The sequence below is a fragment of the Polypterus senegalus genome, chromosome 15 (genome assembly GCF_016835505.1).
Source record: "Polypterus senegalus isolate Bchr_013 chromosome 15, ASM1683550v1, whole genome shotgun sequence".
NCBI lineage: Eukaryota > Metazoa > Chordata > Cladistia > Polypteriformes > Polypteridae > Polypterus > Polypterus senegalus.
This window is the reverse complement of record NC_053168.1, coordinates 43,985,373-44,057,461: the sequence shown is the minus strand read 5'-3', so window position 1 is coordinate 44,057,461 and position 72,089 is coordinate 43,985,373.

Below are 72,089 nucleotides of genomic sequence, written 5' to 3'. Positions count from 1 at the left end.
CTGTCCTGATGTCATAGGATATGTGATGACCTACTGAAACTTTAAGAAATGTAACTAAGATAATTAAGGCTTAAATAGAAACATTATAGGCAAGAAATATTTATCTTTATTGCGTGCATTTTCAATTGAATCAAGGTATCAAGGTAATGGAATCATTTAAAAATGTGTGTCTGAACCTTTCTTCACTTCTTGCTCTCTCGAGCATGTTTCAAGGCTCCTTTCTCACCTCCTCTCAACTTTTATACTTTCCATCTTTGAAAGCGACTCTCAGTGTGCCTCCTATGCCATTTCTTCTCATTGAGAGTCAAACACTTGCACTTCCTCTTTCGATTGTGTCACTAAAACCAAACTGACCAATCACACCAAAGCCATACTGACCTGTCATAATGCTCTAAGGGACAGGACACACACACAGAGACCTTAGTGTTTTATTATATAGTAGATAAAGCAATCAATCCTATACATTGCAATTGGAGTCAGCATGATGCTAACTTCAACATATTAGTAATTAGGGGATTTACTAAAATTACTATGTTTTGCTTCCATTCTTTTGCTCTGTCTCAGCATTATCTCGGTTTCTCCATAATGAACAGTAAGAGATTCCCTCATGATGTTTTCGCTAGTTTCTGACCAAACTCTTTCATCTTGTGAACAGGTCAGTGAAAAGCACTGGTGAAATGAAACAACTTTTAGACTTGTGCTAATCTAAAGCTTTGATAGAAGCCGCAGATTAAAATAGGGACTGTTGTCAAACAATGAAAACTAAATTATGAATTTAAAAGGACATTCCAAGTATTAATGTAGGAAATATTGTAATGGATGAACTACACATGAAATGTATGAGAAAATTAAAGCCCAATCTTTAGGCAGTGTCAACAGTAAATTTATCTATATAGCATTTTTCAAAAGTTTCAGTAACCAAAGTTAAGCTAAACTGCTGTACAGCAGAATAAAACATAACATTTCAAAAAAAGCAACATAAAAATAAATAATAAATATCTGCAACCAAATTCACATAAATACGGTAAGTAAAAAAAGGAAGGGGTCAAGAACCAAAAGTTTAGCCTTAGAAAACAAATAGGCCTTAAGAGCTGGGCCTAAAAGGCACTAACAGAAGAATTAGTCCTTATAAGCAGAGGTAGCCTGCTCCAAAGCTAGGGGGAAGCTACTGATAAGGCTCAGTCTCCTTTTAATTTCAAATGTGAGTGGGGAATATTCAGTCAAAAGTGAAGACCTTAAAGATCTTGAAGCTCATACTGGACAAAGTAGCTCAGTGAGGTAACACGGAGCCAGAACATGTAGAGCCTAGTAAATCAACAGCAAGATCTTAAATTCTTTACCTCATAGGAAGCCAAAGGATAGCAGCCCAAACTGCAATATACAGTGCCTGGATTCTACACTAATAGTAGCCAACATTACACAGACTGAATAACACCATGTAAAGTGCATTTCAGTAATCTAATGTGTAACTATCACTAGGTTTTACAAAGACAGAAAGGACTTGAGGGGATAAAAGCTTCTCCTATCAACTGAATTTATCTGATCTCAGGATTGAGAATTAAACCAAACCTCTTAACAGTCGAGTTGGGTATAATACTTCTAAAGCCTAGATTCAAACCTTTAACTTTACAAAAGGGCAAAATAAAATAAATAAAAACACTGCACTGATGAAACTGTTGACACTAAAAGGATATTAATAAAATATGTTGTGAGAGAAGGAAGATGTCAGAAAGGAAACTATCAAGGTAACGTGCTAGGTCTGAACTAGCAACAGAAATGAAACAGTCCAGGGATACCTTACTAATGAACGGTAAACTTTTTCAAGTGATAGCAAAAGAAAAAGAAGCAGTGTTTAAAAATCGGGAGTGGTCTCCCCTGCCTTTCTTGTATACTCAGATATGGGGGTGGATATTTGAGGAGTAAACCGTTAGACAATGGTTATATTTTTGTATTATGTACATTCAAGAACCATCAACAACAAATCAAATCAAATTATATTGAACAATTATTTTTAAAGTAAAGCTGAATAAATCGGACTCTGCAGCTGCATGAATAAAAGGTAAAGTACCACTTCCAGTTAGCGGAAATAGCTCGAAATCTACGTTTTATACCTAATACTTGTATGCAAAATTTGGTTGACCAAATTGAAAACCCACACATGCACACGCATGCGCACACACACACAGACATAATTCCAAAAATGGTATTTTCAGACAAAGGAAGGTCTTAAACGTCAAGATTCATCAAAATCTTGGAAATTGAATTTTTAGAGGATTCCAATACTTTCCTTTTACATCGTATACGAAAAAGTCAGGGAGGACTAAAACATCGAGATTAACAAAATCTCAACATCAGATTTTTCGATGATTACAATACTTTTAAAAAAGTAAAAAGGACTGTGGCTGGTAGTAGCAAACTGATCTGCGTATTCAGAGAAGCATATCCTTTTTTTACAACTATATTTTCAAGACATGTTGAAGGAGTATTTAATACAAAGGTTTCTGCCGTCAATAACAATTATATTTGTGAACAACAAGTTGCATGAATGACTTTTTTGACTGTCTGCAGGCCATGTTACACATACTTTTGTGAGATGTTGCGTTTGTTTGGCGTGTTTAGAGGTCCAGGAAACGAAGGTGACAAGATAGTCTTTTCAACATTTAATAATTACAGCAGCAAGTTCATGTTATACTGTAGCCCATAAAAAACTCTTTCATTTTCTTTCTTCTCTTTGTCCCCCCACATCCCTCACCCAGCTGATTACAGTACAAAAAGCACTAAATATTTTAAAATGAACCAGTAGCTAAGCATCTTTGAGGACTTGATTACTATGGTCAAGGTACACTCCATCTTGTTTGCCTTTCAGTGGAGAGTTGAAGTGTAAATGTCCTTTTTTCTTTTTTTACTCCTTACTTACTATGCAAATATTTCTTCATCTTTTATTTGCCTCTGTGGTGTGTGTCTTTGCTGAAGAATATTTCAGTGTCTTAAGGATGCGGCCTGCAGTAAATGTCCATCTTCCATTGCAGACATGACTGGAACCTTATAGATTTAACTGTTCTAAAGCATCTCAGAAATAATAAAATGTATGTATTTAATTATTTATTGAGGTCTTTGTATAATTAAATATTTTATATGTTATATATTGATGATGTTTTTACAAGGTGAGTAATGTATTCAGCATCTTATATTAATTTCACTGCGGTGGGCTGGTGCCCTGCCCAGGGTTTGTTTCCTGCCTTGCGCCATGTGTTGGCTGGGATTGGCTCCAGCAGCCCCCCGTGACCCTGTAGTTATGATATAGCGGGTTGGATAATGGATGGATGGATGGATATTAATTTTTAGGTAAAGTAATGTGTAATATTGATTAGTTCAAAGTTTTCTGGACACTGTAGTTTTATTAAACTTTCATGCTAGCTGACAGTTATTAATGCAAACTATGCAGATAATTTATGTCTAAAAATGCCAGTTGCTCTGCACGTCATTAATTAGAGGCAGTACACTTAAGTGTGTACAGTCATATTCGACTTTTCTCTTTCCTTTTTTCTTCTCACTTTAGCTTTTATCTTAGTAATTCTAGATGACAGAAGCAATTTTAATCAGATACAGCCCAAAAAACGCAGGATGATTCAGCTTCCTCACAGAGTATGCATGCTGACCTTTTTTTATTGAAAGGAACTGCGACCATCCATTACCTCACTGCTGATGCAATCATACCGCATTGTACATTCCCAGGTCTCGCTAGTATTTTTATGATAGGTCACTTTTACAAATGGACATGGGGTTTAAATTACTTTTTCAAAACTATAACCGATCAAGAGAAACAGTCAGTCAGTCATTTTCTAACCCGTTTATTCTTAAACAAGGTCACAGGGGGTCTGCTGGAGCCAATCCCAACTAGCATAGAGTACAAGGCAGAAGCAATTCCCAGGACAAACACACACACACCAACCACACACACACACACACACAAGAGCCAATTTAGCATCAACAAAGCACCTAACCTGCAACATTTATTTATTACTAGTTAGCTAGGTTTAAATATGGAACAAATATACAAATGCTACACAAATGCACGCCTCCTGCAATTGTGTCCCCAATTGTTAATATTACCGATAATCTATCTCAGTGTTTTTTTTGGGACTGCGGAACTTTACAGAAAACTATTTTCTTTTGAGGAATTCCCCAAAAAATGCAAAAAAAAAATTACAAAATAAACAATCATGTGATTAAAAAATAGTCAAGAAAATATTTATAAATAATGTTAAAAGATGTTTCACATTTCAGGAAAGATAAATGTAAATGTAAAGTCTTAATGAGAAGGATGCACTGGCATTGAATGACACAAATTATCAATATTTCGTGTAAGGTATGTTAAACACTTCATTAATGTAGGCATCATGTTAAAGCAAAACAAAGTATGATCCAAATTCTCTTACACTTAAAGGTCCACTTTCACAATGAATTTTTAACCAAAATTTATCAAGATGTAAATTAGACTTTTTAGAATTTGTTCAATGTAATGGTCTGAGGAAAGATCAGCCATTAAATTTTCCTCATCTGTGGACAGAGCAGTCTTTACTTTTACACTGAGACTAAATGGATCCAGAACACACAAAAGAACTTCTGTTCAGTCTTGACTTGAACCAAAATAGTCTTCAAATTTAAATGACAACATTTTCAAATGATTAATCGCTAAAAGCTTGAGTTAAGTTAAATTACAATCGTCATTTCTGTTCTCTGCCTCATTCAATTTGCTCAGTCAGGGTGCTGAAGTTATCAAAGCAACTGCTTTCAGCTGTTTGTATCCAAAGTTTAATTTTGTTTGACCTTCTGTTCTAATATATCTGTCAAATAGTGTATTATGTGTTTCCTGAAGAGATAAGTTAAACTCGTTCCAAAGTTGAAATATGTCTACAAGACAACATAACTTCAATGACATAGACTGGAACATGAAGAAGTGCACAAGGTCACAGTTTTTGTTTGAGAGAAATATAACTATTTCTGCCCTCAGGTCACAAAGTCTTTTTAATATCAAAACTTCCTTGTTTAATGATAATGTTTGGATGAGAGGAGCACATTTCATCACAAAACATTGCAAAAAGTTTGAATTTAAAGCACCATAAAATGTATACAATTTACTGTCTTAACTGCTAATATTATTACTTCATGCAACTCTGGACTTACAGTTTTATTTGTTAACATTTCCTGATGTATCACACAATGCAAGATTTCTAGTTTTGCCGCTGCTTTTTCATTTTTGCGACTAATCCTGTATGTTTACCAATCACATTAGTCACACCATCAGTACAAACTGAAATACAGTTTGTGAATTGTACTGTAATCAGCACTTAAGTACTGAGATAATACTAAACAATATCTTTTCCAGTTTTAATTTGAAGCAGTACAGAAACTCTTGTTTAATGTAATTTTCCTCCAAGTTTACGTACCCAAAATAAATAAGTAACTACACTTTATCAGCAATTTCTGTTGACTTATCCAACTGAAGAACATAAATGTTTGACATTTTAATTTTATTTATGAGTTGCTGATGAATATCTTCATTCATCATAAATTGTTGTACTGTTTGTAAATTTTTAGAAAAGTTTTCTCCAAGCATTGTTTGTCAGGCATCCAGCATACAAGGCGTCTTCTCCTAAGGTGAAATTTGTTTAATACAAAATTATATCAAAATGATGCTTTAAAAGTTTACTGATTTCCTGCACCCTTAGGTCATGTCACTTGCAGAATTTTTCTGATGATTCTGCACTTATGGGGTGAATTGATAAAGGGGATGAGACAGAGCATAGGAGTCAGGTGGAGAACTTTGTTTCTTGGTGCAGAAAGAATTGTCTGCAACTTAACATCAGCAAATCAAAGGATCTGGTTATTGACTTTCAGCACACCAAAGATCCTCCATGTCTGTCACTATTCAAGGAGTGGAAGAGGAGGTGCTTTGGTCCTACAAGTACATGGGTGACCACATCAATGACAGATAGATAGATAGATAGATAGATAGATAGATAGATAGATAGATAGATAGATAGATAGATAGATAGATAGATAGATAGATAGATAGATAGATAGATAGATAGATAGATAGATAAGATTGCTTGCTTGCTTACAAACAGAAAGGTATAGAGGCATGTAGTTTTCTGACTGCATATCATAGTGTACTGATAATAAGATATATAAACGTAAAGAAATATAACTAATATATATAAGCCTTAAACAGAAACATCATGGACAAGAATCTTTCTTTTGTGTGTGTGTGTGGTCATTTTTTTCTTTATGTGTGAACTGTTTTTTCTTTTGTGTGAAAAGTTTTAGCTTTGAATTTTATGTATCATGTTCGATTCTTTTCAGTAGCTACATTTTGTAACTATTTTGGAACACCCTCGACAAATAGATAAAACAAGTTTTATAAATTAGAAACTTTGCTAAAAGAAATCTGTATACTAACCCAGAAGCTTCAGTTTGCATCAACAACATTTGCTCAGACTACTTTAAACTAGAACGTGGCACTAGACAAGGATGCCCTTGTCACGCTGCTGTTTGCGATTGCCATTGAACCACTGGCAATACATTGTCAAAATACTGATCAGATAAAGGGGATTAGCAGAGAAGGACTGGAACAGAAAATCTCATTATATGCAGATGATATGGTACTGTATATTTGGACCCAGAAAATTCTGTGCCTGCAGTCTTAGCAGCACTCACAGAATTTCAAAATATCTCTGGTCTCAGAATTAATCTGAATAAAAGTGTACTCTTTCCAGTGAATTCTCAAGCATATAATATTAGATTAGATACCCTACCTTTTATCATTGCAGAACAGTTTAAATATCTAGGGGTAAACATCACAAGTAAACATAAAGCTCTTTATCAACAAAATTTCGCCATCTGCATGGAAAAATTAAACAAGACTTGCATAGATGGTCAACCCTTCATCTCACACTAGCTGGAAGAATTAACACTGTTAAGATGAATATTCTTCCTAAGCTCCTTTTTTATTTCAAAACATTCCAATATACATTAATAAATCATTCTTTAGGCAATTAGATTCAACAATAACCTCATTTATTTGGAATTCAAAACATCCACGCATCAAAAAAGCGACCCTACAAAGACAAAAGGCAGAAGGCGGAATGGCTCTACCTAACTTCCAGTTTTATTACTGGGCAGCAAATATACAGGCGATAAGAACCTGGACACAAATAGAAGAACATACACAGGCTTGGACCGCAATAGAAGTAAAATCCTGCAGTACTTCTTTGTATTCCTTGCTCTGTGCTCCAATAAACACGTTATCGACAATATACAAATAACCCAATTGTGCTCCACTCACTTAGAATCTGGAACAAATGTAGAAAGCATTTTAAGACAGAGAAGCTTCCATCTGTGGCACCTCTGCAAGAGAACCACCTCTTTCAACCTTCACAAACATATGCAGTTTTAATATCTGGAAAAAATTGGAATTAACTTGCTTAGAGATCTTTATATAGACAACATCTTTGCATCCTATGAACAATTACATTCCAAATTTAACATTCCAGCTACACATTTCTTTCACTATCTTCAAATCAGGAACTTTGTTAAACAGAACCTTCCAGATTTTCCTCATCTTGCACCCTCATCCATGCTGGAAAAAATATTGCTCAATCTCAAGGACTTAGACTCCATCTCTACAATATATAAAATCATTTTACAATCCCTCCCTTTCAAAGATCCAAGAGGACACTGGGAAAAGATCTCTCAATTAATATATCAGAAAAGGAGTGAAAGTAGCAATGCAGAGAATTCACTCGAGCTCCATATGCGCAAAGCATACAATTATACAACTTAAAATTATATATCGAGCACATCTGTCTCGATTAAAACTCTCCAAAATGTTTCCAGAGCATGATCCAACCTGCGAACGATGCAACCAAGTCCCAGCCTCACTGGGTCACATGTTCTGGGCCTGCACCAAATTAACATTATTCTGGACAAAAGTTTTTAATTACCTTTCAGATAGCCTTGGACTCACAATCCCTCCTAACCCATTAACAGCTGTGTTTGGGGTTCTTCCAGAGGGCTTAAAGTGGAGAAAGACAAACAAATTGTGATGGCATTCACTACACTTTTGGCACGCAGACTTATTCTGATAAACTGGAAGAACCCAAACTCTCCTCTTTTAAGTCAGTGGGAAAGCGATGTGTTATATTATTTGAAATTGGAAAAAATCAAATACTCAGAGTTTTCTTTTTTCAAAACATGGCAGGATCTAATCAGTAATATTTTAAAATAAGCTCATAAAGCAGAGAGAATTTATTAATTTAGGTATGTTTACAAGCCTTATATTTCACACCGTTTGGCTTGCTCTCTCTCTCAGGGGTGGGGATCGATCTGTTCTTAACTCAATTTTTCTTTTTGTAAAAACTTGATTGCTTTGTATGGATTGCAATAAAATTAATTAAAAAAAAAAAGATCCCAGAGTGGGCGGCACGGTGGCGCAGTGGTAGCGCTGCTGCCTCGCAGTTAGGAGACCCGTTCGCTTCCGGGTCCTCCCTGCGTGGAGTTTGCATGTTCTCCCCGTGTCTGCGTGGGTTTCCTCCGGGCGCTCTGGTTTCCTCCCACAATCCAAAGACATGCAGGTTAGGTGGATTGGCGATTTTAAATTGGCCCTAGTGTGTACTTGGTGTGATTGTGTGTGTCCTGCGGTGGGTTGGCACCCTGCCCAGGATTGGTTCCTGCCTTGTGCCCTGTGTTGGCTGGGATTGGCTCCAGCAGACCCCCATGACCCTGTATTCGGATTCAGCGGGTTAGAAAATGGATGGATGGATGGAAGATCCCACAGTACAGTGGGAAAAGGATCTCTTATTCAATATTTCAGAAAAGAAGTGGAAGGCAGCCATGCATAGAATTCACTCTAGTTCTATATGTGCAAAGCATTCAATTATTCAACTTAAAATTATCTATCGAGCACATCTGTCTCATTTGAAATTTCCAAAATGTTTCCGGGGCAAAATCCAACCTATGAACGTTGTAATCGAGCCTCAGCTTCACTGGGCCACAATGTTTTGGGTCTGCACCAAATTAACATCACTCTGGAGAAAAAATTTTTAATGCCTATCAGGCAGCCATGGTGTCACAATCATTCCTAATCCATTAATAGCTGTTTTTGGTGGACTCCCAGATGACATTAAAGTGTGGATAAGGACAAACAAACTGTAATTGCCTTTACTGCACTATTGGCACGTAGACTTATCTTGATCAACTGGAAGAATCCTAACCCACCTCTGTTAAGTCAGTGGGTAAGTGATGTTATATACTACAGTAATCCCTCCTCGATCGCGGGGGTTGCGTTCCAGACCCCCCCGCGATTGGTGAAAATCCGCGAAGTAGAAACCATATGTTTGTATGGTTATTTTTATATATTTTAAGCTCTTATAAACTCTCCCACACTGTTTATAAATATTCCCCGCAGAGTTATACAGCATAATCCCGTTGTATTCTCCTAGATATTATGTAAAATTCATTGAAATGATGTATATAAACACACTGTTTATATACAGTAAAACCTAAATATTATTATTATTAAGATATTGAGTGTCTCCGATATCACATATGTTACAGCCATTACGATATACAGGCCACCAGCAATAAATACGTACAATGCAAGAAAAATAGTATACAGTAAATGTATATACAGTGACACTAAACGTACGTACATGTACTGTAAGTAGAAAATTAATTATGGTTACTTACCAACAATGACACGATGACTTGTCTGATAACAATGAGTTTAATTTTACTGCACAACAAAGGAGAGCGTTACAGTTCTTCCAAAGGAGCCACTTCAGGCGATTGTGTAGCACTGCCGTTGTTCTTCTTCTGCCAGTCTTCAATGCAAATCCCTAAAGCAGATTCCATCCAGACTACTGCCTTATTACATCCACTTACAACTCGTTTTGCACCCTGGTTAAAAGGACACTGCGGCCGTAGATCTTATATTCCTTTCCTACTTTTTAAATAAAAAGAATCGTAGCCTTCAACAAATCCAAAACGTTTACCTTCCGTTTGCGCTTGGGCACGGCCCCTGAAGCAGTAGCAGATCATTTTGGAGCCATAATGAAGGGCTTGACTATGCACAAAGATAAACACAAAAGAGCACAACTCTTTACACAGAGAAACACGTTGATGCTGAATGAGCAAGACGAGACTTCCTGGTTAACACTGCATTCAGCAGGCAGGAACTTAACTGAGTGCTCTGATTGGTTAGCTTCTCAGTCATCTGCCAATAGCGTCCCTTGTATGAAATCAACTGGGCAAACCAACTGAGGAAGCATATACAGGAAGTAAAAAAGACACATTGTCCGCAGAACCCGCGAAGCAGCGAAAAATCCACGTTATGTATTTAGTTATGCTTACATATAAAATCCGCGATAGAGTGAAGCCGCGAAAGTCAAAGCGCGATATAGCGAGGGATTACTGTATTTGAAATTGGAAAAAATCTAATTCTCACTCAGAGGATCTGTTAAATTTTTTTTTAAACCTGGCAGGATCTAATGAATAACATTTTAGAATAAACATTTATATTGGGGGGAAAAGACTCCTTTCTCTGTTTACTACTCTCAAAGGTTTTGCTCTGGTTGTTTGCCTTCCTCTCTTTCTCGTGGGTGGAGGTTGATTTGATTTGAATATAGTTTTGTTAGTTTGACTTGACTGTATGGAATGTTATATGCTTTTAATAAATTCAATAAAAGATTAAAAAAAAGTTTTATAGTGTAACCACATTTGCTGAGAGTCTCCAACACTATAAAAATTGTTATGTCAGTTTTGTGACATAGAATGACAGAATGACGGTCCCCTTTAGGCCACGTTTACTCATCCCGGCCCAGTTTAGAAGCATCACTACACCTGACTTGTACATCTTTGACAAGTGAGAGGAAATCACAATACCCAAAGACATTCCATGCAGACAGTGATTTGAACACAAACCTCTGGAGCTGCAAGGCAGCAGCACTCATGTAAACACCCTCGTATCTCCCCAATACAACCTAATTGTGCAAACCTATATGTTACACAGTTAGAGCCATTGACTGGGTAAATGAGTTGCTCAGTGCCACAAAGCAAATCAATACTGAATCCCTGCCCTTGTGGTTTTCTACCAACTACTTCACCACCACAGTACGCTAGTAAATAAAGCAAATCGCTCTCTGGAGATTCTGATGACTGAACACAAAGTAGGATCAGTTTACTAAACTGCAACAGAACACAAATCAATTTTAAAATCAGAAAATTAAGAAAACTAGCAATTGAATAGATTAATTCCTAACTCAGTGCAAGCTGTCTTGGAATGACAAATATTCACCTTCTTTAAAGGGGAAGTGACACCTTGTAAGGCCAGAAACAGGATAATACAGTGAACTGGGGAAAGAAAATATTAGATTAATTATTATTAGATTATTAGATTAATTAAGAACAATGTACTGAGGATAAGAAATTAAGACCAGATTTCAAAGTCAACATAACATTTCTTTGCTTATTCTCAGTTATCAAACTGCATGTGAATTATCCATCCATCCATTATCCTACCCGCTATATCCTAACTACAGGGTCACGGGGGTCTGCTGGAGCCAATCCCAGCCATGTGAATTATTTGATAAACAATTATGTCCATTAAAATAATTGATTAAAAAAAAGATATTATGAAGAAAACAATAAGGCTCCCTTTTGGAACAGTTCAACTCATATACAGACTATGAAATGACGTACACAAAATCCATTTTTATTTCAAAGTAAACATTGTTACAGTTTATTTTTATAAGGATGAAACCTAATAATGCTGCTTGAAAATGGATATCTTAATAAATGAGTGTCCTACCACAACACACTCTTCTCTGATGCTCCAATAAGCCAATGTGTTATGACGCCCAGCCCTTTTTCTGAAACTGGCTTCCATCCTTAGTTACATTATTAAAAATGGCTTCTCATTTAACTTGCCAATTCATCCCCGCTTTTCCTTTATCGTGCTACTAGACAGCATAGCCCATTCCGGTGGTATCAGGTACAAAGTAGAAGCCGGCTCTTGATGAAACATTTTTCTATCCTGGGAGACGTCCCTGCACACATCCATAATCACACACACAGGGTTAAGTTAGTGTCACATACTCACCTTTGGAACTTTAGAGAAAAGTGGAATAGCTGGAGAAACATCCATGTAGAAATGGAGGGAATATGCAAAATCCACATATGCAGGGTCAAGAGCTGCGTTTGGGGGTGGCAAGTGGGGCGACCACCCTAGGCCCTGCGCCTAAGGGGCCCCACTTTTGTGGTGCGCGTGTCCCGTTCCAGCAGATTTGTCAAGTTATATTCTCCAGTTATATTTTGATAAAGTCCACGTGTTATCTTGCAAACATTTAGCTAAATACTGAAATGAGAAAATTCAGTGTATGTTAACATTATTTTTATTAAATTCACAGGCAACTTTATACAGTCCACACATACCGGTTTGACATAACCTGCTGCGTGTGGGGTTGGTCAGCCCTAGGCCTCGCACACCCCTAAGGCCGCCTCTGTGCAGGGTGAAGCCACGGAACTACCCATTGACACAATTATCAGGAATTATAGATCTGTTGTTGTGGGTTGGCTTTAGGGGGCCATATCCACTAAATCAGACTTTTAAGCCAATCCAATAAAGATCTTTAATGGCAGAAAAAAAAAAGTATTCAAAAATTTTGGAATTACCCATATTCCTTAAACATCCATCCATCCATCCATTTTCCAACCCGCTGAATCCAAACACAGGGTCACGGGGATCTGCTGGAGCAAATCCCAGCCAACACAGGACACAAGGCAGGAACCAATCCCAGGCAGGGTGCCAACCCACCGCAGATTCCTTAAACAGTACATGTCAAATACCAGTGTCATCTGCAAAAGCGACAGAAAAAGATAAAATGGGCAAAGGAATAATGACCTTGAACATTGGATTTCTATATAATTTGAAATTTCTGCCTAATTGAATCTTTTTTTTTAATTTTCCAGTTTCATATATGGCTTTTTCATTTGAAACTCTTCCCATAAAGCCAACATCCCGGAGTCACCTTTTCTCTGTTGTCAATGACAATCCTATTTGCTGTGTATTTAAGGAGAAGCCAACTGAGGAGCTCTACGGAAATTGCTTCTCAAACTACACACTCTGATGTACGTATCCCCGTATGCAGTTGTGTATCTGGGCCTTCCACTTCTTTTTCTATCCTGGTTTTTCTATCATCTTCTGTCGTGACAGTAATACATCCATCCATCAATTATCCAACCCGCTATATCCTAACTACAGGGACATGGGGGTCTGCTGGAGCCAATCCCAGCCAATACAGGGTGCAAGGCAGGAAACAAACCCCGGGCAGGATGCCAACTCACCGCAGGACAGTAACACAATGATAGCATTTGTTTCTATTGCACCTTTTCTTACAAAGGATGTAACTCAAAGTGCTTTACAACATGTCAAAGAAATAGTCATCTGTAAAGAAAAATAAATTGAAATTATAGAATAAAAATGAATAAGTAGTATACAAAAGATAAATAAATAATGCACACTTTCATAATAATAATATATAGTTAAGAGAGGTCGAATCCTTAAATATAGAATTGTTTTTTATGTGTTTCTAAATGACATTCCAATGGTAAGGTCAGATGGCCAGGGTGGACAGAAAAAATACAAAAAACTCTGTTTAAGCTGGAGGAAAATAAATAAATAAACCTGTAGGGGTTCAAGGATAAAAGACCACCCAGCCCCACTTCGGCATTGTACATAAAATAAATGTTCTTAAGTTGTCCTTTATTTTATTTTATCTTTTTTTAAGGCTTCATCATATAGGATAGAGACTTTTATACAAAATCTTCCCTTTTGTGGCAATTTGTCAAATAGAACGACCTTCATTTCACAAAATGGCAATAAAACAATGTGTTTCTTGAGAAAGCTGTTTTGGCTTGGCTATTTGTGAAGCCAGAACTGAACTTTAGGAATGCCGTTATCTTGCAACCCAATAAAGACAATTTACTTGAGTTATTGAACAGAATAAAAGGTTTCAGCTGAGCTAAAATAATTAGAAATGCTTCTTTATTAACCAAGTATCATTTAAACAGGATTAATTAAAGAGGAGCTAAGGGAGTTTACCATTAGGACACTGAAGTAATGGCTGTTGAAAATGGATTTGTAGTCATACGTGAATAATAAATTATAAATCAGATATTTCAAGCACTTATAGGCATTTGCACTATGAATCATATCTTGGCTATAGTTTTAAATCAATTGTCAAGTATACAGTTTTTATCAAAATATGAACATTTCTGGGTTATTCCAAATTTTTTATCAATGCTAGTGCATACCTGTTATTTCATAAAGAATTAAATAGGTGATTTTTTGCAGAACCAGTGCCCTTGTAGCCAGCATAATTACATTTCATACCCAGCTTAGTTAGTCAGCGCTGGCAATAACTCAACATTACCTCAGGCAGGAGTTTGGTGTATGAGCAAAGTTGTAAATGTAGAACATTAATAATTCTAAGGGAGACAATTCTTTTTGAAAAATTACAGTATTGCTAATAGAGCATGATTTAAAATGAATCCTATCCAACCATCTTCCAAAACTTTTTTTTATATTCAGCAGGGATACAGGGAAGCTGGAGTGTATGCCAGCAGGCATTTGGCACAAAACAGGAGAGATCCCTGGACAGGGTAGCAGTTCATTGCAGGGTGAGCACACACGCACACATCATTTAGTATTGACAATCCACCTAACCTGCACATCTTTGGACTGTGGGAGGAGATCAGAGCACCCAAAGAAACCCCACACTGATATGGGGAAAACATGCCAACTACATGCGCGGAGGATCCAGGACACATAAAGCTAATCCCTACTACTTCAGTTACAGCCAGTGATGAAATGGACTCTATTAATCTGAGATTGCATATGATAGCTAACAAATTTAAAAAAGATACTTTATTGAGCTCCATACAGAATAAGATATTATTTTCATGTCTTTGTCTTCTCTCCGTCTTTCTGCTTTGCTATGTCTGCCAGCCATGGTATTTATATTACCTGTACCGTACACAAATATGAGGTCTTCCTTGGCGTTGCTGTTTTCTGCTGTTGAAAGTATGATTAATACAGACTGCATATGATTAATCTCATATTTAAAAAAAATGGCTGTATTTATCCAACATGGTGTTCAAACACTTTAATGCGTATTTGGCTGATTGCATTTTTATTTTGGTAGCCTGGACTATCTGTATGTTGGCTTCTGAGCACAAGGTCCATTCTGTCAAAATTAGTTTGATGTTTGCTTATAGTTTGCTCATAGGGCACCATCTCTCCATTCTAGTGTTTGACCAATCAGTCGTCAACCTCGCTGTCATTTATTTAAATTAAATTCCTTCAACATCAATGTGTTACTAAAATAGTTATCTGGACCAAAGCCAGGATGAGTTTGATTTCATGTTAGAAATTCATTTTGACTAGTGCCTGCCGTTATAAATTCAAATCCTTGTCTGTAGGTTTGGTTTTGATGAAGAATCTGTGGAATGAGATCATAAATCATTTTTACTTAATTAAAGCATTTGAATCTGACGTATGGTCAACAAATGGGCCATAACAGTTATCTGCTCAAGCCATTTTGATGTGATAGACTGACCTGACTGAAAGATTTCATATTGAATTGATTATGAAAATGTTATTGCATAACCAAACTACAAGTGTTCTGGTAATAAGGAAATATTGATGAATTTTTACTAAGATGAAACCTGATAGATGCAAATGCAAATATAATCAGCTACAGAATAAAATATTCCATTTTTACTGTTAGCAATGTACAGTCTGTTACTATAAGCAGAAAAAGGAAGGGATGGTTACCTATATAACAGACTACGCCAGTCAACAAATCCAAGCCACAAGAAGTCCTTTTGGAAGCTAGAATGCAGTGTTCAAGTAGTTTTATTCTGATGTACTGCACTTCCTCAACAAATTGAACTGAATGAACATTAAATCTGCCCAAAAGACTTATGCTTTCATTGACTGCAAATAATGGCCTGGCCTGTCTTAGGCTAGACCGGGGTGGCAAACTCCAGGCCTGGAGTGCCGCAGTGGCTACAGGTTTACATTCTAACCCTTTTCCTAATCAGTGACCAGTTTTCACTGCTAATTAACTTTTTTCCCCATCACTTTTATAGCCCTGTTAGAAGAGTTTAGCTCTCTGAATTGATTCCTTTCTTCATTAACTGACAGCCAAGCAGAAATGAGATGTGAAACGAGCTAACAGATGACCAACTAAACTGGGGCTTCAAACTCCAACCAATTTCACTCAAATCACTTTCTTAATAAGAAGCCAATTCTTGCTTATCATTAAACCTTTTATTTAATTCCATGGCTTGTTGCTGCTCTCATTCTGCCACAGCACACATTTCGAAAAATGTTGTTTTTCTGTTCTTTCTAAGAGCACCGTCAAAATGTTTTGGTGGCCTGAGAGACCATCACCTCTCTTTAATTTCAGATATTGTGTGATGGGCACAAGGGAGCTGGTCATGTGGTGGCTTGTTTTGTGTCTCATTATTGTTTGGCTGCTAACTAAAGAAAATGAAACAACTTTGCCTGGGGCATAGGCCTGAGTAAAGTTAATTAAAAGAAGTAATCAGCAGCAGAAACTGGTCACTAATTAAGAAGATGGTAAGAATGAAAACCTGCAGCCACTGTGGCACTCTAGGCCTGGAGTTTGCCACCCATGGACTAAACTCATAGACGAGAGAGGAGGTTGTGAACACCTCTTGTTGTAAGTATTAGTGTGAATTTCTACACAAAAAGGACTTTTTCATTAGTCATTCACATTTACTTGTCAATACTGCCTTTCAAACCTTCTGCAGAAAGCACTGAAGAGTAGTAACATCTAAGGTTGCAGTTTCTCCCCCAGCTCCCCCAGCCTGAAGTAGCTTTCTGTTCCTTCCCAGTCCACTAAGTACAACTCCTTGAAGACCAACCAGAGCCAATCTAGTAAATCACCATTGAGGTGGGCCGTGAGCTGCTCCAGCTACAAGGCAAACTCACACCCCTACTGGCTGCCTCCTTCCAACTGGAATGAACAAATCAAGTTCATCCAACTGATATTCCTTCAGCTCAAGTGGTGTATCAGGTATTTCACTGTAAACAATGGCATTACTCAAAACAGCGGAGCCTTGCTATGCTAAATACTGATTACGTATTCAGCATTCATCTTTGTGTACTGCACTTAAAGTAGTCGTGATGTACAGTAATCCCTCCTCGATCGCGGGGGTTGCGTTCCAGAACCCCCCGCGATAGGTGAAAATCCGCGAAGTAGAAACCATATGTTTGTATGGTTATTTTTATATATTTAAGCCCTTATAAACTCTCCCACACTGTTAACATTATTAGAGCCCTCTAGACATGAAATAACACTCTTTAGTCAAAAGTTTAAACTGTGCTCCATGACAAGACAGAGATGACAGTTCTTTCTCACAATTAAAAGAATGCAAACATATCTTCTCTTCAAACGAGCGCCGTCAGGAGCAGAGAATGTCAGAGAGATAGAGAGAGCATGACAGAAAAACAATCAAAAAATCAATACGTGCTGTTGGGCTTTTAAGTATGAGCACCGCGATAAAGCAGCCGCAAAGAAGGGAGCAATGTGAAGGTAGTCTTTCAGCATTTTTTAGAGTAGCCTCCGTATCTTCTAAACAAACAGCCTCTGTGCAAACAGCCCCTCTGCTCACACCCCCTGCGTCAGGAGCAGAGAACGTCAGAGAGAGAGAGAATGAGATTAAAGCAAACAATCAAAAAATCAATACGTGCTTTTGGGCCACCGCGATAAAGCGGCATTTCTTAGAGGAGCGTCCATATCTTCTAGGCAAACAGCCCTTCTGCTCACACCCCCTCCATCAGGCGCAGAGAATGTCAGAGAAAGACCGAGAAAAGCAAACAATCCGCTCGGGGAAGCACATCGTATATCATTGAGGAGTTTTAGTTAATATGTAATACATGCTCTGATTGGGTAGCTTCTAAGCCATCCGCCAATAGCGTCCCTTGTATGAAATCAACTGGGCAAACAAACTGAAGAAGCATGCTATTTAAATTAAAAGACCCATTGTCCGGAGAAATCCGCGAACCAGCGAAAAATCCGTGATATATATTTAGATATGCTTACATTTAAAATCCGCGATGGAGTGAAGCCGCGAAAGTCGAAGCGCGATATAGCGAGGGATCACTGTACAGCTATTGCATTATTTAAAGCTTGTAGTAAATTCTTATTTTCAGGTGTTTTAATTTGAAATGTGAAAAAGTACAAACTATGCTAAAATGAAAAGTGATTATTATCTCAGCACTTATTGTAAATGGTTGGTTTAAATTCCAATAAGCTGTTTAAAATTACAGTAATATTATTCAGTCTAAGTATACATTAAGTATTTCAATTTTTTAATTTTGTATATTTATATATTTTTGATTAACTGCCATTAATGCATGCGATTAACGTACTAAAATTCTCTGCAATAATTTTTTTTTAAATTAACACCTAAATGCGTTAATTGAATCTGGGTAATTTCACCACTCTTCATTCGTGGAAAGTGAGAAAAAAACTGCGTCTGGTAGAAAAGGATCTTGACCCCTGTCGCTACACTACAGAATTCCTGCCTCCACATTGGCCAGTCGTGTCCTCTTTAACCTCATTACCATTATTCCCCAATTTATATAGAGCAGCACAGTGGTAGTGCTGCTGTCTTGCAGTCAGGATCAGTGTTTGTGTTCCTGTGAGTCCCCATTGTGGAGTTTGCATGTTATCCCCATTTCTGCATGGATTTGCTCTGGGTTGCTCTTACAGTTCAAAGAAATGCAGGGTAGGTGTATTGGCATTGGTAAATTGGCCCTTGTGTGTATGTGCTTGTGTTCACAATGCAATGTACTGGCATCCTGTCCACGTGTTGTTCCTGCCTTGCACCCAATAATTACTGGACTGTCCCACAGCCCTGCCCTAATCATGGTAGTTGGCAGCAGTCCTTACCAAAAAAAATGTTACTGCAACCCTGGCCACGAAAATAGTTATGGAGTGATGCATAATTGATCAACAAATTGACGTTGACTTGGATCCATTACAGTGCAAATGGCTACAAGAGGACAAATACCTAGCCCTGGCTAAGCTAGAAAATATTTAGCATCCTCAGTCACTTATGCCTCTTGTGAATATTTGCTTTTTGTATCTGTTTTTAATTACAAAAAAAGAGCACTCCTTGAATGGACCAAGGGGTCCATTCAAGAATAAACTGGCATGTTTAATCATTGGCTGAATAAATAGTCAGAAAATTAACAATGTCTTATTTTTTTATCTTCATATCATTTTATAGACAGCATTGTTGATAGGACCATCCAAAGTGCTAGATTTAATTTGCATTGCAGAAAAAAAAAAACACTTACTTTGACCTGTTGACTGACTAGTGTTTCACTATTTATTTAGTTGTTTCTGTTACATAAAACTATCAATAAACTAACTGGAATAATTTAAAATGCATAGGCTAGTGGTTATTGAAACTGTTTTATATTAGGAAGTAATCACTAAGTTATTCTGTTTTATAGAAAAATACTATTATTTTTGAAGGAATATACATAACGTTTTGATTAATATGCAGTTAATTTCAAGTAAAGTTTTAATTGTGCAGTTAATTGCAATTAATGTTTTTAATTACAGAGCAGCACATTATATATACAGTATATGCATGCACACACACACACACACTCACACACTATACAATACATACTACACAATATACATGTATAGTGTGTAAATGTTTGTTTATACGTGTATATATATAAGCATACACATGTTCACATATACATTTACTGTGTACAGTATATAGTGTCTTGATACACACATACAGTATATATCTCTTATACAGTATGTACTGAATTACATATTACAAGATGATGCCTAAACTATTATTCTACATTTTTCTGTTAATAAATGCACATTTGATTTCAGTTCAATTTATAATTTGTCACATGCAAGATGCATGTTTGCACTTTAGAGACAATTAGCTTAATGAATTGGCTTGGTGCGTATGTATACATCTCCCTCTAAACAAAATGATTGGGTGAGGTGATGAGGGCAGCAGGTGGCGAGAAAAGGCAGAAATTGTGTTTTAAAGCTAGAGATGTTATGGAGTCCAGAACATCAAACTGGTTATTGTCTCGATAAACATAGGATCAACTGTTTTTAGGGTGTCAGCACACTAGGACAATGAGATTAGTCTTACATTCACAAAACTAGACGTACTTAGGACATAAAAAAGAGCAGTATATCATCCCATAGGCCACCCACCTTTTTGGGCCAATGCTCACATTTTTCCCCTAAAAGGACTTGAGACAGAAAAGCATTATTTCTGTTCAGAATGAAACTTTGTGGCTAAACATCCCATAATTTGTACATCTTCCAGAAGGAGACCTTTACCTTGTCATGTTGTTCGGGTCAGCTTTGACCCACCACTGGATTTTCCTCTGCATTTAGGGTAGTTTGTTTGTTTAGCTGCGGTGGGCTGGCACCCTGCTCGGGGTTTGTTTCCTGCCTTGCACCCTGTGTTGGCTGGGATTGACTCCAGCAGACCCTGACCTACAGACCTACAGTGACCCTGTAGTTAGGATATAGCGGGTTTGATAATGGATGGATGGATGGATGTTTGTTCACCACCCATAACAATATTCTGAAGTACTGTTTTCAGTTCAGAAATATGAACTTTTAGTAATGTGACCTAACCTTACAAAAACCTAAAAAGTTTCAAAAAGTTTCAGTTTTGACCCAACATTGGCTGAATGTTCTTCTGTATTTTGTGTGATTTGTTTGTTCACAACCAATAAAAGTATTGTAAATGTTATCTGTTCTAAAATGTAGGGTCATCTCTACTACAGGATAAGATGGGAAACCAATATAAAATAGTTTTGCGGTCCATGGCAGCTAAAAAGGGTGTCAGAATTTGGTCAAAGTACACCCAGAATACACAGCACTGGTTCAGTATATGAATACTTTAAGTGCAAAATTTAGACTTGATTATTTTGTCTGTAAAGAGACCATGTCACAAATTAACACTGAGCTAAAGAAATCCCTCTCCTTTTCTGCAAAATACAATTTGTCATTAATGGGGCAGTGCAGTCTAAGGCCAAAAAGTTTAAAGTTTTAAAACACAAGATTACAGTGGGCCAAGGAATATCCACACTCGACACTACAATTTTTTTGTGATAAAATTTTTATTGGAAAAATAGACAGTGAAATAATAGACGCGTCTAATGGAACACAAATCAAGCCGAAAACCAGAAGCTTTCAAAAAGCACAACCCAGGGTTGCATTTTGTCTGTTGTCACCAGTGCAGTGTAATGGTGTAAAATATGTTTAAGTGGCACACCTTTTGTCTCTTGATTCTAAAAGACCAATTTTCCAGTGTCTCTGGGCATCTGAACATTACTGCCAATCAAGTTCATTTCGTTATTGCAGAAAAATTGACTTTTATCAGAAGGATAACTGTTGCAAATAATCTGGACAGATTTCAGCAGTGACCTCTGCATTCACCTGACCTCCAGCTAATCCAGCGGCTTTGTTAAGACAACAAAAACGCTACATGGTGTACACGTTCTTCTAATTGTATTTGAAACACTGGGTTCACAACAGATACAGTAAGGGGCCGCCTTCCTGTGAGTCCAAGACTCTGAGGAAAAATAAAGGGCCAACTTGCAAGTAGATTAGGGTACAAAAACACATACCTTTGTAAAACAATTATTAATTGATATAAATGTTCTATGGCTTAATAATTTACTGTTTGTGCATTATAGTTGTATGCTTAAGTGCACTAAGTTTGTAAGTTTGTTGTCTAACAAATGTGTCAGTTTGTGAAGGATCTTGTAAAACAATTATGAAATTAATCACTGTTTTATATTACAGCTAAATTAATTTTTTGATTTTTGCTCTTTTAAACATGTATTTTCGATTCTCTGTGGCATATTCTTATCTTTTGAAAAGAAAAAAAAAATCCTAAACATATAAAAATACATTCCTATGCTATGTTCCAAACAAATTAAACAATAAAACAAGACAAGTTATCCCCTCTTAGCTCTGAACATGCTATATTTAATAGTAAAATAAAAACAGATGAAAAGCAGTTTAATCTGCTGGTTAATTCACCACTTGATTGCTTCATATTGAAAGTTCAACGAAACCGCTGCCTGATAAAATATATCTTTTAAACAAGCCGTTAGCATTTTCTTTCCTACCTCTCTGTCAACACAAAACTAACATTTTCTTTCAGAACACCCTGTTCTGCATCTGAAATACAAAGTACATTGCAGCCATTTCTTTCTGACTGTTTTTGATGTAACACCATGTTAATGTATACTGTGTAAGAAAGCTAAATATTTGTCACTTTAGATGTTTTATTAGTGCTGAGTGAATAATGTGCCCAAACTTTAGCTGCCAAAAAAAAAACAGAAAATGTAAACTTGTGTAAATCTCAAAATCGTGTTTGCTTACTAGTGATAATTTTAACAATATTTTTCTATAAGGTCGAAGTTATTAAATGAGTTAATTGCAAACATCTACTAAATGAATGGCTCAAGTAAGACAATTTTCTTTTTACCATTACCCCTTTGTAGAAAAATCAAAAGGAGTGAGGCCAATGGGTCATTTCTTAGGAATGACTGTCACCTAATTGTGCCTTATTCTATAATTGGGTACACAGACCTTTTCATTTAGCGCACTTTTTCTTATTTCACACAGCATTGCAGTTTTCCTCTCTATCTTCACTGATTAAAAGATGGGGACTCATTCAGTACTGTTTAGCCACGAAATAAATAAAATGTAATTTGCTATATAATAAAAAAAAAAACTACGGTCTGTGAGTCCCGTTAAACTGACCAGTTTGGCTTTGGTCTGGTCAGTTTGGCTTTGGTGACACGAAGACAGAGGAAGTGTGACAGGCATGAGGAGGAGTAAAGTCACACGCTAAGAGAGTTGTCTTGAAAGACTTAAAGTATAAAACCAGACAGCAAAAAGGCACCTTGAAAACAATGACAGAGTCTGAGAAGCAAGCTTTACAGGAACGTGTCTCTCAAGACATGAAGCACTGTTCAAGAGAGGTTCAGACACATGCACATACAGAGGGAAGGTGCTGAAAGTACACATAGGGTAGGAGATAGAAAATATTTTTAAATTATTTTATTACCTGTCATTGACAGGTACTGTAGCTAGTTATTATTATAACCCCTGTTTATTGTTCATTGATAAATAGCCAGACTGTATTGTCACTCTCCCCAAAAGTGTGTTATGCCATACCAGTTAAACCATAAAGCACTACAATGTTATTGTCTTTTAAAATAATGTAGGATTACACTGATCTACAGAACATACTAAATAGATAAATCAAACATATCAAAAAGTATTTGCTTTGTCTGACATTGAAACAATTACATTAAATAGATGCAAAAAGCTTTTTACTGTAAAACTGAAGTTAACCAAATATATTGAATACATATTACATTAAAATAGGCCAATAAAGCAGGTAAGTGATTAAGAAAAAAAATGTATGTTATGTGGAATAAAATATAAGAAGATATGTATAACAAATACATGCATAAAGATATGCAGTTTCAAGATATGCAATAAAAATACACAAGTAAAACAAACCTGACACACATACAGAAAGATCTTAGACCAGTGTCTGTATTTATGAAGTGTCTCCGAGAAGGAAATTGGTCTTAACAGACTCAAAGAAGCACTGTGAGAATGGGAAGGGTGCTATATAAGCAAAAATTAATTACTATTATTATTATCAATAATAATAATCTTATATATAAACGTCTACGTGTGGAAGTGTGTGTGTCTGTCTGTGTGACCCAGAAGTGTGAGGCTGTCTGGAAGTGCGAGGGTACAGGATGAAGCTCAAAGAAATTGCAGAGAAAGAGGAACTTGCTTATCCACTAATACACAAGCGAGGCGAGCACATCGGAAAAATGAAACCTCCGAGGAGAGAGAAACTTGCTTAGCCACTAATACACAAGCGAGGCGCGCACATCGGCAAAACAAAACCGCTGAGGAGAGAGAACATCACTTAGCTGTTAAAGAACAACTGAAGCAATTGATTGATCCATGGTTTCTTGGAGCCCAGGCCATTTACAGCACAGGCTGAAACAGTTATTAATAATAATATATTACAAATAATGTACAATGTGACACAAATTTGATCCTACTCTTAGAAGTAGGAGTTAATAGCATTTTCACAGTTTTATTAATTTAGGAAACCACATCTAATGTCATCAGAATTTAGGAGAACTCAGGAGGTGGCCAAACCCACGAGCATGGCATTCGGGCAGAGACTGGCATGTGCATTCAGGCAAAAACGTGGAATGTTTTGTAAATACTGGACAACAATGAATTGATAAAAAGATCATTTGCAGAGATGGAAAAACCATTTGAAAGCTCTCCTGTTGAATTTCTGCCTAACTGAAATTGGCTGTTGGGTTTTGTAAACTTAGGACTTGTAACTCATTTGAATTTTGTTCTAAGCTCTTCACTTAGGAAGATTCATTTTGTACACTTGTCGTTGTTACACTTGTCCCCAAACAGTCCATACTCTCATGTTACTCAATCATGTCGACCTCTTTTGTAAGTCACTATGGATAAAAGCACTTTTAATATTTGCTAAGCAAATAAATGTAAATGTTTTTCAAAATTTGAGTTTATTACTATCTGCATATTCTACTAATTCATTTTGCAAGCTTCATAACTTCATGATACTGGGGAATACATGTGCGAGACTCAAATTTGAGAACTCTAGTGACATCCATGAGCCATACATAGATATAAAGATACAGTAAATGTCAGGAGCAGCAAAGAAAATGTTTCTTCAAAAGTGAAACTGAACAGAAATAAAGCTAAGGAGCGTATATAATCAAATGAACTGATGATAATAAAAATACATTAAAAGTGATACTAAAACTGTTAAAACTAATGTTACAGAGCTATGCATATTAATATTACAAACTATAATGCTACTATTCAATCTGACAGAATACTTTACGAAAAAAGGAGAAAACGCAGAGGAAAAAAGTGAAGAACACCCAGAATCCTCAGAGAGCGGCCCAGATGGGATTCAGGTTTTTAGCAAAAAGCAGAGAATCAACACCACAACTGACTGCACCGACGAGCAGACAAAAGGAAGGTGTAAAGTACTTAAAATTACCAGCACATTTTCAAAGTTGCCACATAATACATAATTCGACTTCATAATGAAGGTCTTCTTTAACATAATATGGCAATGTCTGCCTAAAGTCAGACAGATAGGATGTCTGCAAGTGAAGTCACGCCAACAATAATGCCATCGATGCCAAGTAAAATAATGGGCAGAAGGTAAGCTAATAAAATTACATCGGAAATATTCTTCCAAATACTCCAAGATCCCTTGGCATTCTAAATGCAACATAAATTAATTATTTCTATTTTTATGTACTTTAAAAGAGAACAAAATTATAAATCAACTTTAAAAAGAATTTACAAGCTAAAAAAAAAGTAATAAAGAAAAGAAAAACTAGATAGAAAATCTCCACTCCCACCCTTTAAATTTATGTTCGTAAACCTCTTTGAAGTTAAAACAAAGTTATGTTCCAGGCCAACATTATTTGAAAACATAAAATAAATATGTTCAAAACAGCTGAGAATAAAAAGTTTAGTTTATGTTAGAGTAATGACTCAGAGAGCCTTTTAATTTTCAAGCCACAGGAGCTTTACTTGTGGTTTTTTGAAATACTTTCGGTAATTTCAGCAAGAACAATTTTCGTTTGTGAAATGTGCACCACATGTAAAAGGAGATACAAGTAAAGAATGCATGAGTGTGGAAGACAAGTAGAACAGTTTAGGTAGTGAGGACTTTTTTCCCTTCAGGGGTTTTACCCCACAGATTGTTTTTATGGAAACAAATGTAGGTGACAATAAAAACAAACTGTGTTGAGATGTGGAAAACACCAAGCGACTCAAGTAAAAGCCTATAATAAACACGACCTACAAGGAGGAATGTAAAGTCAGTCTTAATGCCGTCTGTTTTTCAACTGTAATTGTTTTAAAAGATGTTTGCTTTTCTGTTTCCAAGTTTTAATAATAACCTTTCCTCATATTGAATAAAAACACTATCATGCTGTAAGTGGCATAATATTGCCAAATATTTTATCTCTGAGGGTATTCCGTTTGACAAGTTTGGTTGATAAGAATATATAAAAAAAGATTTCCTTAATCATCCAACTCAGCTACGTTCTGCCCAACTCCCATTAGTAGAAAGAAAAAAATTAACAAAGTCTTACAAAAAAAAAAATCAACCTATGCAGTGCATTTTAATTCTTCACAAATCCTTTCTAATATGTATCTTTATTAAGCTTTATTATAACCTAACCCTCCAGGCATATTGTAGGTGGTTAATCCAAACCCCTCCATTGCCAAGTTTAAGACAAAATAAGAAACTACATTTATCCTCATATTTTTTCATTACCATTTAAAGTGGGAAGAGCGCATGGTTTCCCTGTGGTAAGAATGTTTTTCTTTACGTGCTCATTTCCTTCCACAAAGCATATAAATGTTTTGGTTGAATGGCAGTACATAATCCCCACAGTGTACATGTTCTCACTTCTATCGGATGGTGCTATTCCAATTCAGAAAAATGATTTTCAGGTTGCATTTTTGTCATTGCAGAAACTGACTCACTAATCAAATCGTAAAAGAATAACTAAAAATCGTAAAATAGATACATTTGTTATGGTAACATGCTTACAAAAGTGATGTTTCCACAAGTTCCCTTCAGCATATTTAAATTTAGTACCAATTTTGCAATATACCATGTGGCTGCTTTATTAATTAGACCTGCCCTTCCCACGTATTAACTAGTAACAGCAGTAGCAGTTGTTTAAGGCAGGTAGGCAGGTGTCAATGGATGATATGGTATACAGTTTAAAAGAGACTGTGTTGGACTATAAATTTAAGCGTCCCTAAATAGAGAATTGTAGTGGGTGGTGGACACATCAGTATGACTATAATACAATATATACAATACTATGCTGATGACACACAATTGTACACATCACAGTGACACACATCAGTAGTGCCTGATGACCCCGACTCTTTTGATTCACTGACAAAATGTCTTACTTGTGTTACTGAATGGATGAGTAATAATTTTCTCAAACTAAATAAAGAGAAAACAGAAATTTTAGTGATTGGCAAAAATGGATATAATGAGGGTATTAGAATTAAACGTGATCCATTAGGCTTCAAAGTTAAGACAGAGGTAAAGAATTTAGGGGCAATTATTGACTCTGACCTACATTTTAAATCACATATTAGTCAGATTACTAGGAAAACATTTTTCACTTAAGAAATATAGCAAAAGTTAGATCTCTTATAACTTTGCAAGATGCTGAGAAATTAGTTCACACTTTTGTTTTCAGTCGGCTAGATTACTGTAACGCACTCCTCTCAGGACAACCCAAAAAAGACATCAATCACTTGCAATGAGTGCAGAAAGCAGCTGCCAGAAACTTAACTAGGAAAAGAAAATCAGAGCACATCTCTCCAGTTCTGATATCACTACATTGGTTACCCATGCCATTTAGAATTGACTTTAAAATACTGCTTATTGTTTACAAAGCCTTAAATAATCTCTCTCCATCTTATATTTCAGAATGTCTTTCACCTTACACTCTAAATTCTAACTTTATATCTTCAAATGAGTGCCTGTTTAGAATTCCAAGAGCTAAACTTAAAAGAAGTGGTGAGGCGGCCTTCTGCTGTTATGCACCTAAAATCTGGAATAGCGTACCAATAGAAATTCGCCAGGCTAATACGGTGGTGCACTTTAAAAAAACTGCTAAAAACTCATTGTTTTAACATGGCTTTCTCATAGCATCATTTTAGTTTAACCCTGATATTCTGTATATACATTTAATTATCATTCTTGGTGGTTGCGCTATCCGTACTAACCCCTACTTTCTCTTTTGTTCTTTTTCCCCTGCAGATTTTGTTTTTTTCTCAGGCCGTCTGAAGTTTTTTTTGTTCTTTCTGTCCTCCCTGGCCATCGGACCTTACATTTATTCTATGTTAATTAGTATTGCCTAATTTTATTTTTATATTTTGTTCATTTTTTCCTCTTCCTTCATCCTGTAAAGCACTTTCAGCTACATCTTTTATATGAAAATGTGCTATATAAATAAATGTTTTTGTTGCTGTAACAGAAACAGCCTTCTTGGGTTCAAAGTTTAATGAGTTTCTTAATTCTATCTGAAAAAAATGTGGCCATTAAAGAGTGTTTACTGTTGACGAAGTTGATGGGCCATGTGAACAGTCTCCATGCTTTGAATAATTCATTCATTCATTTTATTAACCTGCTTGTTCCAGTGCAGAGTTATTGGATGGAGCAGAAATATGAACAAGGCAGGAACTACAGATACACATAGACACACATCTACTCATCCACAGCAGGACAGTTTAAAATTGGCAATCAAGCTAAACGTTATTTGTTTTTTTAGGAGAAGAACCAGACTACCTAGTGAAGGGCCTGCAGATGTGGAGATAATGTCCACACAGTCTCTTGGTCGATGTTTTAACCCAAGAATTACTTCACCCAGAGCTTCAGAGTGGGCAGTCCTAATACACTTACCTCCTATATTGTGTCAAAACCTTTTTACGAATCTAAAAAGAGCCTTGTCCCTTCTAAGCATGAAATCAATTAAGGCAACCTGTCATTCACGAGTCAGTGGAAAAAACACAGGGAGAATCTGCGAAGTTCATACAGAGAGTGACCTGGTTATGACACAATGCCAGTCTCTGGAGCAGTGAGGGAGTAGCACTAACCACAGAGGCATCTTGAACCTTAACACATGTAAAATTGAAATAAAACACGAAAACCCGAAGAGCCCAAGCATAGCTTGTTTAAAGGTGAGTGCACAATCTAGGCTACGTTAATGCAAATGACAAATTTGATTACCATGAGAAAGAAGAGACATTGACTTTCTAAACATAAATGCATGTTTTGCATAAAGAATGTGTATAGTATGACTTAACACTTTGAAATGTCTTATAACAAAGATATTCACTGAAAGGTCACTTTAATGGGCAAAGTAACCTAAGGCTAAGCCCCCCATTTGCCCTGAGGACAGCATGAATTCATCTAAGCTTTGGCTGAGCAATTTATTGAAAGCGTAGCCCAGGGATCCTATCCATGTCAACTTAAATGTGTCCATTGGTTATCACAAATTAGCAGGTAGACCGTAACTCCAAGCCACTTGTTCTGTTTTAACCCATAAATGACCAATTTGACTGAGATCTGGTGACATTGGTAGTCACTTATTTAAACTGAATTTGCTGTGTATCTGTAACTATATCTCGCATCTCCAAACCTTGTGGTATGGAGCAGTACTCTACTAAAAAGGTCCAATTCCTGAAGGGTCTAAAATGGCCATGTCCATATGCTGTTGATAGGTAACAATGTTTAGATATCCTGTGATATTCAAATACTTCTGCACTTGTATTATAGGGCTCAGCATGTGACATAAAATTTTTTTCCCCTCATTATCATGGCACCACCACCATCACCTTCCACTGTTCTGTTTTCTGTATTTTAAGCAGCCCATTTTCTGACACCCATTGCATGCTCATCCCGACCTACCTATGAACAGATCTCTGTGAATTGCCTTTACCAAGATTTCTTCCATTTTTTTTTTCCTACAAGTTTTTTTTTGGGAGTTTTTTTCTCGTCTTCTGTGCTGGGGGGCTGTCAAAAAACTTTGGTTTAAACAGGCCTCTACAGGAGGATAGTAAGAAAGAAGACATTCCTTAAGAAGGTCCACATAAAAGCATATATGGCATCTACAAAGCATGAAAAAGACACAGTTAAGATGTGGGAGAAGGTTTTATGGTCAGATGAGACCAAAACAGAAGTTTTTGTCAAGACTTTAAAGAGGTATGTGTGGCCTAAAACTAACACTGCCCATGCCTCAACAAACAGCATACTGACGCTGAAATATGGTGGTGGCAGCATCATGCAATGGGGATGCTTTTCATGTGCTGCCAATGAGAATTTGTCAGAGTTGAAGGAACAATGGATGGGCACAAATACTGCACAATATTGAAGGAGAACTTGTTCCAATCTGCTATGAACCTTCGGCTCAGGAGAAGATTTGTCTTTCAACATAACAATGAGCCTAATCATCAAGCCAAAGTGATGCTTGAATGGCTCAGAAACAGACAGGTGAATGTTTTGAACTGGCCAAGTCAATGCCCTGATCTTAATCCTGTCGAGAATCTGTGGCACTATTTGAAAACTACTGTCCAGAGGCGCCATCCCACCAACCTAGAGGATCTCTGTAAATTCTTTCAAGAAGAATGGGGAAGAATCACTCCTGAACAATGTGCAAAACTGGTACATACTAAGAATTAAGAATTAGAGCTGTTATTGCAGCAAAAGGGTCCTCGACAAAGTTTTAATATGTAGGGCCTGAATACTTACACAAACACTAACTTTTGATTTTATCCTTTTCAGTTAAGTATCTACATAAAATGGTTTATATTGAAATGTTTTGTTACAGCATACGAGTTAACATAAAAAATAAACAGTTGATAAATATGAGGAGTGGTGCAGTGGGTAGCGCTGCTGCCTCACAGTTAGGGGACCCGGGTTCACTTCCCGGTCCTCCCAGCATGGAGTTGGGGAGTGTTAGTGTTAGGAAAGCCTTTGCTTCTATTTTTTGCATAGCTGTCTATTTTCCAGTTATCCATGGGAATGTTAGGACAAATAACCCCTTCCAAGTTTGTGTTCCTACTATTCTCACACAATACATTTTTAATCTTGCTAATTTTCCACCAGACTGTAACAAGTCGTTTGTTCGTTCATTCATTCTGTTTCTGTAGCACTTTTACTGAATAAGTGAGAAATTATGGTTTTGCTGATGATGTAAAAAAGGTGCTGCAGGTTGAAGAGACTGTGGTGGGGTGGGGTCCAATGGAAGTAGTCAGGGGTAGGAAGGAATGAAGCTTACCTAGCAGCAATTTAAATGAGGATGACCACCTAAATATTCAGTAGGTTCAGTCTTTGTAGAAGAATACAATGCTGGCAGTGGCCTTGGATGATGTGTGAAGATGTCTAGCTAGTCAAGCTTTATTCATCCGTTTCCATCCATTCCATAATACATTAAACACACAAAGGCCATTTTTCTGCTGGAACTGCTATAAGAACTAAATCAATTTAAAACAGTTGTTGCTGGACTTTTGTTTAATAATAATATTTGTGTTTATTTGTATTAATTGTTTCGGTGGGCTGGCGCCCTGCCCGGGGTTTGTTTCCTGCCTTGCGCCATGTGTAGGCTGGGATTGGCTCCAGCAGACCCCTGTGACCCTGTAATTAGGATATAGTGGGTTGGATAATGGATGGATGGATGTATTAATTGTCCAGAGCTGTATATATTTAGGGGTAACATCTGGGGTGGACTTGATAGTTATTTGTACTTGCATTGTTTTCTATCTTCCAATATATATTCATGTTTTTCCACTTATTGTAATTTTTTTTTTTTTCCCCGTTAATTCTGTTTGAGATCAGCAGCAGATTTGTTTCTCTGGTTATTTTTTCGGGAGCTCTAGGAGTGGTAGTGTATAATCATTGCACCTTCTGTTTAGTTAATCGAAAACAATGTTACACATATAAGCTGCTGATACCTGCCGATCTGTTTTATCGTTGCCTCCATGTACACTGTTGTGATTATCTGAGATGCTGGCCACGTGTGAAATGACCTCTTTGAGTATACAGCAGTTAGGGAAGAGAAATCTGGCATTTTTTCCACATTTTAACTTGCCTATTTGAAAGCACAATGTGACACATTTAAATGGGGGATATAAATGAACAATAATCAAACCAGTCTCTTTTAATTGTCAAAAGATATTTCTGAAAATCTTTTAATGACACGATCATAATCTGATAAACAAGACTATGTCATAGTTATATAAGGAACAATAGTTTTGTTAATACAGGATGAAAAGTTGAAAGCAAAGCTTTAATTCCAAAAGACTAATAGTTGTTTAGATTTATTAAACAGTGTAAATCTAATGACTTTCCTGAGTTCCTATCATGCTGACACTGCAACTGTCTATGTAAAAGTGTCATATAGCATTCCTTAGAGCTCAGCTTTTGGAATAAAATTATGATAAATAAGATTACACATTTTGATCTGAGCAACTACTTACATCTGCAAATTTAAAAGGCATAAAAATAACGATGGTAATAGTTATAGTGTTAACTAGTTTTCTGGTGTTATATACACACTGGGGTATACTTTGACAGGCTATTCAGCAAAGTGTAGCTTGACAAAGATTTTATTCTTTGCCTCTTAGCTTTTTTGCTGTGTTTATTTAAAATACTTTTGGTCATTTTCAACATTTTTCTTTCTGCAGAGATGCAGATTATGTGACAAGATGTTTATGGAAAACAGAAAATAAAATCTGAAAGTATAGAAGGATATATACTTCAGAACACCTGAAATGTATAAAAATTGTAAGACCATAAAAGGTGGAAAAAAGTTAAAGCAATTATCATTTCACTTTCCAAACCTGTGCATTCCAAAACAACTTTGCAGGAGGCCAAAGGATAACCCGGCAGTACTGGACACAAGTCCATCATAGGGCAGACGCACTCATACAGCCAGTTTAGAGTCAATCAACCTAACCTGCACCTCCTTTTGGAGTGAGCATATTTGACAGTAAACTGAGTGTTTCAATGAATTATATGCTAAAACTAGTCCTATTTGGCCATTTAAAAAAGGAAAGAGAAGATGAAAGGGTTAAAAAAAGAAGTAAATTAAGCAAAGTATAAAAAGGAGAGATTAAGCTATACTTCATTGTATATTTAAGAACCAGGAGTCTCATTTTAAAACATTGCGTGCTTTCGAGCATGAAAATGTGTATGCCATAAAACAGAACAATACACACTCCAAAAATAAACAAATAAATAAATAATAGCTGGCCTGCGCACAATTCTACGCAATTTCTAAATCACAATCATCTTCTAAATGTGCCTATGTGAAAGCTCCATGAACCATGTCTGGTTGCAACCTGAAACAACCACATATGGCCTGTGCTAATGAACATCGCATATATGCAGTCACAATGCTGGAGCTTCATTGGTTGGTAGAGCAGCCTCCCACCTGATGCATCCAGCCACTACCACCTGCATTAGAGAAGTCCTATGGGACACTGCACATGTCATTGAAAAGCATCTCCTCTGTGCTTTGGAGTCGTGGAAAAGCGTAAGGTGCCAGCATCTGAGTGGGTGGCTGCTAACACCTGACACATGTAATGACATGATTGCTGTTACATTGAGTAGTAGAGGCCATATAAAACAATAAGGGGTCAGCGAGTTACCTTACCAACAAGCCAGCCGTCACGTATGGCACCTTAAGCAAATCATTCGCCAATGCCTCCTTGTCTTAAAATAAATTAGTCATGGGTTGACCCTAACCACAATGTTTGTCAGTCTCATTTTGGTATCGCAAATGGATTGTGCATTAATGGAATGTAACTGCTTGCAGTTACCAAAAGCATTGGCATTCTCTCTAGCTGCCCTTATTGCAATGAGTGGTGTCAATTTCCTTGATTACGTTAGGAAAACTGGGCATTGCTACAAATCGAAACTGAATATAGAGTCTAGTCAGTCGGTTAATGGTTTCAAAACACCACAGACATGATGGAGCTGAAACTTGGTTGGTTTGAGATATTCCTGCCCTGCTGGCCAGTTCTCTCTAGTAGGTGCCTCTTACCAGAAAGTCAACTGTTGTTAAAACCTGGTTATGAAAAGTTAGAGCCCAATTTCAGGCAGTCTGTCTTTCTATTGCCAGGGCCAACTTAGTTCATAATTCCAAGAGAATGGCTAAAGAAAGTCTAAATCATTTCATAAGCCAGTCATAATAATGAGCAAAAGATCTAACCAGTATCTAACAGCTTGTTGCCTTTGTATATGACCATTTACATAGTCTTCGAGCAGTGTCAAACAAGCCAAGTTGTGTCAAACTGTTAGTCTATGAACAGGCTAAAGGGCATGATGTTTGCAGCAAGTGAATCATCCTTGTACTTTCCCCGTACTTTGGTTTCTAATACTAAAAAATGACCACAGGTAGTGGAGTGGTGGATCTCCACTGGTATCTGGAAGGTTGCTGGTTCATATCCCATTGCTGCCAGAAGGGATCCTACTCCATTGGGCCCTTGAGCAAGGCCCTTTACCTGAAAATGTCTCCAGGGGTGCTGGACATTGGCTGACCCTGCACTCTGACCTCCAAAGTTTGATATATAATAGATTTTTTAATAATGACAAAGGGTTCAAGAGGTCTTGACACAAGGTCACATAAGATTGCATAATCCTGAGAACGCTAGCAATCAATTTAAAATTATAGCTTATTTTAAGCACTTACTTTGAAGCTGAGGGTTCTGTACACAATTACAAACTCTTTAATTAAGATGAAAAATAACACTTGACAAAAGACAAAATTTTTCTATTGATTCAAAGCAACATTTATTAATAAATTCAATTAAATAAAGTAATAAATTAATAAATAATAACAACAAGATTAATAAAGCTTTATTAATAAATTCTTATTTAGGTACACGTCATTATCAACTTGCTGATTTGTATCTTTCTTAAACTAATTAAACTGTTATCCATCCATTTTACAAACTTGTGTATTTCTAAATCGGATGGATGGAAGTAATAAATAGAAGTTGTGCAGTGAGACATTATGGCATAGAGAGTACAGTATATACAGTACATGACTTGTGAAAGGAAGGTTGTAGTGCTATTACTTCGTTGCATTTACATTACATGATGCCAAAAATCTCCCAAACTGCTCTTCCATCCAATGTCATCTCACCTGTTACAAAATTAAAAGACTTGTGGAAGGCTGATCTCCTATGGCTTCTTGCCTCATTGGTGGCTACGCCAATAGGCTGACGAGTTTTACATTACCTACATCAGTATGGCCCCAATAGAACCAGCTCTTGACACATGAAGGAAGACATGCATTCAACTGGGGTATTATAAAGGGTTATTCTCTCACTGTAGGATGGTGCAGAATTTAACATTGTGAAGGAGAGTCTAGCTAGGTGGCACCTGGTAAAATTAGGTCCCACCCAAAGCTCCCAGGTTTGAGAGAGGAGGGTCACACTACCAGCAGTGTAGATGTGCAAGGACTGCTAAGCATTTGTGTGCCATGAATGTGCGTTGGTTGCCGTTAAAGGAGAACAGCACCAGTACACAAAAGAGAGAGAGAGCTGTGGTCTAAGTGGAAGTGTGCAATCCATTATCCAACCCGTAATATTCTAACTACAGGGTCACGGGGGTCTGCTGGAGCCAATCCCAGCCAACACAGGGCACAAGGCAGGAAACAAACCCCGGACTGGGCGCCAGCCCACCCCAGGGCACACACACACCCACACAACAAACACACACTAGAGACAATTTAGACTCACCGATGCACCTAATCTGCATGTCTTTGGACTGTGGAGGAAACCGCAGCACCCGGAAGAAACCCACGCAGACACAGGGAGAACATGCAAACTCCACGCAGGGAAGACCTGGGAAGTGAACCCGGGTCTCCTAACTGGAGAGCACCACACTGGATTCTGCATTAATAGTAGCAAGCCTTTTATATGGAGTTTGCATGTTCTCTCTACATTCATGGGTGCACACTGCAATTAAATGGCATCCATCCATAAATATTTTCTGCTTTCTTCACGTACATGCCGATATAAACACTTCTTCAACCTCTTTGCTAAATAAAAGTAGGTTTAGAAATTTTAATGAATGGAAGAGATGTGCTTGGGAAACTGTTTACGCCAGTGCCTTCCGCTCCTCTGATGTGGTTATTAATGCTTCACTTCCTGTGTAAGTCTCTCTGAAAAGGAGGCCACTTGTGGAGCAAGTGTGCCAAAAAAGGAGCGGCTAATCCTGGAGCATTCACGTCTACTGTATGTCTGAAATGGTCTACAGAGACCTACAGAAAAACACATTGTTAATGCCCACTACTCAGATGTGCTAACCTTCATCCTCCTGGTGCACTGTGAGCGTAGTCTCCAGAAAACTAATGACTCTGAGAGAGGCTGAAGTGAAAAGCCACAGCCACTCTGGTTCTCAGCACCTGTCTAGGACCTGATAAAAAGCATTTTTTAAACTTACTTTGTCATTTGATGAAATTCCAAAAATAATTAAAAAAAAAAGAATTTTAGGAATGATGAAGAACAAGCAACATCCAGATGACCAAAATATTATGCATAATGAGCAGGCCTAATTGTGAGTTTTTCTGTATATAAAACATTTTGAATTTTAAGAAGACCAAGCTTGTAACAGGCAGAGGGAGCTCCATTGCCACGATCTGACCACACTGATACTCTGATATTATTTGTGCCTCTTTTGTGAGTGAGTGCGTGTAAGCTACAGCCAAATAAAGAGGTGTTCTGTACTCTAACTCTGGCCCCAGATACGTAAACACTCCGAGACAGCACCACAAACTCCGACCACATCCTGCAATGTAAACTACGATTCACACACACACACACAGGCTAAAGTTATGCAAAGTTCTCACATGTACAAATAAATACTGGCCTCATAAATAGATAAAGTCAAGTTGCCAAGAGCTTAGCCATAACTTTACATTTAATATCAGGCACATTTACTGAAAATATTCATTTAAGCATTTATAAAACTTCCATTAGAAAATAACTTTCATAATAAACAGGACACACCTGTTTTAACACCTACAAGTGAGTAAAAAAAATGAAAAAACAAAAAACAAAAAAAAACCTCCAATTCCGGGGTCAAAGTAAACTGGAATTTTCCACGTTCTTTAAAGTGAAGGACTGTAGACCAATATAGGAAACCATTAACTTTGTATAAAAAAGTAGAAACTTTCCTTGTGAATCTCATTTTGATGATGTCACATTAGAAAGGATGTTTGTAAAAAATAACACATGAACCGCAGAACACAAAGGTAAATTGTTCTGCAATTTACACAGGAGTGTTTTTCCATGTCATGCATGATTGTCACTAGACAGGTTACAGAATTTATCCATTAGTAAGGGGGAGTTCATAAAATTAAAGAATAAAAACACAAGAGTGTCAGGAGTGTCAGCAGCTTGTCCAAACTCTAGCAGCATTCAGCATTCTGCATCACCAGTTTAAAACAATATAGTCTATATTACAAATAGCCAAGAAATGAATGACAAACTGAGCAAAAAGTTTGTAAATTTTGAATGCTGTGAAAAAAGTTATTATTAGTTGCGTATTACTATTCTACACATAATATAAGGCTGCATGATGGAATATAATAAGCATAAATTGAAACATTTAACAAGTAAGATTTTCTATTCTTAAATATATATGAGGAGAGAGAGAGGTTAGGAGCGCACACTGATAGAGCGCATTGCCTCACCCACCACATGACAAATCAATTCAGGATCCCAGATTAGGACCCAAGTGCAACGGGTGACACCTCAGCACCACACTAGTTCAGATGGAATGGAAAAGTGTGCAAAAACTAATCCTGGATGAGATGCCAGTTCAAAGCAAAGCACACTCATGTGCGCAACCTCACACTCTTGGATCAGCTGTAAAACTGAATGTCTCAAAACCATCCTTCTTACTACAAACTCATACTTACGTCAGAGATTCACTTTACTTTCTAAATGCATTTCCTGGCAAGAGTTCCAGTGACAAGAAACTGTGCACATCTGGCCACAATAGACCAGGCAACTTTTCCCAGCATCTACTGAGGAATTTCCCAGGCATGCCAAAATCAGTGAAGAGAGCCCATCAAGCTGTGACGTGTGTCTACCCTAGTCTTCTCCTGCATGGGCTACGGAGACCTTGTAACTACAATATATGCCCAAATCATCTCAAGGAAGGACTTATCACATACAATGAGCCTAACCCTACTCATTTCAGCCACTTTTACGTGTGACCTCATTCTTTTGAGCCCAGAGTGTCTGGCCACAGGTGAGGAACAGAATGTAGACTGAAAGATCAGTAGCACTGAATGTTTCATCCAAGTACTAAGCTCCCATTTCTACACTGTGGCCTAATGTAACATTTTCAAAATGGTTGCCACTGCAAAAAAGTGATGTGTCAGACTCACTACTGTCATTTGTGAACAAGACTCTGCGGTACCCAGCATGTGATGGATATTTTAATACATTCTCATTTAAAATAAAGTTTTAAGTCTAGTCAAAACAAACTGTGACTCCAAAGAAAAATGGGAACAGCTACAGAAAATGAAGATGACACGACAATACTACTACTACCACCACTATTACTACAACTGCTTGAACTCTTCCAGTTGTTGCAGCTGCACAGCTTTTACCAGACAGAAATAGGTCAGATCTGTAGATGCCTGCTCTCATCTTGTCCATGTCACATTCAATCGTGAACTGCTCCACAGAACACATTGTTAATTATGGTTAATTTTAGAGAATAGATAAAAAAAACACTTAATAGGTTAGAAATTATTTATTATACACAAGCATATAGTCATAGTCGCCTGTTACTATATTTTTCTCTCTGAGCCCTTTTACTAAATCTTTCTCTTTAATATACTGTACATACACACACATACAGCGTATCCTTGGATTGTCTATAATGGGTGATTAGTTTTAAACATAATCAAGCTGAAAGACAAAAAAATTACTGTGCACTCTTTCAGCTACATCATTTCAGCTCTGTGCACCTTAGTCAAAATGTGACAATTAAGAGAACCCTTAGAACATTTGAGGGCCACACCCTAAATTACTGATTCAAAACACGTGAGACTCACTTTAAATAAGCTACACAGCTGCTGCTAGTCAGAATCCAAAGAACTGCTGAATGGTCAGTTGTGAGGGTTCAATCTTCTTTGTTTCAATATCAATTAATTTAAAAGAAATTTAACACAACTAGTGATGGGAAATTGAAGCCTCGTGAAGCTTTGAGGCTTTCTTTCTATTTGTGCCAAAAAAGATTCGAAGCTTTGAAGCCTCTGCTCCAGTATGAATAGTGACATCTGATAATTAACTGAGGTCAAGGAAAACTCTCAAGAGCCTAAGTGAAGCAGCACTCACTGTTTCAGTCTCATGTCACCAGTAAAATGTCAGAAAAGTCTGTGTTCATTTTACTCTGCTAAGTTCCTTGTCCATTTATACTATTTAACTTTTTAACATTGTTTTCCGCTGTTAGTGACCATCTGCAACCAAAGCTCTCCAAATCTTTCTCCTCACAACCCAACATTGTTGAATGAGAATGATTCATTTGATATAGGCTACCTGTTAATTTAGGGCCAAAGCTGTTAAACCGACAAAACGCTGTCTAACCAATAAAGTGTGTTGTGAAGTACTGATGACGTTTGAAGCTTCAAATGTCACGGGTCACATAACAGTGGTGTTTTGACACAAGCTCTGACACTGTGATTCGACTCACTACGCTTCAGAGTGACTGACACAAGCTTCGACACTTCAGTATTATTTTTCCATCTCTAAACAGAGCTTTAGAGTTGCATAGAGCTGAAGCTAATCCCATCATCCAGGATGCAGAACAGGAGCCAGCCCTGGCTGTTATTATGTCTAGCATAGTTTCTTTCTGCTGAGGAATAATGAGTAATGTATTTATAGTATTTTATTAATTGTTCACTTCATTTGACTGAAAACGGTTGTCTTTGGCCAAAAATCCGGATTATAAAACCGTTAATGATGAATTTACATATATTCTTTTGTTGATTTTAATCTTTATACTCTATATGATAAAACAGTAAATAATTAAATAGTAACAGTAAAATAAAATAAAAAAAATAATTGAAACAGTTGTTTTGCTTTTCTTTAGCAAAACAAATCTGCCTATGGGGTTAGACAAATTTTGTTGACAAAATTTCTTAAAATAAGCTAATCTTAATAACCATTTTCTTGATAAGTCAATAGTACTAGGGTGTTGTACCGTGTTAGCCATTATGGATGTGGTAAGAAGTTAAGCAAAATGACACCTTTTATTGATCAATAAATCTTACTGTAAGGAAAACAAGATGGCTTGATATAAAAAAACTTTTCAGGTGCTTAGGTTTTGTTTTTGCAGTGCATATAGATATAAATGTGTAACTGAAAAGAAACAAACAACTAATTTTTATATTAATGAATTTTCTACATAAACACTTACAGTATATACAGTAAGCTACATGAAGAATGCTCTTAAATTGTTCTGTGAAGCATATTTACTACAATAGCAAAGTTGAACTTTGTCACAGCTTGCAGAAAAAGTGATCATGAAGTGTCATACTATACATATAGAAATTACTTGATACAGAAATTGCTTGCAATGTCACGTAAAAGAACTAAGAATAACACACATTTAAAATTAGACAGGTACTGTATTATAAGACCTGATGACCTAAATAAGCGCTTATTAGTCTCTTTTTTTTTGTGCTGCATGCAGGAAATTAATGTAATTGGCAAAGCAAAATTGTTTCAGTAAATGAGAAAAGAATGTAAGACCTAAATGCAAATGAACCACTAAAATTGCATTAAACTTAAAGAACAAAGTAAGAGATACGCAAATGAAAGAATTACCAACTATAAATTGGAAGAAATAAATGAATCCATAGGAAATAATTAGAAAACTAAGGTGTCTTACACTTAACAATTAGCTGGGCACCTGGAAGGAAAATAATTTTCCATTACTGAATTCACTCAATCCTGTTCAGTGTCATGTGAACTGCAAATTGACTAAGCCCCAGTAGCATTTGGGACAAAGTAGTAAGCAACCTTAAGTGGGCACTCCAACCCAACACAGGGTACACTCGCGCACACACCACACTAAGGTTCATTGACAAAAAAAAAAATTGCCCAGCATTCACACCATTTGTAGGTGGCAGAGTTTCATCATTATATTCAATTTTTTCTAATTTTTCTTATCCAAAAAAATCTTTTTTTTTTTCTGCTTTGTGCCCATTTCCAGGTCAAATGCAGCCTGGACCTTTCAGCTCGGCACTGAGAACTGAAGGCTTCTGCACCTTTATACTGTAAGCAAGTCATTGTTTGATTTTGTTTTTGTGTTTTCTTTGTGATACAGTTTAAACCGTTCATTGACTTACACATTTTGCTATTTTGCAATAGTCATCATCATCATCATCATCAAGGATCAGGTTGATTACTTATGTAAAAAGCAATTTAGCACTTTGTCCATTGAACAAAATTGGGACATTTATTAATATTAATGTGTTTCTGTTTTTAGTGTTGACTATTTGACATTCATGTTGAGATATTTTTTAATACTGTACATTGGTAGTTATATTAGATGTCAATATTTTAATATTTTATGGTGTTATTTGGGTGATTTTTTATTATTATTACCTTGTGAAATAAAGCGTTAATTTTAGAGACAAGAAGAAAATGAAGACATGAATTATAATTCTGGTCAATGACCAGTCAGTTGAAACGATCGTGAAACATATTTCAAGGGGGAATTCAAACCCATAATCCCCTCCCCTTAGCTATGTCTATCCTTGCTCTCTTATGCTGTCATTGTTCTAATGTTCCACTGTTCCTTCCATGTGACTCCATTGTTTGTTTGTTTTTTCTGCATTATCGCAAATCTACACATTCACACACCCTGCTTTACCTCACACCACAAAATTCAGAGGACGCACCATCAGCATACTTTCTCCAGCTCAATGTGCTGATCCAAGCCAGGATTCTTCTCAAGGCCCACCAGAGCCATGGATTTAAGTAGAACATCAAATCGGGTAATTGTTGGAGGTAGTTTGTCACACTATTAACATTTGCTTTATTTCAAGTTGTGTGTGACTATTCAAAAACTTTCCTTTTGTTTAAATTGTTATGGGACACTTACTTTGAAGAGTTTGAAGGTGGTGCCGATGAAAGCCCCTGTGAAGAAAACAGCAAGGCAGCTGCATGGGTCCAAGTGCCAGAGGTTCATAGATCACTAGCACTACACGAGTTGTCCCAGCCTGAACAAGAGGAGGCATCCTGACACGAGGTACAGAGGAAGAAAATGATAAACGTATTGAAGCCATTTCAGCATAAGCTAATGAGATTGGATGTATGAACTGAAATTACTTATCAGAGAGTAGTCAAACTTGGACTGTTTGTCTCCTTTTGTGGGCACTGATCTACTAGGTTCCTTCTGGATTATGGCACGTAGAGGGGACTTGGTGAGGCATTTGTTGGGATTGGAGGAAGGGGATTCCACAGGCGTATAAAGTGGCAAGGTGAATGTCAGAGTTTGTTTTGTCAGCATTGTGTTTGTTGTCTGTAGAGTGTGCACCATGATACTCCTGAACTGCCTGAAAAAGGATAGGAGGATGTGCACGTTACTCTTGGATTATCCCTTGAGCACTGAGAAGTGGGGATAATGGACTTTAGTTTATTTTGAGTTCTTTTTTCTTTTTAAGAAGTGAACAGCCTAGGAAAGGGAAAAGGACTGGATTAATATATATTTTATTTTTTATTTAGAAAGTTCTTGGCTCCATTTCTGAAGCCACAGAGCCAACACTTTTCCTAATATATAGGTATCACCTTGTTTTTAATAAAACATTTTTTTGTTTTTGTGCCATCTTGTGTTTGTCTCTGTCACCTTAGATTATCCTCGCTACGATTACTAGATGCCCCCTGGTTATACCGCTGTGTGGTATGTGGTGGGTATGGGGTATCGTACTTGCTCTTAAAAGGCTTCCTAAATTCTGCATGGCCTGTCAGGATGGCTCCACTCCTTCTGGCTGTGTCTCTCTGCCTGATGTCTGCCTGGCACCATCAGAATTTTCATGTCAGAAAATAAATTACCAAGTAGTTTGTTACAGAGTATGACTTTAGAGGCCTTCAAATCTTCACTCGGTGCTATTTTACAGAAATTAGGTGAATAGGATTGGCCGATTTGTTAGTCCTGTTCTCATAAATATTGTTCTGGTTTCCTAAAACTGGTCTGGAAGCCTGTAGGGCTGCCTCCAGAGGAACTGGAGGGAGGTTAAGGATAGCCTGGTCTGTGCAGCTCAGCATCTTGCCACCCTGACCCTCACCAGGATACGTGAAGTGAAATAAAGCAAAAAAGTAATTTCTTCTCACGGCTTGAAGAGATTAAAGCTTTCCAAAAGTATAATACCTGCTACTTCAGAATAATTAATCACTTTCTTTTAATTATTAATGGATGTATTTTATTGAAATTACAAAGCCTATTTTTTGTATATTTGCCAGCTCTCACTAAAGCAATGAAAATGTACATTAGATTGCCAGCAGTTAGCAGTGATGTTTAAATTATTTCCTTTTTACTTAAAATAAAAGCAGCAACATCATTTTACTTCTAAGCACAGGGTTACCTCACCCCATGGAGCTTCAGTTAGCTTTAATTTAAGAAGCAAGTCATTCGTTTTTCTTTCTGCTTGTACATTAAGTGCGGGGGAAGCTTTAAATGTCTCTGAAGTGTTAAGTTTACATTTTTCTTCTTCATGGGCAAGATTATGTAGTCGGAAAGTAAACATATTAAAATATTCACTTTTTTTTCTTTTTTTTTAGATGAGCCTTAAATCAACAACTGCTGTAATCTTCAATGGAAATGAAAAACTTTGACAGCATTTTCAAGTGGTTCTCCATAATGGAAATTTTCTTTGCTTACTATCATTTTGAAATACGTGTACCTATTGATGTTAAACTAAAGAATTCTGGAGAACAAATCTTTTAAATGTATTTTTTTTCTCTTGCTCAACAAAAGGAATCTGATACCCTAATAATGTTAAAGTACAATTTATGTTATCCGTGGCAGCCTGGAAGACCTTCCCATCAAACACTTTTGTAGCAATACAGACACTTTGATTTTATTTTTGTATTATTTTATTTTTGAAGATAGAAAAAAAAAACCTCAAGGAGCATTTTTTCTTTTCTTATGTAAAGTGGCCACAAATTAAGCAGTCAAAATAAGATTTTTTTTTTTTCATCATCCCAGGATTGAGGTAATCGTGCTGTAGCTTTGCACTGTATCAGTAGAATAGTTAGAACGCTTGGTATTTGCAGATTACTTCTTTATTCAGGCAAGACAAAGCAGAATGGAAAACTACATAAACTTGTAAACAAAGTTCAGTAACACAACAAAGAGAGATATTTCCAGAGAAATGTCTAATGTGCATGCTGAATACTGAGCATGCTGCAGATTTTGTGTTTAAAAAAATCCACAGAAACATTTGCATCACTCAAATAGGAGAAAATGGTTGCATACAGTGCCATGGCCCTTCAGAAGGTTGTACGTTACAGAAACAATGTAAAACAAAGATAAACATATATACACATTGATAGAAGAAAGAAACGCAATGCTCCTTGTTGAACTGGTTTCAACCTTTATTGCTGAAATACTTGTAAACAAATAAGAACAGGAAAACAAAACAGTCTTCTTCTTCTTCTTGTTCTTCTTTCGGTTGCACCCGTTAGGTGTTGCCACAGCAGATCATCTTTTTCCATATCTTCCTGTCTTCTGCATCTTGCTCTGTCACACCCATCAGGAAAACAAAACAGTACAGCAACAAAAATGAGGAAAACAATAACTGAGAACATGAACGGTCATCTTGTAGTCCTTCAGTGTCTCGTGTGACCCACCACTGCTTGTCACCTACGCCTCGACAAAAAGAATTGTGGGACCTTTATATACAAAGACGTGTGCCTTTCGATGTGTGTGTCTGAGTCAATTCAGTTTTCCACAGGTGGACTCCAGTCAAGTAGTAGACAAATGTCAAAGATGAAAGCAAACATGATGCACCCGGCCACAATTCTTAGTGCCAGAGCAAAGGTCTGAATACTTATATGAAAGACAGTTTTCAGTTTTTTATTTTAAATCATTTTGCAGACCTTTGTCATTATGGGTTATTAAGTGTAGATTGATAGGATGCACACAGAATCTTTGTGCTGCTGTGACCTAAAGCATTTTAAAGGTGACCTAATTCGGTTTTATTCCTCCTCATTGACATTGTGTAAAAATACTTCTAAGGCGCTTTTTGTGTCTGACAAGCTACACTGCCTACTACATGAGCAATACAGTCGACCCTTGATATACGGCCGGCCTGACATGTGAACAGCTTGATTTACGACCAAAATTTTTGTTTTGATTTACGACCAACATCTTGCGTTACGACCCAAATGTGATCACGTGTATCCGCTTGTGCGATTGGAAACAAACAGCCGAGAGCATTCGTAAGCGTCAGTCAGAGCCCAGATACATGTGTTTGTGGACGTAATTTCGGTCAGTGCAGTGATTTATCTATATATATAATTCACTAAGACCATGGCAAGCAAGACGCATAATTGCTAAGGAAGGAAGAGAAGGTAACGAAGGTAAAAAAGCGATTGTTAAGGGATGTTAGCTAGCGGGCTGGCGCAGCACATGATGATGTCATCAGGCTGAGTCAGCACCGGCTTGCTTTGGAGTGTATTATTACAGCAGTTCACAACACGACCAGCTTTGAACTGAGCGCTCGACTACTGTCATTATTAACTTGAGAAACAGCGATCACAATCAAAACGAAGAAGGAAATTGTGCGGAAATATGAGAGAGGTGTTCGTGTGACCGATCTCGCTAATATGTACAGCATTTCGAAATCCATCATCTCGACAATTTTACAAAGAAAAGATTTGCATAAGGAGGCTCCTTCTACATAATAACCACCTTCCGTTTCATTCTCCTCCTCCTCCCTTCCTGCAGCCCAAATATGTCAAATTAAATGGTGAGTACAGTATGAAATTGTTTCTGGTAGGCTAGGCACTTTTTATAACTTTTTGGTTAGAACATTAGAAAAATTATTGGTGTTTTGGTAAATTATGCACATTATACAACCCTTTTTTATTATGAAAAGGTTAAGTAAATGTTGCTGTGGGAGGTTCAGAGCGCATTATGGGTATTTCCATTATTTCTTATGGGAAAAATAGTCTTGACTTACAACCAACTTGAGTTAAAACCAGCCCTCGTGAACGAATTGAGTTCGTAAGTCAAGGGTCCACTGTATTTCTGGTCAGATGGTCTAAAATGGACTTTTTTTTGTAAAAGTAATTTTCTTCTTTCGGAAATTGTTGTTACCTTACTGGTATCAGCATATTTTCTGGATGGTCTTTGCATTTTCAAATTGGTAACTCCATACATAAAAGCAAAGTTACAAAAGTGCTAGATCATCATTGAATTCTAATCTGGACCTCTTTGTGGGTTTCCTCTTCACTTATTGCTTGTCTGATCCTAGACTGTTCTCTTGAATAATCTTTTCCAAACAAGCGAATCACCAGCATAATACATATTCATATGTGATGTGTTTTATCTTCATTTTTGAGACCCTGTCAACCCCTTACACAATCGTGTAACTGCAAGTTCACAGGCTCAACACATAACGCGTTTAGAAGCAGCCACTGACCTGGTCATGTGCTCGCTTTCTCTCTCCTCTCTTGTACAGGAAGGTTATCTGTTCTTTTGATGTGAGAAGAGAGCAAATGCTAAAGGATGTCATCATCATTACTTGCGTGTTGTGTGTGTTTAAGTGACAGCTCCTGTTTGGATAAATGCTTTGAGAACGTTCCTGACTTCACAACAATAAAACTGATTTTTTTCAGAAACCTGGACTTGCCTCCTTCTCTCTTGTGCAAGGCTGTGACCCACACATCATAATATATCTGTTTTGAAATAATATTGGGAACTTATTTTTTTATCCCACTGATTCAAATGCATAGAACCTAATAGTGGAACAGCAGAAGCCAACCCTAAAGATAGTGCCAGTCCGTCACAAGACAAGCTGGTAGAAATATTACAGATGTGACAATTAAATATTAATGACGTTAGACTAAACCAGAGAATGTGGAGAACATGCACGATCCACACAGTCAGGAACCTTAATAATAATTTATTTTATTTATAGGCGCCTTTAAAGGCACACAAGGACACCTAACAGAGCACATTAATAACAACAGTCACAATAAAAAAAAATATATTACAGTACAATAAAACCAAAATAAATATAATAATAAAATTTTATTAAAATTTATCAGCTAAAATTATCAGACAAAATAAGACAGCTTAACAAGATGTGTTTTAAGATGGAATTTACAGGAAGGAAGAGAGTCGAGATTATGAATGTCTTGTGGGAGAGAGTTGCAGAGGCGAGGGGCGACTAGACTGAAAGCTCTAAACCCCAAGGTTAGTCAAGCGAGCAAGAGGTATAATTAGATTGATAGAAGAAGAGCATCTAAGGATACAAGAAGGAATGGAGATGTGAAGAAGACCAGAAAGATAAGGAGGTGCCAAATTATGAAGGGTCTTGTAAGTAATAAGCAGAATCTTATAATAAATGTGATATTTAATAGGAAGCCAGTGAAGCTGTTGAAGGACAGGAGTAATGTGTTCAATGGAAGGGGTTCTGGTAATAAAACGAGCTGCAGCATTTTGAACCAATTGGAGTTTGTAAAGGAGTTTGTGACAAAAACCAGAAAGGATAGAATTACAATAATCAATACGAGATATAACCAGGGCATGAACAAGAATAGCAGTGCTGCTAGCTGAAAGAGATGGACGTAAACGGCTGATATTATGTAGATGGAAATATGCAGACCGAGTGACGATTTTAAGGTACTATCGAGAATAACATCTAAGCTCTTAACCTGGGAAGAAGAAGAGACTAAAGAAATATGAATAGTCAATGAAATGTTATAACATTTATCTAAAACAGATTTAGTTTATACCAGAAGAACTTCTGTTTTATCATTATTTAATTTAAGAAAATTAGCAGACATCCATGATTTAACTTCCTGCAGACAGTCAGAGAGTGAAGAAGGTGGAAGAGTGGAATCAGGCTTAGTAGATAGATAGAGCTGGGTCATCATATAACAGTGAAAATGAATATTAAATTTCCTAAAGATATAACCAAGAGGCAAAAGATAAATAATAAATAGAAGGGGACCCAAGACAGAGCCCTTTGGAACACCACTAACAACTGAGCAAACTTGTGATCTGAAATTCTTTAACTGTACAAATTGTATGATCAGAGAGATATGATTTAAACCAGGCATGTGGAGTGCCAACAATACCAATCGATTTTAATCTCTCAAGAAGAATATCATGAGAGATTATATCGAAGGCAGAGCTCAGATCAAGGAGCACAAGTATGGTTAACAGCCACCTTGTGTAACACTTAAACACAAGAGCAGTCAGAGCCGCACTAATAACTGGCAACCATGCCATTGTGCAATAATCATGTTCATTCATTTTCATTTTTCTATTAAAACAGAGTGAATGAAGCTGGAACTGATACTGCCATCAAGAGATCTAACGTGACAAATAATACTGGATGGGATGGTAGTTTTTCAAGCACTCTCCTACTTAAAGGGCGATGGGGCTTTATTAATAAGCAAATTTACTTTAGACTTTTACATCGATTAAATATGCTGTGCTGCACAATGTCTGAAGCAGTGTTGTTTTATAATACACACTAAATTGCTAGCTTATGTTATACAAAACTGCGAAGTTGACGAGAGAATAATTATGTGAGTATAGTGAGGAAAAACTCACAAGGAGAAGTTAAAATTCAATTATTTACATAATGTGTTATTGTCTACATCAGACAATATCTGAACACACTGCAAGTTTAAAGATTTGTATATTTTAGTGGAAAGGATTGGAAGAAACAGACATGACAGAATTGCAAAGCAACCAGAAGGAATCTGTCACTGTATACAGGAAAAAAATACAGTAAAATGTACAAAAAATAACAAGCAAAAAAAAATTATTATTTACTGGGCTTCATGGTGGTGCTGTGATTAATATGTCTGAAAGCTGCAGGCATCCTGGTTTGATTTTCAACACAATTTACAGTCATTGTGTGATATCTACACGTACTCTCAATTCCTCCAGTAACATTAGTAACATATCTGTTAATTTAACTTGAAATTGTAAATGGACATAGTATGAGCAAGTGCAAGCATAAATGTGTAGGAGGGTGTTTGTACCCTATGATCTATCTTGAGTTGGTTTATGCCTTGAGCACAGTACTGACAACATAGACTTAACCTTCCTGTAGTCCTGTAATGGAGAAAAATGATTGATTGATGAAGTATTTGTATTTAGAAAATGCACTTTGAAGAAGTTAGATTCATTGAAGTAGAATGAGTAAGTGAGCCCTGCTATGGACTGGCACCTCACCTATCCCCTTTTTGAGCTTGTTGTTGATATGAGTTGCGTGCTCTTTAAACGGTGTGAAATTGGGCTCAGCTAAGGGTCTTCTTATAGAAGACTGAGTGCAAGGCAGACACCCCAGAGAGATATTATGCAGTTAAGGGGTTAAAGGGAGATGCTAGAAAAAGAGCAACACTACAGCCTGTTAAGCTGAAGGACTCTTGTGACTTTACCCTGTACCTCCGTGTGAAGAGGGCTCTCCACTACAATGACCCATTCTGAAAATATATTAAAATATCTTCCTGGCTTTTTTACCCCTTCTGCTCTCTAGTACATCTAGGAATAAAATTAAAGGAAAATGATTAAAAATACACTGTTAATTGTGCTTGTATTTAACCTCTAAAATTGATTGTATTGTAGCAACTGGCTTGTAATTACAGTACATTTACATTTCAATTAACACAGTAATTCATCTGAAACAGAACAATCACATTATTTTCCACTAAATGTTACTTTAAAAATAAATTCATTGTGAATAAACACTCTAGGGCCAATGTGATTTAGAGGAGAATTCCATATTCATGTTCTCCCCCCACCCTCCCTCCCCCCAGACATGGATTTTGCTCTATAATATTCGCGGAGAAACGACTACAGTTTTATTGGCCACTTAATATTAAAAGTTAGTTTTCTTGGTGAGCAACTCTCTGGGTAGGCAGTATATATTTAGAATTTTTTTTTTATAGGTAGCAAACAGAATAAATCCAGAATTATTAATAACAGTAAATTATTGCAAGGGTAATTTCATCATTAAAGTTATTTGTGTATGTTTGAAGATCATGGCTGCGATCTAAATCCGCAATCAGTTCCCTTTTTGTAAACACAGAGTAGATAAACAATCATCCCTAAATACGGTTATTCTAGTATTATGCTAGATTGCATTGCAAAGGAATACATTACATTTGCAATAACACTTTATGTTTCTTTCTATGTGCCTGTGTGATAGATTGTATGAGAGATCTCAATGATTTATAAAAGTGTTTCTTTCGAGTTGGGCTCAAAGATGTCACTTGAAAACCGGCTTTTTCAGCAATTTTGAGAGCCATCTAACTTTTTTCCTTGAAAATTCTGATTGCCAGTCTAATTAGTGTAAATACTGATTAAAAGTGACTTCTCTTTGAAGTAATGTATTTTAAAAAGTTTCACACTTCTTAACATTTCAGTAAGCAATTCTTCAGTGATATATCCTACTTAATTTTCACTGTGTCTCTTGCCTGGCAAAGGAAGGCTGCACTTTTTTATTGCTCTCAGCATCCTCTCTCAACTAGAGGATGTGTTTATCTTAACCCAAGTAGTGCAAATCCCCCCGTGGACTGTGTTAGCCACACCTGTTATATATAGCAGTGCAATGTAATAGATACAGTCGTTAAAGGAAATGGAAAAAGTGGTGGTGGTGGGGGGGGGCTTGGGAATTATCCTCTGAACATTTTTACTCTGGAAGCTAGGAGGCAAGTTCTTGAAACAAAGAGCTGAGCTGAAAAGACAGTAACTCTATTGTTCCCTACCGTTTGAAGATATTCTCAAGTCACATACCATTCCAAACAATAGAGCAATGGAAAAGTTTCGTTTTTGGCAAGTGCCATTGCTTTGCAAAACCCCACAAATGTTGTTCAGCAGTTTACAGAGATAGCCTGTCAACACAAAGAACTCCCAGATGCGTACATCATTAACCTTGCAAAAAATCAGCAACCAGACACATCACCCATTGAACAACTGGCAAGAATAAAATGCATGAATACAGAAAGGGGCATTATTTTCTAATTATATTTGTTGGCACACATTAGCACGGAATTTGTGAAAGATGTGGTAATGTTTGAATAACTGACACCAGTAAGGCTTTGGAGCTGGACACGATGACTCAGGATTAAATCCACCTCTTGACTTGACATGTCATCCAAGCTGCACTTCCAAAAAAGTAGGTGCAATTCTAAGAGCCGTGTTCTTCATGTGATGCAATGTAATTTTAGAAGTTACTGTATTTGTTGCGGTGGATGCTAGTTAAAATAAAATCGTGAATAGTTGAATCTTTAAAGCCTGTCACTGTGAAAATAGGAGACTGTGAGCCCAAAGTATTGCTGTATTCCTTGTGTTGTATATTTAGTATTCAGTTTGACTGTAATAATAATTCACTACATTTGTATAGTTATTTTCTAACCTACTCAAACACTTTATATAGAAAGTGTGAAACCACTTCAGACACCATTGATGCGTAACATTAACCTGGATGATGCAATGGCAGACATTTGTGCGCCAGTAAGTTCACCACACATTAGACATTGGGTGGTTAAGGGTAAGAGAAAGAGAGAGAGAGAAAGAGAAAGAGTTAAACAAGAAGGGGAAGAAGATGATGAAGGGGCCAGAATGACCAGGTCGTGCTGGGTAATTTAGCTAGGATATCGAGGAAACACCCTAGTCTTTACAAAATAGAACCTCGGTTTTAGGTTTCATCTGAAGGCGACATTTTTATTTTTAACATTTTATTGAATTTATTAAAATCAAACAACATTTCATACAAGCAAATCAAATTTGAAGAAAACTAGGTTCAAGTCCAGTCAACCCCTCACCCATGAGAAAGAGAGCTAGGCCAACAGAGTGAAACTTTAACAGTAGAAAAGATAAATAAGTAAATACATGGAATAAAAAGGGGAGGAGAAGCCACTTCCTCAATTTAAATGCTCATTCTAAAATTTCATTAATTAGATCCTGCCAGGTTTTAAAAAATATTTTGTACATATCCTCTAAGTGAGTATTTATTTTTTTTCCAATTTCAAATAGTATAGAACATCAGTTACCCACTGACTGAAAAGAGGCGAGTTAGGATTCTTCCAGTTGAGCAAGACAAGTCTACGTGCCAATAGTGAAGTAAAGGCAATTATAGTTTATTTGAAGGCGAACATTTTTGAGAGCACAGTGTCCCAGTCACTGCATTTGGACTTTGTGATCCACATATTGACCACAGCACCCCTTGATGGCCTCATCAACTCCTCTTCCAGTAGCAAGCCAAGCTTTTCCCCAGATTGATGCCAATCCAAGTACAAGTAAGGCCCAAACATGCTTAGCTTCAGGTGGATTTTCTTTTCTATGGCTGCAGTTTGTACTGCTATTACACCGTTCACGTAACACTAAAGCAACCAAGTACACCAAATGATACCATGAATTATAATCATGCATTCAGTAATTAATTTTGTAATCAAGTTATTATTGCGATAAACTAAAATAAATAAGAATGGATCATTTAGATAACATCCAAGATTATATCATAATGAAGTAAACCTCCACCTGATGCCAGCAGCCCACCCTTTGCCCCAGTCCTGTGAGGCAATTAGAAGCCACAAATACTAAATATCAGTTGGAGCCTACATAGCCCAAGAGAGACAGAGAAAGGTAGTCTACCACCAAGCCAAGAAGAAATTAAACAGAAGAGAAAGGGCACAGGTTAGAGAACAAAACAAAATCCCCAAGTCACAGTTCCTAATACTACCAGTTATCCACTAGTTTGGTGAATTATACTGTATGCAGTTCTGAATTTAATGGATGGAAGACTCATGAATCATCAGCATGGAGAGCTCCAAGACTATCAGATTATTAAAAATGGCTTTTGGAAATCCTAAGGATAGAGAATGAGGGTCTTGTAATGCAAGCATACAGCAAAAGTAACAAAGGTGAAGATGCTCTGTAGGGGAAGGGTAAGAGAAAGAGCTGAAAAGTCTAGAAGAAATAAGATGTAAGAGAAACACCACAATAAGAATGAGAGGCAAATGACCAATAGCGAAAGACAAAAGGACAATCCCAAAATATGTGGAGGAATGTATTTAGACAGCTGTAATGGCATAGTGCCTCCTTAGGGGCTAGTAAAAGGATGCTGAAAGATTTGGAAATTGTGCAAGCAAAAGTACTACTTAAATTAAATAGGATGATATCTAACAAATCACCAGGGCCAGATAACATTTATCCTCAAATGCTTAATGAAGTTAGCAAGTGCATATATAAACACTTGGCACATATTTTTTGAACGTCTCTGCACACTGAGGAAATTCCTAAGGAATGAAAGTGAGCAGCTGGAGTAGATCCAAGCAAGTATAGGCCAGTAAACTTAACATGCATCACAGGTAAATTAATGGAAGCAACTATTAAGGAAAAGATCAACCAACACATTCCAAGAACAGATATTATTACCAAATAGTCAACATGATTTCAGGTAAACAAGGTTGTGTTTCACTAACATGCTGGCATTCTAGAAAACAGCAAAAGCACTTGGTAAGAGATGTGCAGATAACATTATTTATCTTGATTTTTAGGCAGCTTTTTTCCATAAAGTACCATTAGAATTATTAATGACACAGGAATTCAAGGCACAGTGTCTTATTGGAATGAAAATTGGCGTAAAAACACAGGAAAGAAAGAAAACATTGAGGGGAACGTTTTCAGAATTAGGTAATATTAAAGGCGGTGTCCTCAGAGATCAATGCTGGAGCCACTGTCCTTTTTAAGTACGTTCAACAATCTGAAAAAAAATATAATCAATAAGCTGGTTAAGTTTGCAGATGATACCAGACTCTTCCACTAAAGCCAGTTTTTCCCTTCTCAGATGGAAAGGGAAATCCACTCTTTTCCAACAGAGAATCACAACCTAATAATTGGAGGCACTCCTCAACCTAGCGGCTTTAGACTTGGTAGTAAATTACTCAGATGAAGCAAAGAAGACAACATCAGCCGCATCATTGCACCCCTAGTCGCCCCAGCTAGACACTATTGGCCATGAAATTGTCCATGGTGACAACTTAATGCCTTGATGGAATCCAACACCCACAGTAAACAAGTTTGAGATAATGTCTGGTATTCGGACACACTGCTCACTACAGTTGTTTTGGGAACGAATAGCATGTAGGGGGCAGCCCTGTTACTCCATATTACTGCAGCACCTCCCACAACACATGCCATAGGGCATGGCCATATGCTTTTTCCAAATCTACAAAACTCTTATAGACTGGGTTATCACATTCCCATGCACAACCCAGCAACTGTGCCAGGGAGAAGAGCTGGTCTACTGATTCAAGGGGTTTTAACTTAGGTATTTGTTGTTATTGTGTGTGTCACTTTGAAACCATTTTGTGAATGTTGATTTCACTGTTTTGTGTACTGTCTTGGCTAAATTGCTAGGTAATCAACCCAGAAGTCATGTTACACTTCTGAGGTCATACATATAAACTTCACTTGTATTTGTTCCTTCATTATCTGAGTTTGTGGATAATTTAAAATAATTCATGAGAGCCATTTATTATTTTTTTCAACTTTTTTTTCTGACACCTTCCCTGATTCTTAGACTTTGATTCATTCATCCATCCATTATCAAAGCCGCTATATCCTAACTACAGGGTCATGAGGTTCTGCTGGAGCGAATCCTAGCCAACACAGGGCGCAAGGCAGGAAACAAACCCCAGGCAGGGTGCCAGCCTAGACCTGGATTCTTGATTAGTAATTTGGTACTACTGAAAAATAGGACAAACCTTTGGTTTTTGATCTTTGTGTATTGAGTCATGTTTCTCTTCTGGTCACTTCCATTATTTTTCATAGTTTTTCCCTCTGATAAACTATACCATATGGCCACAGAGTTCTTCCTGTATCTTTCTCAGCCATCAGACAGAGTACTCTTGCATATGACTTCCCTGGGAGGCTGAGTAGTGTGATTTTTCTGTAGTTGAAATAGACACTCTGGTCACCTTTGTTAAATATTGACTCACCACACCAATTTGCCAAGAGTGCTTTACCTGCCTTCCATGCAACACTGAATAGATGCATTAACCACGCTATCCCAACAATTTTCAATGGTTTCAACATCTTTGGTTGGATTTCGTCCAGCAGCCTTACGATCACAGACCTCCATAATAACTTTGACAGCAGTGATGGGTGTATCCAATGCTGCCTCCTAGTTGGAGGGCATGTCCACTGAGTTGAGGAGCTCTTCAAAGTGTTCTTTCCACCACTCATCAGCTTCCCCAAAAGAGGTCAGTGCCTTTTCATGCCAAAGTTATGCCCAGGCAATGAACAGTTTGCTATAACAGCCTCAAGGCCGTCTGAAGGTCTCCCTATGGTGTCTCCAAAGCTCTCCCATCCCCAAGCGTTTACTTCCAGAACCACTTTTGCAGCAGTCCTCTTAGTCATTCAGTACCTCTCAAATGAGTAAGGAGATCCTACATAGAGCAGTTCTCAAAAGATTCCCATACCTCTGGTATCCACCATTCAGTCCCAGGGTTGCTGCAATGAGATGTTCTGACTGCCTTAAGACCACAGCTTTAAGCCACCATTTCAACAACAGAGGTCTGCCTCTCCCCCTCACTCTCTGTTTAAGAGTCCCATCTTCAATTCAAAAACTCAATTGCATGGAAAACTGATTTTTCTATATAAGCCTGGTGCTGATATTCCCAGAAGCATTTCTTTAACAATATTTTAGCAACAAATTCATGTGTTTGGCAGGTTGTCATAATACAAATGGATAACTGATATGTGGATTATGCAACACGAGTAATGCAAAATTTTTTATGTGCATTTTTGATATTGTTTGCTGCGGTCCAGCGTTGGTCAATATAGATTGCCATAGAAAATGACATATCATATTTAACCAGAGTATTCCTTTAGAAATAAGGAATTCTGTCATCAGCCAAGCAAATTACATTGTCACAATGGAAACATTAACATTTCAACAACAAGAAAATCTTGAGATAAAGACTAGAAGCCATGTGTCATAAAATATTTTTTTTTTTACAAAGTGCCTGGATGCAAACTTTACTGTACGTTGTTGGAAATAAACATTTTAAAGTACTGTAACTGTGAGTTTACCATAGGCTGGTCTGTTACACTCTAAAGTGTTATTTAATCACATGTCGATTTGAAGTTGAATTGTTGTGATTATAGTTACAGTACTTAGAAAGCGGTTTACAAAAGTAAAGATAAACAAAGTAATTTCAGAACACTTAAAAAAAAAATCTTAAAGGTGAATTATTTTTATAATATGATGGGTATTAACAGGAGTACTATGCTCAGGACATATGACAAATTATGCACTAAGGCGAGCCCCTGAATGTGCTATGATTACATTCCTAAATGCTCGTGTTGAGGTGCATTTTGTCCAAATCATAGGCTTTGATCAACAGAAAGATATCAACTTACAGTGCTTATATGGGGAGAGCTCCACAGGTGGGCTGTGTTAGCCTCCATAATTCATAGCCATCCCGGAAATACATGAGAGACAGCTGGCCATTGTTGAATGAATAGCTCTGTGGCTTCACAACAGGTATGAGTGTTGTTGACAAAAAAAACAAAATCACATGGGGGTCTCACAATAGAGCAGTTTACTTATTCAAATACAAAACACCTTGAGCATTAAATAACAATGTTGTTCCCATCATACTTTAGCAAGAGCAGGAACCCATGAGTTCAGATCATTGAAAAATTCAAGAAAATTAAATAAAAACTGTGATAAGAATAAGTGGAGACCATGTTTGGAAAGAATATACTAAAAATAAGTTTTGAATATGTGTTTAGAAGTTTTTATTACATAGTCAGCAGTGCCACTAGCCAATTTGTCACAAGTAAGCCTATATGACTAAAACACTTAATCCAGTTAGACAAGGTCAGTCAGTCAGTCATGTTCTAACCCGCATAGTCCTGAATGGAGTCATGGGAGTCTGCTTGAGCCTATCCAAATTAGAAATGTGTGTAAGGCAAGGACCAAATCCTGCACAGGGCACCAGTCCATCACAGGGCAAACAAACACACAAACACACAAACCCACATGACACACTAGGGCCAATTTAAGATCACCAATTCACCTAATCTTCATGTCTTTGGACTGTGGGGAGAAAACCAGAGCACACAGAGGAAACCCACACAGACACAGCGAGAACATGCAAACTTCACAAAAGGAGGACCCGGGACATGAACCCTGAACTTCTTACCTGGAGGCAGCAGTGCTACCACTGCTCCACCCTGCCACCATTAGAAAAGGTAAAATACAGTAGATAAAAAACTTGCCAAATACTGACCCCTGACAGACACCTTGGCCACCAGTGACAGCATGGATTTGTGACAGCAAGGGACATAAACCTCCTGTCTGAATGAAAGGCTTTAAACTCTTCCAGGATCACATGCAAACATTCAGACATTGTGCAAGAAATTTAAAAACTTTACCAAAGGCAGCTGAAAACTCACTAGTATAAAAAGCAAGTAGTTCCCATTATCAGTAACTAACAGAAAACCATTTAGCTGCATCACCAGCACAGCCTCGGTATAACACTTATGTTTAAAAGCTGACAGGAAAAAGGCAAATATAGGGTGCTCTTCTATGGGAAATATTAATTGCGATTAATATGCTGTGGCAGGCGGCCAGCATCCATGTCCAGCTGGGACACCCCTGCACACTATATTCAGGGGGAGCAGACCTGGACACTGTAATACCTCCCCCTGGACACTAGATGACCACCCCCCTGGGGTGGAGCAGTGCCTCGGGTTCCCGCAGGGCTCCCCGGGAATTGGAGTTGGGTGCAACCCTGTTGGGTCCCGCAGGCACCGCCAGGGGGTGCTGTGTTTGGGACTCCTGAGCCCCTATGGGCAGCATATTCATCATACCCAGAAGTGCAGCCGGAACACGGTGATCAAGCACCTGGAGCACTGCCGGGTGGACTATAAAAGGAGCCAGCAACCACCACTCAGGGCCACAATCGGGAGGAAGAGAACGAGGTAGATAAGGAGGAGTGGTGTTGCAAGAAGGGCGTGTTTTGGTTGTGTCTGGGACTGTGTTGAGACTGGTGGGATTACGGGGAAGATGTGCCCTCCAGCTGAAGAAAATAAACAGTTTTGTGTTATTTTACACGAGCCTCCGTGTCAGGCACTATATAGCGTCCTTATCACAATGCTTAAAGAATTTCAATTTCACCAGATTCAGATGGCTGGAGACAGTCATGTAATATTTAGATGATCTGAGTGGGCACCTTTTTGTTTTCCAAACTGGGCTGACAATCACCATTGTAAATTCCAAAAGGTGCAATGGCAGACTCCAGAGATGCATTAGTAATGTGCACTGTACGTTGGAATCACAAGACTGTTGCACATCCATTTATAAATCTCATATCTGAGAATTACCAATCTCATATCTGTTATACAGTTCAGCTCAACGCTGTGTCGAAATGTCCTTTACAAATGAGATTTTAACATCTGCATTTTTAAGCTACAATCTATTTTAACTGTTATGATATATAATAAAAGTAGGTCCTGGGGAAAAGGGTCAACAAGGTGGCTTGAAATGAAAAAATAACATCTTTATTAGTTAAGATTTTTAAGGAAGAGATGTACAAAATGACAATAAATAGTAAAAATAAAAAGAACAGGAACAAAACCTTGTCGTCACTGTTGTGCAACTTCAACCCATCTATGTGGTTGAACGACCTGTCACTTGTCCACCATAGTGCTATTCAAAGCTCTCCCGTTTCACCTCCCATTTCTTTTGTTCTCTCTTTTCACCCTTCCTGTTTAATATCCACCCCACTGTCCACAACTCAATACAGAGAGGGCCTCTGGCTATGTGGAGGCTTTAAGCTTCATTTTCTGGTCATTTTCCAAAGCCTTAGAATCATGTCTTGGATCAGAGGGACTCTACAAATGCCACAGGCCGACCAGACTAGCACTCTTTCTAAAAGCTTCTCTCACCTACACAGAATATGCAAACACCATACAGACTGTGGCCAGGTTGCATTGTCAATATTTACACAGCTCAAAAAACAAAACCCAAGGTATCAGTAGATGAATGACAAACTAAAGCATATTAGTTGATCATACAGACAACACTGAAACCAATTCAGAAGACAGTAAGTTATTGATGCCTTACTGTATAAATTTATCTTACTCAGCATTTGATCACATTCGGGATAAAAGCTTTTTACCACTTCATTCATTCTGAATTTTAGAGCTGAGTGTTGAAACAGCAGTTGGATGAGGATTATGGTTCTATTGCACTTTTGCCACTATTTTGCTTATCCATGGTTCGAAAATTTCTTGAGCCCTCAGGATTTGCTGTTCATAGACACAAGAGAGTCTTGTGAGAGAGACAGATTTTCTTTGTTGCTTTCTCTGCTGCCCACACAGGCTCACATTAAGTACAGAAGGTGAGTGTGATGTTCGTGACACACATTTAGTAGTAACATCTTGAGTATTCTATGCTTGTCGGCCTTGAGATTACTAGAGTGGTATAACAGTACCCCACAAACAAAATACAATCTCTGAAACATCGTCCTGGGCTCAGACACAAACATTTATTTTATAAACTACCTTTGACAGGTATCTCTTTCTCTCTGTATAATACTACACAATACTAGAATGTATCATCTCTCTTCTCCACCTCTCCCTGGCGAGTGATGTCCGGCTCCTCTCCCAACTCTGACGCCTCACCTCAGGGACTCTGGCTCTTTTATGCCAGATCCAGCACTACATGTTGGAAGCACTTCCACATCAGGTGGAAGTTCCTTAAAGAAGGGACTGTCTGTGCCTGCAGCTCCCATGGTGGCACCCATGGAGCCCAACAGGGTTGTCTAATGGAACTGCAATTTCCAGCCTGCCTTGCAGGCACCATACCCCAGGGATACTTCCACATGTTGTATTGAGGAGCAAAATAGCCCATGTGAGTGGACTTTTCACTGTCTTACCATTAAACTGGCCCTTCAGACAGAGAACGAACCTTGGACCATCTTGACTGGAATGTCAACCCATACTTGGTACTCATGACAGCCTCTATAGTTAACAACTGTGTTTATGAAAGTTCCTGTGGATGATATTGAACACCTTTTGTTGAAGCTCAGGCAATGCTGATGCTGCCTATCTACTGCTCATTGAGAATAAAGTACAACTAACTTTTATATAGCCCAAAATCACACAAGAAGTGCCGCAATGGGCTTTAGCAGTCCCTGCCTCTTGACAGCCCCCCAGCCTTGACTCTTTAAGATGACAAGGAAAAACTCCCAAACAAAAAACCCTAGTAAGAAAAAAATGGAAGAAACCTTGGGAAAGGCAGTTCAATGAGAGACCCCTTTCCAGGTAGGCTGGGCGTACAGTGGGTGTCAAGAAGAAGGGGATCAATACAATATAATACACAGAACAGAACACAAGTAATAGTCAATACAGTATAATAATGTAACAGAAATATTACAAGTACAGAGTACAATTCAACAGTAGATGACATCACATAATACGATTTGGATTTGCTTAGAGTCCTGGAGACCTCAGCCATCAAGCTGCCTCCCCCATTTGGCCATTCCACAGCTGAGACAGCGCTGGGCCAGCCAATCCAATGAAAGGACCCCTCTACCCCACGATTTCTGCATTCCTCCATCAGTGACGACTGTACCTTAGGCAGGCAAATGAGTGTTTGTATTAATTCAGTGCCACATCTAAGGTTAATAAGCATTGTTCAGTTAATCCACTTTTAAACCCACTTAATATCATTCATGGTTTAAAAGGCAGTGAGCAACTACTAACATTTACTTTTTTATAACATATGTGCGATTTCTAATGGTCAAATAAAATAAATATAGCCCCTTAGACCAAATGATGAAAAAAAAAAAACAGCAGCTGCTTGTCTCCACTAAACAGGGGTCCACAGCACTCTGTCTCCTCTACATTCTGGTAGTTTTTACAGCTCAAAACTGATCTTTCATGTCAGTTTACCCCTTAATTACTCTCAAGTCAGGAGGATCTTGTGTTGTATAAATCTTATTCAGTAAGATGTGATGTGTCACACCACATTCTCACTTGGGCGAGAGTCACCCTGCAAAGCCTGAGGCTACCATACAGTAGACTGCAACTGAAACCGAAATCACACTGAAACCTTTAACTGTGTTTGCTGACAAAACCAAAGATATACTGAAACTTAACAATACTAAAACAGAAGCTGAAAGTGAGACCCAATCAAAATGTAGTCTTACATTTCAGGTTTAAGACCTACATGCCACACTTACTGTAGTACTTTGTCATATTACTAAAGTGACAATGTTAAATGAATATAAAACTTTTTTTTAGCAAAAATTAGGATTATTTTTATGGAGGTGTCTATTCTGAAATGAAGCCAACTCAGAGTAAAATATCACCAGAAACACTGAAAGGCTGACTTAGATACTTCATACGACCCACAAAAGCACAGTTTCAGAAGGGTGGGTTAATCACATTAATAGAGCATTAAAGCCACACGGCAAGCCTACTTTCACTCTAAAGTGGAAAATGCTAAAATCTGAATAGATCTTCTGCGAAAAGACGCTTTTTTGTTTGCACATGCAGTCAAACCACACTTTTAAAATACAGAAACCTTTTTTATGCTGGTAGTTAATCAGCAAAAAGACAAAAAGTTGCTTTATGTGCCCAGTTTACATAGAGATGCTGTGACTTGTAACTTTAAAAAGAGTTGCATTAAATAACAAAGACTTGTGAAAAAAGAATACCATTGTATCAGATAGTAAAGAAAAGAAAAAAATGAGGAGTACTCATTTGTATGCGTGATTTAAATCCATAATCATATGATGCCAAAGGTATAGTTGTCTGCAGGCTACTAGTAGGAGGTTATCAAAATTGTTTCAGGGCTGTTTAATTTAGTTCATAGTCTCCATACTGATGCCTTTTGTACATTCAGTATAGAATAAGTGACAACAAACACAAAAACAAACATTGTGAAGCAAGCACATTCAGCATCCAGACCAGAGACACGATTGTAGCCAGAAAAACGGCAAGATGCAGTGACGCTTAGCTGCACCCAGCCAATCTATTAGTTCCATACATAATGATTATAAATATATTGGTTAAATACTATATGTTAATGCAATTCAATGTAAGCCTTGTGCTCCTTTTAACATATAAAGTCTTAAATGGCCAAGGCCCTGCTTACTTATCTGAACTTATCATTACTCACAAACAAGAGTCATTACGATCTCAAGACAAAGGCATGATTACGATTCCAAGGATTAAAAAAAATAACAGATTGGAGGTTGTGCTTTTAGTTTCAGTGGAATGACCTGCCTACTACTTTAAGAGACGCTCCTTCAGTCTCAGCTTTTAAATCCAGGAAGAAGACTCACTACTTCAGTTTAGCATACCCTGACTAGAGCTGCTGCTTAGTTGTGCATACTGTAGCTTTGTTCTAAATCTTTAATACTAAAATATAAGTAATATGATATTTATAAACTGCTATTAACCCTCCTTTATTATGTTTCTCTTTTCATTATCCTCACATGGCACTGCTGTACTGCCAAGTTGTTTGCCTGCCTATGGAAAGGTCAACTCAGATAAAGGAGCACTGGAATCATTGGGTAGAAAGGTCCTTTAATCAGACCGGCCAACCCAGCACTGACTCAGCTGTAGAAAGGCAAGTGGCGAGGAGACGGCTAGTTGGTCAATTTCTCTAGGACTCTGACTATGTCTGACTTGGCTGACTCCTTTTCTATAATCTAGACATGATTCTACAATTAACTGAGAAATATGTGGCCATATCTTGCAATATAATGTAAAATATGTGTATTTTAAACATATATCTTTAAGATTATTTCTGAGATATATTGAAGTATGCACTTCTTGTGTTATGTGGCTACAAGTGCGTTTCTAAATACAACTGCACATAAGATATGCAACATACTGTGTGTCCAGACCTAAGACAGATGATTCACAGCTTATTTTTTAACTTGGAAAAGCTAAACTCAAGCTTTGTATTTAATGCAATTCATTGTGAACTCCGTGCAACTCACTGCAAGTTAAAGTAGCTAGATGTGTTAGCATATGTAGGCCACAATGAATTCCATGGTGAAACAAGGACTGATGTTTTTTGACATTTTAAGAAAAACTACCAATTGTTAAAGGTGTATTTTTTCAATAATTAGTTTATGGAGAGGAGCAAATCTACTGTCATGCTAGCTATTTTAACTATAAGAACATTTAGAAGATTGCAGCATCTGTTCTGAAGCAAGTTTTCTGTTTGTGGAAAACTAATATGCTTAACAGATATTTTAAATATCTATATTCTCTAAAATATATTGTTTAGTATATCATAACAAGAATTTACAGTATATTTAATAATATGTTGTAATATATATGCTTTACAATATATTATTCGTACTATTTTAAGTTATATTGAGCAATACATTTTTATACTTTGGAAAATATATTGCAACATACAAAAATGGCAATAATTTACATATTTTAGAGTATATTTCAGTATTCTGTAAAAAATTCATATTTATCCTTAAAATATTTTATAGCATTTTGTAAAATATATTCATATAGTAGTAATATTTTTTAAGCATATTTCATATATATTCTTGGGGGGGCTTGCATTTCGCTCACTAGTTTTCAACAATAGAAGTTAAAGACATTCTCACAGCTAGTTCTACTTGCAAACGGTTTTTGTGTTTTGTTTTTATAGCACTAACAACAGAAAATAAAATTCCACACATATAGAATGAGTTAAAAACAAGAATTCTAAACTTAAATAATCCAAAAGTTCAAATGATCTAACATACATACTCATTTTAAACCAATGCATTGAAAAACAGCAATAGAAATGCTCACTACTAAAATATTCCACAATAACTTGTACAGCTCAAACATATACAGCGGAGAAAGTACTGACAGTAGTGATACGTCAGTGTTGGTGGGGGAGAAGAAATAAAACTGCCTTGTACTGTAAGCCAGAGGTTCTTAATCTTTTTAATAAAAAAATAAAAAAGAATTAGTACCATACTGAGGCCCAAGAAGAGGATTATTTCCATGATGATAGCAGAACCATGCATAAACAAGTACCAATCACCATATAATAAAAAATAGTGAATATTTTTCTTCTATTCAAGCATTTCCCTCATGAATATTGTGAAAGGGAAAAAGTGCAAAATAAACATATTGTTAATAAAACAATAACTAACATTCAAAACAGGGAATAGATTCCTGAGGTATATGACTGATAGTCTAACTGCGTGTTGCTAAGCTTTTGTAAAGCAGAGGAAATAAGTTCTTTATAAAAGGTGTGGATAAGAAATAAAGTGGTAAAAATAATGTATTGTGTTTATTCCCTTTGTCTTATGTAAAATTATTTTTTAAATGACGCTTTTAAAGAAGCTCCTCCATTAACAATACATTTTTCTTCACAGAAGAGCTGTAACGCTCTCCTTTGTCGTGCAGTAAAATTAAACTCATCCTTATCGGACAAGTCGTTGTGTCATTGTTGGTGAGTAACCATAATTAATTTTCTACGTACACTACTTATTACATGTACGTACGTTTAGTGTCACTGTACACACATTTACTGTATACAATTTCTCCTGTATTGTACATCGTTATTGCCGGTGGCCTGTCTATCATAATGGCTGTAACATATGTGATATCGGAGACGCTCGTTATCTTTAAAATAATATTTAGGTTTTACTGTATATAAACAGTGTGTTTACATACATAATTTCATCTAAGGGAATACAAAGGGTTTATGCTGTATAACTGTGCGGGGAATATTTATAAACAGTGTGGGAGAGTTTATAAGGGCTTAAAATATATAAAAATAACCATACAAACATATGGTTTCTACTTCGTGGATTTTCACCTATCGCAGGGGTTTCTGGAACGCAACCCCCGCGATCAAGAAGGGATTACTGTCCATGATCACTGAAACCACAGGAAGGATCACTTAATACCAAATCGATGACACAGCTGCAGACCACCTGATAATGAGCTGTGGACCACAGGTACTCAGAACCAGCAAGCACTATAGAGGCAAGGTGCTACATTGGTGTTGGAAGTGGGACATCAAATGACCTACAGTCTGACCTAACAAAGGGCCGAGTGCCACACAGAGCCAAATGGAGTTGTGAGAGAGTATCGAAGTTGAGATCCGGAATGCTGGTTGCAACATCAATACAGTTAGGAAGACAGACAGCTGAAAGACTGCTGCCTCTGCAGCTCCACTATAATTTATCCATCTTGAAAGTTACATTGCCCTGGGAGCATGGTTGCTGGCAGAGCTTTAAGCTCATGTACCTGGAGAGAGTGTGGCAGATCAAATTTGCCACTGATCTTAGTGAGCATTGTGAAGCAGGGCAGGTGGTGAGACTGTACAAGTAAATAAGAAGACAGAGCATTTAGGCTTTATAGAACAACCATTCAGGGAGTGTCTCAAAATGGAGATCTGGAATATTGTTTACAATGTCAGTCAAAGAAGACAGGTAAAAGATACATCTGCAGCTCCATACAAAGAGGTTTCACTAACCTCATACAATAGACAGATCACCGAATAGAAATTTGGCATTAAACACTTCAGTTGCACCACATGACATTGCAGAACTCAACTTCTCCACTATGCCTTCTGAGAATGAAGTACTCCAGAGTCCTGCTTATGATTCATTATCTCCAGCCACACTACCACAACAGAAATAAAAAATATAGTGTCATATGAAAGTGTTTGTGAGCTGTTATAAGGAGCTGAAAGTGGTCAAGGCCCAGGAACTTTAAAGGGAAGGCTGACAAGTTGCACCAGCCTGGGGATGAGCCACCGACAATTTGAGCTGACATTTCATCACACAAGTGAGCAACTGCGGCATCAGCCGTGGGGGAACCTATTAATTACAAAGGCAATCATGCCAAAGTCGAATATGAATTCCAACTTGTGTGGAAGCAGCAAGTGGTCCTTGCACAGATCGCAAGCTACCTAAATGAACCATACAAAAGAGGGAGAGACCATTGGCATTGTGTGCTGCCACACCACTACAGTATATTCAAAAAATAAAAATATACAAATTAATAAACCATCAGTGGAATAATGTCAAATAACTAAAACACAATGCTACTGGGAATGAATTGCCTAACATAAACCAAATTCTAAACTCCAACAGGAAAATTGCAAGAAACCTGAGGCAACAGGTTAGCATTAAGAAATCCAAATACAAAATTTCTCAGAAAAAAAATAACAGTAGCATTGTTAGCAGAATGCATGAGGAAAAGCACACATTTTGTATTTTAGAATGTCCTTAGTGGATTCATTGAAGTACTACATTCAGACGCTCTAGCTGATAGAAATGACAGATAGTCAGAGATCGTCTTTGTGTCTTGAGCAGCACACCGAGATTGCATAGCTGTAAGTAATGAAGTAGGAATGACAGTGTCTAACATTATGACTAAACTCCAGAAAGCAATTTCATGGCATTTAGGAGTGTGTATTCTCACTCCTTCCTGTTTAGCTGCTTTACAAAGCCTCCATGTGTGCAAGAGCACGAAGAGAATTCTTTGTACTAAGTGCATACTTCTCTGCTTTTGTTTTGATGACATTTTGAAAGCACACAGCAGCCAAAGTCTGCATCAGCCTTCAGATTAAATGTTCCCTGAAAGAAACATACCAGTGTATAAGACACTTTTAAATGCTAATGCAGCTCAACGAACATTGACATTTACCTTAAATGAAATCAGTAATGGCAGCATCAGGTGCAATTTAGGCACTGACTCCAGAGAAAGCACCAATCCTTTACAGAACACAGCCACACAAACACTCACACATTCATCCTTATTCACTTCTGGAACAATGTAGAGTAGCCATTTAATGTAGCATAGTCATCTTTAGGATGTGGGAGAACATTACTCATAATTACTGGCTGCTCTTCATGTCCTGTGGTTTACTGTACTGTGTGTGTTTGTGTACAACGGCATACTAGAGGTGTATAGATTAATCATCAAGTAGTTATCATTTTGGCCTCATAACAACATTTCCATGAGTTTTATCTCACAGATGAAACCACAATGCATATTTACCCAAAAATGAAAGTAATAAAGCATCCCCTTTGCCAGAAATGAACCTACTCTATACTGCAGTTGTCATCAACATGAGTTTTGATTTTGAGACTGAAACTGTTTTGTTGTACAGAGCCGCCTCTGATATCATTATAAATGTTACCATAGAAAATGATACTGGTTGAACTTTCTTATTGTGCTCAGCTGGTCATCCCACTGAATGCTTAAAAATACTGAACAATTTCCTTTCAATGCCCCTAAACTGGTCCTGGGAAAGGTAGAGTTAACACTTCCACCCAGCATGCCTGGCTGAATAACATGGTGGTACATTGGTATTTCAGGAGCACGGCCTGTCAAGCCCCTGCGAGCACTGGCTGTCCTGCAAGGGTGCTTCTTCTCCTCCTCAGCATTCTTGGCTGCCACCCTCTTTCAGAGTGAAGCCAAGTGTGAAGGCTGAGGACTCAGTGGTGCTTACAGAAGTCAAAACAGCTCAGAGCACAGTCTAAAGTTGGATTCTACTTAAGGATAATCATAGTCGCTGAATATGGAACCATGGTTGTGACCAGAGCCGAAAGGCAATAGCCAAAGACACTTTCATATAATTAACCTGCTTAAATGAGCAAGCAAAGTGGTAATCAAAATTCAGGCAAGAGGTCAGGAATCCAAAATTGTAAACTAACTGCAAAACAAACAAGGCATAGACACATTTAAGAAAATCAGACCGAGATTCTCAAAGGTAGAAGTTAATAAACAGTACTGACATTCATGGACATAAATAAGTCAAATTAATATTAAACAGACTAGGCTAGAGAGTCTGCTTTAAATACCCCTACTCCATTGCATCAAGTCTCATAATTGACATTGCCTTGTAACTCTAGAAGGAAGGAATTGTGATAAAAGATGGCACTTCAGGTATTTTCTCCATATTGCCAGTAGCCATACTACCTGTGCTTCAGAACAGGTGATCCACCTGACACTAATCATGTTTGCACCCGTCCAGTACTTGGATGCGAGACCATGTAGGAAAAGCTAGGAAAGTTGCCGGAAGAAGTGTTGGTGAGGCCAGCAGGGGGCATGTACCCTGCTGATTATATATGGATCCCAATGCCCCAGTGCAGTGATGGACATAAAAACAAGTTCCTGAGTCTCTGTCGTCAAAAAAAAGCATCCTTCAAAAAAAAAAGAGTAGGCTGTACCCTGATGTCCTGGCTAAACAGCCCATCATGGCCTTGTCCACTCTGCCCAAATCATCCCCGTCCCTGTTTGGCTACCTATCCCTCACAATTTCAGCACCTAACAGCTTATGTGGGGTGAGTGTAAAGGTGCAATAACAGCTGCTGTCGCCTCATCTAGGTGGATGCTGCACATTGATGGTGGTTGAAGCGGCTCCCCGCTGTCTATGTAAAGTGATTTGAGTTTCTAAAAAAATGCTATATAAATATAACTATCTACTATTTTATCTCATTCTAAAGACCCTACAGGGAGGTCACTACTACCTGGCTAATGATCTGCTCATGTCTCCTTAGGAATCTAGAAATTGTCCCTTAAATTATTGTGGTGCACATTTTCATGTTCATACCTATGGCCTTCTTTGGCTCTTCGTAGTCCAGAGGTCTCCTTACCACCATCACCTCAGAGTATAGTTTTGCTGTTGGCATTTTACTAAGATACTGGCAAGATTTAATTTTGGCTCATTGTTTAAAAGTGGACTTTTTTTTACTCAACCAATACAATACACACAACTTTCTTTCAAACTTACAGCACAACTTTTGAGCATATATGAGTGACCAAACTCTTATACAGAGCAGTTATAGAATTGCTTGTAACACACATATGGTGATGGCATGCTTCTCCAACATTCCTACAATGTAAGCCAGTCCTAACCAGGACTTAGTACATCAGAATAAATTTGCTTCATGTTAAATTAAATTAGATCTGATTAACAATGGTCTCCATCAATAAGATACATCACGTAAATAAGCTACATAAAATGACAAAAGTCATAATAAAGCTTTCTGAAGTTATGGGAGTGATAATACAATTAACCTTTCCATTCCAGTGTCATGCAGGCAAATATTTTAACAATAAAGCCTTGTGAAGCAACGACCATGCAGTCCATGTGGACACCCAGAAACCCCTGGACCCTGGTGCATCTGCTCCATCCAAACTGCCTATTGTGACAGACCTGACTGTACTACATAGAATCTTTAAGAATTTATTTAAAAAGTCTGTATATAGTGTAAGCTTGACACTATATAGTGCCTGACCCGACACAGATTGACACGGAGACACGTATACAATAAAATAAACTATTTATTTTCTTCCCCTGTGGGAACACGTCTTCCCCATGACCCACAGGTAATACATAGTCCCAGCACTAATCACACCAGTATAACAAGTACTTTTCTCTCCTTGGCGGTACCACCACTCCTTCCAAGCAACCTTGTCCTCCTCCACCGACTCTGGCCCTTGAGTCGTTGCTGCAGGCTCTTTTTGTAGCCCTCCCGGAAGTGCTCCAGGTGGTAATTGGCCTAATTAGGCTGCACTTCCAGGTGTGGCTGCATTCCAGCCCACAGAGGCTCGTTGAGCCATGAAGCTCCTCCGGGTGATGGTCACAGAGCCCAACAGGTCTGAGTCCTGAAGTCCCACACCTGTGGCCCCGATGTAACCCAGGAGGGCTGCCACCACATGTTCCGGGGAACGTAGATTACATCCCATGGTTTCTCCCCCGGATCCAGTGTTGAAGGGGCATCCCGGCCGGGCATGGGACCCGGCCACCTGTCACACTAGGTTCAAAATGGACAATTTAAAATATTGTGTATTTCTGTTGTCACGCATGTGCGCCTAGCTCTGCAGTGGTAAGCAAACCACTATGGAATGAGTGGGGACGCTCATGTTAACAGTCTCTCCTTTATCACCTGCAGATCCAAGAAATTGCCAAGTGAGGGTAACTAAACCAGGCCGCAATGCCCAGAGTTGACCCCACCAATCCCAGTCGTGACTCTGTGAAACCAGATGGTCCCAGTGGATGGTATTTAACTTCAGACCTGGAATCCCACTGTGGAGGAAAGAGCTCCCAAAATAACTAAATAAATCCTGGGATTCCCTACACTGGGAGAGAACTTCATTGGGCTGCCTAGCCACCTTTTTTCTGTTTGTACCATCATGCACTGTTTTTGTTGCTACAGGTTATTAAATTGGGTCCCAAAGCTGGTGCACCAACATTCGTGATGGTTCTACTCTTCTCTCCTGGTCACACAATGTATGGCAATTTTGTAATTTAATGCTTGGCCTATTGTTTTTTATTTTAACAATAAAGATGTGCATACCGCTTGTATATAGAAAATGTACAATTTAAAAATATATTAGTGAAACCATTTTAATATTAAAATAGATTAGTGAGATAATAGGACATTCTTATAACATTGTATGTATTACCTAACCACATGTGGTGGAGTGATATTTTGTATATAAGCTGATAAATATTTTGTATGTCTTTATTTGTAAGTCAGAAAAAGCAAATGTAATGTTAGTGTTTCATAAAAAACATTTTATTTCATTGAGGAGAACAGTAATGCTTTCATGTCTAACTAACCCCTGACTGACTCAAGAGTTTGGTGGAGGTGCCTAAAAACCAGTTTGGCAAGGGGTTCTCTTCAAGACAATAATAAGCCAACCTCTGCATGAAGGCCATAAACCTACAGTAGCTGGCAAGCTTCAGCTTCAAATGGTCTTGGGGGCAGGTTATGAAACGGCAGTGTGTGCACCCATTGGTCTGAAGTATGGCTGTTTGGGACTGGTTTTGAATCTGAGGTCATTCTGTACCACAGCACCCTATTGGTGTAAGGATTTGGACAGAGAATCTATAAATTCGGTTGGTTTACCCCAGCTCCCCCACCGCCTCTCTCTCACCATAGCCATGAAGAGAATATCATAATGAAGAGCACAACTCTGCAGCCATACTGAGACAGGCATGTGGCCTGCCATGAAGGAAACTAACTAGAAATGATGATTTGACCAGCAACATTTGAGTAGCTACAAGTCTGTGTGCCGCCTGAAACTATATATCTAGCTTTCATCAGGTTGTATGGTTGCCAATATTCACATGTACTCTGCTTCCTTATTATTATTATTTTATGAATATTATTAATAATACATTATTAAGTTGTAACTTAACTCCTGCTTGTCCTTTTATTCTATATCATTGCCTGAGGTTACAACCTCTTATAAACAGTGGTAAGTCTAGGAGATTTGTGGCATTCTGATAAAGCCTACACAATAAAGAATGTAAAAGGTGAAAGTAGAATAATATAGGACTCTACCAAAATAAAAAACAACTTCATTAAATGTGAATTGTCACACACGTGTGCATGGGAGGCAGCTAAATGGCTGAAATGAAGGTAATTCCACACCAGACCAGGGGATGGCAGGGTGTACTGATCTTTTCTTTCTCATCGGCAGACCAACCACGAGACATTTCGCCTGGATTCAATGATGACATTTCTGGTTCAGGGACTTATGACATCACTTCCAGCTCTGGTGCCTGATGATGTTACTTCCGGTTCCAGGGCCGAAGACATGACTTCCGGTTCCTGCTCCAATGACATCACTTTCCCTGCCTGACTTTAAAGCTGCCATGTTTGCCTGTCTGATTGTTCTTGTTTTGGACTAAAGTCAATATTGAACCACAATCCTTCATTTGGAAGCATAAGAGTGGCTGCCCCCAAACCTTTTTTCTGTGTCCTTTTGAGTTCTTTCACAGTATGTATGAGACATATATAGTACTTGTAAGATATTGGAGGAGTTGTAGCAGCCACTTTATCCTTCTGGTATCTCTTTTAATAGAGGTACACATAAAAGGTATTTTGTAAATTAAAGCAAATCAAACAGATATTTTATCAAGAGTGTTTTTTTTTTTAATCTCAGTTAAGAGGACAAGGGTCAGCAAGTGGTGGATTTCATGCACTACACAACAAATTGTATTTGTTTAGAGTAAGGTATCTTTC